Consider the following 72,089-nt stretch of genomic DNA (forward strand, 5'->3'; position numbering starts at 1 on the left):
GATCTTATAAAATTTGAAATAAAACAGATAAATAATAATAATTTGATTAGAAATAAATTAGTAGATTTACAAAGAAAGAAAGAAAGAAAGGAAAGAAAATTCTATATAAAAATAAAATAGAAAAAAAAAAAAGTTTTTTAATTTTATTTGGTGATTTATTCTCATTTTTAATATTTATTTAATATATGATTCAAATAAATAAATATCAATTAGAATAAAATAATGCAATAAATAATACAATTTAGAAAACAAATAATAAAAACAATAAACGGTTTAAAAGACGACTGATATTCAGAAATATCGTGCACTGATACTAAGAACTTAATTTGAACTGAATTATCATCTGTAGAGCGGCTTTACACACAAATTAGAATTTGATTCATGACTGATTCACTTTACAGCAATAATAAAATAATAATAAATGATAATAAAAAAATAAAATATTCGATTTTTAATAGTACAAATTTAAAAAAGAACAAAGTATTAATAATAAATTATGAAATATTATTATAATTTAAAATAGCTGTTTTCTATGTAAATATCTGTTCAAATGTAATTTATTCCTGTGAGCAAATCTACATTTTCAGCATCATTACGCCATTCTTAAATGTTACATGATCCTTCATTCTGATGCATTTGAAAGCTTTTATTGGAAACTGAAATGTTGAAACTTTTGTTACATTATAAATGTCGCTTCTGATCAATTTAAATATTATTTTGGTTTCATGCTTGATCGTTTTTTTAGAATATTAACAATATTATTGAACTGAACTGAATCAACATGAACTGAATTGCTCTGAATGGCACTATTGTTGTCTTTAGCTGAACCAGACACTAATTTTCCAAATGAATCAAACTTTGAAGGCTTGAACTGAGTTGAATCAACATTTAACTTAATGATGTAGAGATGCAGTTCAGCTGAAATTATTATTTATAATTCAGTTTGTTGCTGTGATATAAAGCACCGAACTGGCAGAAATAAATAAATAAAAAATAAAAAATCTAATAATAAAGAAGGAAAAATGGCTTAATAAAAAAAATTACAATTAATTTGTAATAAAATTTAGTCTTTCGTATTACTATTAATTATTTTCTGTATTTATTTTTTTACATTTTTATATATTTTTTATTAATTTTATATATATTGTTGTGTTAATTTATATTTATATCAAAACTCCTTATGATCTGTAACATCATATACACTCTTAGAAAAAAAAAAAGGTACAAAGCTGTCCTTTGCTAAATCTATTATGCACCATTTAGGTACAAATATGTACTTTTAAGGTACTTTAGAGCTAAACAAGTTTACAAAAGTGTCCCTTTTGATAAAATACCACCCCAGTGACAGCTTTTGTACCTTATTTCCTGAGTACACTACTATACTGTAGTAAGTGAATGACAGCAGTTTTATTCTGATGAATAACACGATACGCTAAAGTCAAACCAGCAATGTTATGATCACAGATTTGTTTACAGTTATGAACATTATTAAATTACTGACCCCTGCGGATTTCATTGATAGAAGTGTTTATTGTCTGGATGTGCTGCTATGTAAGGATGCTAAACTAATCCAGTCCGCACAGGGTTTTAAGACATATATTTCATTTTCTAAAAATGAGTGTCGGCATGCAAAAGATCAAAGGACGAGGCCAAACTTTTGGTCCTTTTATAGCTGGAGTCCTGTTAAGTGTCAATTCATCTTTCTTAGCATTAGCCACCGGCTTAGAAAGCCTAAACAGCGCACACTGCCTTACCGAAAGTGGCATTTAAAGAGTTTCGAGTCTAAACTTTCCGCTGAAATCCATAGAAATGGAGATTTGTGTGCTTGTGAAAGCAAACGCAGCAGCGGTGGCATAACAGCGGCTCACTGACTCACGCTATTCATCCGTTCTGTATTCCTGCAGCTCAACACATCCGCTGCCCTTTACTTGATGCTCATTGTTTGCTTCTGGTTTTTTGCTCATATTTAAACCCTTCTGACCAAGGTAAGAGAGCTGGGATGTTTCTGTCATCGCAAACGTCTGTGATTATGCAGGTAAAAATGTACAGATAAACCACTGAAAAAACACATAAACATGTTTCTCAAAGTACATTACCCTGTCTCATTTTTGCCTAAAGCAGCATCGTTGCAATCGCAAATGCATCGTGACAAGCTCAGCGACCAAATTAATTGAAGGTGCATCTAAAATATTTTCAGTGAATAGTTAAAATAAATAAATAAAATAAGTTGAAAATGTAATATTCTGTGCATATTAATGCTTATTAGAGCATTGCATTGTTTTACTTAAATCAGGCTTCTGGTGAATTTAACATGAGAAGCACTTACTATGACACAGGTTTAATTGTGACTTAATCGTGGCTAAAATAATGAATAACGAATTTTTACAACTATCCAACCTTAACCAGATACATATATTAAACTCACGTAAAGCAATGCATATTATATAGCAAATAAGGGCTACGTGATTATTTAAGTATAACTTTATTATCACACAGCATTATATATAAAAAAGTAGATATATAGTATATGCAATACTATATTTCATCCAAATAATGTATACAAGAATGTAGCAAATCTTAACTGCTTGATTGTTTATCTTGTCGCAAAATATTATTACTTTTCAACACAAAAAAGTAGCTATATTATTGAACAACTTTATATTATATAAATCTGGATATTTTATGTAAAGCATTATATATACTATATAGCACATAGTGAAGATATTAGGATATTATAAACATTAACATCATGATTTCTGTGAAGCTTGACTAAAGGCAGTTTGGTGGATGTCTATCTTTTATCTCGGCAGTAATTCATAAAGCATGTTCAGAGTATATGATCACTCACTCTCTTGTTCTGGAAGTAAAACGGATCGATGTCCTCCAGAGGACGCCCACCAGTCCAGGAGGAATGTCTCCAAAGATTCGCGGGAGCTGCTTGCCGGCCTCGAGATCGGCGCGGGACTTGAGCGGCTCCACGTCGCCCAGGTCCTCCTGGTACTGCTTGGCGTTGCGGGCCTCCTCCTCGGCGATCCGCTGCTCGATTCCAGCCAGGGACTCACGAGTGAACCGGTGTAGACTGTCAGGACCCGGTGGAAACAGTATGGCTGCCATCTTCTCATCCTGAGCCTCCTGTCTAAGTGGTTACTTCACAGCTGGTGAGGAGAGAGGAACGTATTGTATTATTGCGTTCAGATTGTGTTCTCAAATTCATTGAAGTATCAGCTTTATCTATTTCTACTTTTTCTCCCATCATAGTAGTAAAATCTCTTCACTTTAGCCATCTTTGTTGCAGTATTTGCTAATGGTGACGTAAAAAATGGGGGGAAAACCCTTTTGAGTTTCTCAAAGTTTGCATGTCTGTAACTCAAGAAATCTTAAAGATATCCTAATATCCATTTAGATGTTGGTTTTTTAACAAAATGTTCTTTTAGCATCCTTATTTTTAAGGCCCTATATGAGTCAAGTTCAGAGACATTGGGATCTCAATGTGGCTATAAGAGTAAAATTTAAATTTTCGTCTGAGATTTGGAGCTAAATTGCTGGGTGGGGGGGGGGTGAATTTACTTTAGAACGATGGCAGCATAATAATTTTATTTATACACAGAGATTGCAAGGTGTGTTAGTTAAATCTCTTAACTTTAGTAATCTTTGTTGCAGTATTTGCTAATGGTGACAGTTCAAAAATGGGGGAAAATACACTTTTTTGTGTTTTTTTCAAAGTTTGCATTGCTGTAACTCAACACGTATTTAAGATATCCTTATATCCATTTAAGATGTTGGTTTTTAAAAAACCTTTCTCTTAGCATCCTCATTTTTAAGGCCCTATATAAGTCAAGTTCAGAGACATTGGGATCTCAATGTGGCTCCAAGAGTAAATTTGACATTTTTGCCTTAGATTTGGAGCTAAATTACTTGGGAGGGTGGGTGACTTTAGAATGATGGCAGCATAATAATTTTATTTATACACAGAGATTGGAAGGTGTATTAGTTAAATCTCTTTATTTTAGCAATATTTGTTGCAGTATTTGCTAATGGTTACAGTTAAAATATGGGGGGGGGGATTTTTTCGAGATTTTTTCAAAGTTTGCATGGCTATAACTCAAGAAGTATTTAAGATATGCTAACATCCTTTTACATGTTGGTTCTAAATATTTCTTTCTTTTAGCATTCTCATTTTTCAAGGCCCTATATGATTCAACTCCAGAGATATTGGCGTCTAAATATGTCTCCAAGAGTGAATTTCTGAAGACTGATGATTGGAGTAATGGCTGCATTGCATCACAGAAATAAATTACATTTTTAAATATATTCAAATAAAAGACAGTTATGTTAAATGATAATAATATATGGGTTTATTTTATATGTAGGTTTATTTATTGTAATATATGGGAAGTTATATGGGTTTATTTTTCAGGAAACATCACGAGACATCACACAAAACTTCTTAAGAAAACAATTAAGAAATTAATTAAAAGAAACTTGTGCAAAAGTACAATTCTTCTAGGAGGTTATCCTAACTTTATGAGGTTATTTACAATGATTTTCAAGCAAATTCCTTAAATTCTAAAGAAAAAACAAAACAAAACAAAAAACAAATATTCTTAAAAAAAAGTTTTGGATTCTAAAATATTCTTTACTTCATTCTTAAGTTAGAAAATAAGAATAACAGAAGTAGGAATTGACTAAAATAATTAAAATAAATAATTGTACTTTTAAGAAAGTTAATCCTGTGAATCCTTTAGCAAAAGACCAGTTGCTCTCGAATGAGAAACAATAGAGTTGTTTAGCAAAGCTCCATGAACTTCAGCGCTCTTAATTATTTTCATGAAGGCACCAGAACCGTGTTCAGTGTTTGATCTGTATGTTTTGATCCACGTGTCTCTCATTCAGACTCATTACAGCAGCTGGTCTCTAGTGCCATCGTTTCGCTCATTTGGACGCGAACAAACAGGACACTCTCTCTGACGACACGCGTGTAACTGATGCTGCTGCCTGTCTGTAAATAAAAATATTCTATTATCCACATCAGAGCGAAACTGTGCTCTTAACGCAGATCGGACCATCTGTTCCTCCGTTCCACTGAACGACTGGACGAGAGATCATTTTTCTTCTGCACAATGAGAACATCTGCACTGAACCTGTGAAATCCCAGCCATCGCTGAACTCAAACCTCAACCAGACGTTTCATCTAAACATTCAGCTCTCGTAGACATTAGAGTTCGGAGATGATGATTATGGGCCATTCAATGGTAGAAATGTCTCCTACATTTTGTCTATTATAGTATTATAGTATCTGCTTGGTTAGCAGTCCTACTTTAGCATTTATTAGTAGTTTTTAGTAACAGTTTGAATTAGACTATATCTTTACATTTGAATTTTTAATTAAAGTTTAATTTTCTGAAATTTTGTCACATTTTTTTTTTTAAATCATTTTTATTATTTTTTTTATATTAATATTTAGATATAAATTATTTTTTATATTTTGCTTTTTTATTTTTTAGTAAGTATATTTTGTATTTTAACTTGAACTTATTTTTCATCCAATGCTACAATTTTATTTTATTTTATTTTACTTATAATTTGTTACACTTGTTATTAACATTAGTTCCAGTTATAATGATTAATAACATTAGGTAACCACATTTACTAAAGCATATTTAATTTCTAATCATATTTAATGTTTATTTCAGCACTTACTAATGCATTGTTAAAATCTGAAATGTATTATTTGCTTGATTATTTTTTAATACACCTATATATATGTATATATGTATTCTTTTTTTTTTTTTTTCATGTTATTTGAGCATTAATAATTAATGGGAACTTTTGTATTACCATTCAATCAACAACGACAAAAATTTTGTAAAAATTTTTTTTTTATTTAAAAAAAAAAAAAGATTATTTTTAATATTTTAATATTTTTGTCCTGTCATCCAGGAAAAAATATATAAATATTCTTATTTCAAGATACAACTACTTAATAAGCAACAAGACATAACATATATGTATAATATTTTCTTAAAAAAAAAAAAATACTGCATCAAGATTAAGTGACTTTAGGCTTCAAACAAGAACAAAAATGTCTGTCAGTGGGGTCAGAAAAATTGAGCATATTTTCTGACCAAATTAAAAAATTTGCTAAAAAATAAATCATGCAGTCATTCGACTTGATTAGCTATATTTAGATATTTGTTCTGGAAACGAGACGAGTCTGTCTCAGATGAACAAACTCCAGGAACCTTCTCCGTCTTAACTCTAATATCACACACAGACTCATTCAATGTTCCAGCACTCCTGGGAACGAGGGGTTAAGTAGATTTTGGCAAGCGCTCCGGTCTTTCCTCGGCACAATCCTACTCTTTATTTCCATACCATTTGAGGAGCGCCGCCGGAAGGCCGTGGAGACACATTGTGTCCAGCAGAACTGAACAAAACCCCGCCGCGCTGCAACTGAGAGACCCCTGCAGCGTCCAGCTCCTGCACCCACCCACACACACACACACACACATCACAAACACACATCCACACACATCACACACACATCACACACACATCACACATCACACATCTTTCAGAGCACTCACTCCAGCTCAATGTTAATGACACACACGCACTGAAGTCTGAAGTTTCTTCGCTTATAAATCATACAGAATGAGTTTTTTTGAGAAATTAAAAATGCTCAAAGTTTCCTGTGAGGGTTAGGGTTAGGTGTAGGGTTGGTGAAGGGACATAGAATATACAGTTTCTACAGTATAAAAACCATTACACCTATGGGATGAACACACTTTACACAAAAACAAACATGTGTGAGTGTGTGTGTGTGTGTGTGTGAGTGAGTGTGAGTCTACATGCGTGTGTGTATGTGTGTGTGAGTGAATGTGAGTGTGTGTGCGAGTGTGCATGCATGCTCTAGTGTGTTTTTTAGAGTGTGTCTGTGTGCGTGCATGCATGTGCGTGTGTGTGTGCGTGTGTGTGTGTGCGTGTGTGTGTGTGTGTGTGTGTGTGTGTGTGTGTGTGTGCGTGTGTATGGGGAATTCCTCAGGCTTTAGTCACAAGGCTGTGCTGCTGGAGTTTGTATTGTCACACACTCGACACAGAGCCAAAGTCAGATGTGAGCCCAGTCTCTGCCACCAGCGGCATTCATGATGACATCATCAACGCTCCCTCATGCATCGCACACGCAAACAAGAACGAGAACGAGGATATCAGCCGCAAGAAAGAGAGAGCGTGTGCCCTAACAACACGCCTCATGCTCGAGAATATGATTTCATTTAACACTGACATCTCACACGCTCTGCACTCAACAGTACAAAATACTGCCTTTAACAGAAGGGTTACTGTAGCTAAAACTAAAAAACTGTTACTTGAAATAAAATCAATTTAATTTAGTTTACATTTAGTTTAAGGTGATGTGCTGAAATAACTCCAACTTAATAAAACTTAATGTATAAAACAGCATCAACAACAATAAATAAATTATTTTTTTCTATATATATAATATATAATAGAAAATATTTTTTATATTTATAAAATATAAACCTCTTATAAACATTTTTTCAATCTATCTTTATAAATTTAAATTAAATTAAATTAAATTAACAATTAAATATAATTGTATATATTATTAATTAACTTAATTAATAAAACAATTTGTATATTATATATAAAAACAGAAATTTTAAATTGAAACTAAATGAAACTAAAGTAACAAGAAAACTAGTAATACATCAATAAGTATAGTTATAAATATATACAGCAGTCCTCATCTTTTAACTTTAATGCAGGTTTAGAAAAAAAACATAATGGTAGAATTGTATTTTTTAAATGATTTTGGTAGTGGACAACTAAAGTGTAAAAATTAAATTAAATTAACTATTGTAGTCTTCCATTTTCTGTGATTATATGTGAAATTTACTTGCAATATCTGAGTGAACACTGTTTCAAGCAAACCCTACACCATTTCTTTATTCAGTGTAAGTATAATATAACATAGTGTGAGTTTATGCACTTGATCCGGTTGATTATTGAAACAGTTGTCTATTTCCATTTCTCAGACTGTTTCAATTTTCATAAAGCATCTCTAAACAGATACCCAGAGACTGGCTCCCATAAAACCAGACTGGACTGTAACAATCTGCATATATATGAGGAAATGTCCTGCGAGCCTCGGGAGAAATAATTAAGACGCTGTGTGTTTATCTGAATGTTTCTGTGAACCCTGACTGACTTGAATACAGCGTCTGAATCCTTCGGGTCATGCAGTGCTTTCTGCATCGCTGATCTGAGGACAGACATCCACCAGAACATTCATAAACAACAGCTAAATCAGCAGCAAGAATATGTGTATTCACTGACCAGCCATTCATTCAGTTTACACTGCAGAACAAAAATTAAAAATTAAAAATTAAATTGAAATAAAAACAAATAGTGACATTTAGGTTTAAAAGTTTTTTTTTTTCAGTTTGTAAATTTTTTATATTTACATTTAAAATGTATAAATATAAAAAAATATATTTTAGAAATATATAAAAAAATACATAAATACTATTTAAAAATACATTACAAATATATATATACACATAGTAATATATTACTTAAAATAAGTATTATTTTACTATGTGTATATATATTTGTAACGTAATTGTATTGTATAATTATTTAAATATATTACTAATATATTAAGTAAAATTTAGGTTATTTAAAATTTATTTAGGTAATATTTAGATTATTTAAATTGTATTTTATTATTAGTAGTAGTAGTAGTATTAAATAGTATATATATATGTGTGTGTGTGTGTGTGTGTATGTGTACGTGTATATACACACACACACACACACACACACATTATGCATGTACATAACAAAATACAAAATATAATATATATTTATAAAACTACAATTAAAATGAAAACTGAAAATATAATTTTTTTTTATTATTAATATTTTTTTTAAGAAATCAAATATATGTTGATTATCTGGATAAGTATTATAGTTTTTAGGTATATTAACGTTCAATTATAAAAAATATATATTATACATATATAAAAATTTTGTAAATATATAATATAAATGTAAACTGCAGTGTGGAGGCTTTAGTGATTTAAAAAAAATAGTTTGAATCAATTAAACTCATTAAAAACTAATTTTTAATTCACTGGTTCACCGGTTCAATTCGGCTGCTAAAAATAATACTTAAAATCTGTCCTTACTCTCTCAGACTCGCTAATCACAAGAAGGATTATGAAACAAGATAAAATAGGCAAAATTAAATAGCAAACACAGATTAAGATCATCAAAATATTCACAAAACTGCAATATATATATGTTCGTCTCAGACACATTTCTGCTGCCGTCGTTCTTCGAGATCGCTGTGAAGCATTACATGAGTGAGGATTGTAGAAATCAAGGTGAAATGAAAGCTGATAGTAGTTTAGTGAGGACACAGTAAACCTCTGCTTTCTGCGCGAGCATCATGTTCACACGATCAGATTTCGTATCCGATGTTCTGCGCACTTTATTCCTGTTGAGAACATATTCAACAGGTGTTCCTCAACAATAAATAAACCCGATGCATCAGTAAATGCAAAAGAGTTTATGTGAGCTCAAATTAAATTCCTCGAAAGAAATTCATAGAGAAAACTTACACAAAAGTACTATAGTATTACTATACAATGTTTTGTGGAGATGTACTACGGTTCTACCATAGTATTATTTCAATAACGTTGAGTATCCACAGTATAAGAACATCATAAGAGCATCACTGTAAAAATACTGCTACTATACTTTTTAGCTGTACTACATTTTTTTTTGTGGAATATATAAGTAACATGCTATTTTATATAAATATATATATATATATATATATATATATATATATATATATATATATATATATATATATATATATATATATATATATATATATATATATATATATATAATATTATAATTTTACTATGAGGTATTTTGAGATACTATCTCTGTCTACAAAACTCCAGTACAGGAAAAAATATTACTTAATGATCAATAATATTTTATTAAATACGATTTTATTAATATTCTTTTATTTTTATTATTGTTTTTTGAATTTGTAACTATAAGAAGAAGATTATGATTTAGAATCAAGTATGGTACTTTATTATTTTACATTAAAAAAATATAAGTTCAATTACCTTTATAAAAATATTATTTAAGACATACCAGGGTTTACAGGGTTAAATGGCACTAAAAAACTATTTTTTTTACTAGCAATTTCAGAGTTAAAACTATTTACATATCAGGTTGTTTTTATTAAATGTTTAAATAAACGTCAAAATAATTTAATTTAAAGGATTTTTTTTACGATGCAGGTAAAAAACACAGAAATTGCATTAGGATTTTTCAGTTCAACAAACTGACTTTAATTCGAGCATTATCTGGTTGGTCCATTACAGTAATGATGATTTGTGGCCGACCCCTTTGTATATCCAAGTGCATTTATGTTTTTGGTTTCTACAGGTGACAGCTCTGAGAGAAAATGAATGCTTCCAATGAGTTCTTTCCAGAAGTAATTTCAGGACATGATTGAGCATTACTTCAGGTTTCACCCCTCAGCCTCGACATTTTACAAACAGCATCAGAACTCATGCTAAGAGATGCTTGCCGGAGCCGAGGAGTCACTTGAGCCTGATTTCAGTGGGTGTTTTGATTTCAGAGCGCCGTGCTCTTCTCGTCATTAGCGTGTTGCTAGCATGCTAACTGCGAGACGATTGCACGTGATTACAGCGGCCCACTGAACCTGCTGTCAATCAAAGCCTCACCTTCCAGGGGAACCGCGGTCTGCGTGCGTGGGGAAGCAATTAGTGATTAATGCACTGATTAGCATTGAAAGGCTGGCTGTTAGCGAGAAGCGTGCGATTGAGACGTGGGTGTAGCCTGTCATCATCTCTGACAGCCGTTTCTGCTCCTACTTGAGGTACGAATGAAATCCTCGGGGTCGGAGCCGTGTCACGTTGAGTGACTGTGCTTGATTGCAGACGAATCCAGGAGCTTTTTGGGCTAGAACTGAGTCAGTATCATGAGACGGTCACAACCTTAAGATGCAAAAATCAGACTAAGAAACGAATCAGCAGTTTGACAAATTGTCAAGTAGGCCTATTGATGACACTCTGGTGATTTCTTCAACAGATCTCAGTTGACTCATAGTTTTAAAAACCTTTCTAGCAAGCATGCTGCTGGCATGATTAAGCATGTTTCTAGCACGTTTCAGCACATGACAGCTGTTTTAAAACAGTGCTAGCATGTTTGTAACATTGTCAGAATGATTTAGAACATCCCTAGCATGTTTAAGCATGTTGCTAACATGTTTTAATATTTTGTTAGCACGTGGCTATAGTTTAGGTGTGTCATTAACACGATTAAGCATGTTTTTACATTTTCAGCATCTTGTTAGCATTTTTTATCACATTGCTAAAGATTTAGTGTGTCATTAACATTATTAAGCATGTTTTTAACATTTTGAAAGTGAAAAAGTAAAAGTGATGCGACGTGGCCAAGTATGGTGAACTATACTAGGAATACGTGCTCTGCATTTAACCCATCCTAAGTGCACACACACAGCCGGAGCAGTTTAAGCATCTTGTTAGCATATTTCAGCACATCACTATTGTTTTTAGCATGTTGCCAACATTCTTAAGTAGCCTATGTTTAATGTTTTTTAACATGTTGTAAACAGGATTCAGCACATTGCTATTGTTTTAACATGATGCTAACATGATTAAGCATGTTTCCACCTTTGTTTTAACATGTTGTTAGCAGGTTTTAACAAATTGCTATTGTTTTAACATGATGCTAACACGATTAAGCATGTTTCCAACTTTTTTAACATGTTATTAGCATGTTTTAGTACATTGCTATTGTTTTAGCATGTTGCTAACATGATTAAGCATTTTTCCAACTTTTTTTAACATGTTGTTAACAGGTTTTACCACATTGCTATTGTTTTAGCATATTGCTAACACGATTAAGCATGTTTCCAACTTTTTTAACATGTTATTAGCATGTTTTAGTACATTGCTATTGTTTTAGCATGTTGTTAACATGATTAAGCATTTTTCCAACTTTTTTTAACATGTTGTTAGCAGGTTTTACACATTGCTATTGTTTTAGCATGATGCTAACATGATTAAGCATGTTTCCAACTTTTTTAACATGTTATTAGCAGGTTTTACCACATTGCTATTGTTTTAGCATGTTGCCAACATGATTAAGCATGATTCCAACTTGTTGTAACATGTTGTTAGTAGGTTTTACACATTGTTATTGTTTTAGCATATTGCTAACATGATTAAGCATGTTTCCAACCTTTTTTTAACATGTTAGCAGGTTTTCCACACTGCTATTGTTTTAACATGTTGCTAACGGGATCAAGCATGTTTTCATGGTTTTTTTTACCATGTTGTTAGCGTGTTTTAGTACATTGCTATTGTTTTGCCATGTTGCTAACATGATTAAGCACACTGCTAATGTTTTAGCATAATTAAAGAATGCAGGTGTCAACGGACGGTGATGGTCTGAGGCAGAAACAAAAAAACATAAAACATGTGGTAATTAACTCTTATTTAAGCAAACTCCCAGCAGAAGAAACTCCAGCTCTACAGCTGTATACCTGCCTCAGACTTCCACATGATCGGCATTCTTTCTGCCCACCGTCAACTTTCCATGGGTCAGCTGTCACTTTCAAAGTAGGACAGACAGTGCTCGAGCTCAGGGGCTGGCCGCGGGTCTGACTGTTGTTTTAGTATGTCTCTCTCACACACGCCACATTCCCAGAACACTAGAGTTGACAACACAAACTCACAATATTATCAGAGACCCCGTTAGACCGCAGCTAAACACAGAGACAAACACAGGAAAGCTGCAACAGCTAAAAAACAATCGTGCCGTTGCTAAAGACACTTGCTGTGGTGTCAGCTGTCATTCCTGCTTCACTCGCTTGATGCCTTCAGGTCCTCATGGGCAGTTCCTGCTCATGAGCTTAGAAGCTCAAATGTTACTTTGGCCGGAATAAAATGGACATGTTGGGCAATTTCTTTCTTTTTCTTTTCTTTCACTTATTTATTTGCACTGTAGCAATGACATATTAATAGAAGGTATTTCTTGAATGCTTTAACTCTCTACTAGCATGCTTGAATACATTGTTATGATGTTTCTAACATGTTTTAGTGCTTATCAGATGTTTTAACACCTCACAAGCATGTTTTATACTTTGTCATGTTTTAGCATGTTTTAGTGCTTATTGGATGTTTTAACACATCGCTAGCATGTTTTATTATATTTTGCTATCATGTTTTAATACATTTTTATAATGTTTCTAGCATGTTTTGACACGTTTCTGACATTTTCAAACCTCACAAGAATGTTTTATACATTGTCATGTTTCTAGCATTTTTTGATGCTTTTCTGATGTTTTAACACCTCACAAGCATGTTTTATCCATTGCCATGTTTCTTGCATGTTTTAGTGCTTATATGATGTTTTAACACCTCAACACCATGTTTTAACACATTACTATGATGTTTCTTGCATGTTTTAATAATTTGCTGCCATGTCAACATATTACTAGAATGTTTTAACACATTGTTAACATGTTTTAAACTGTTATAATTGTTTCTTGCATGTTTTAACACTTTGCAGACATGTTTAACACATTACTATAATTTTTTTTTGCTAGCATGTTTTAACCTATTATAATGTTTTTGCATGTTTTAACACTTTGTGGACATAATTTTTACTGCATGTTTAAACACATTACTAGCATGTTTTAGCATATTGCTACCATGTTTCTTGTTTTAACACATTATTAAAATGTTTCTAGCATTTTTTAGCTTTTATGCTTGACTAGGTTGTTTTGAAGCTTATAGATGTTGAAAGTTTAGTTTAAAATCATTTTAGGATGTTTTAAGCATTTTTCTAGCTTGTTGTTTGCCTGTTTAAATATATACACACTGTCATTGTTTTAACATGTTGCTAATATGTTTAGGGATGTTTCTAACATGTTTTAACATGTTGTTAGCATGTATTAACACCCTGCTACTGTTTTAACATGTTAACATGTTTAGGCATGTTTCTAACATGTTGTTAGTATGCTTTAATTCATTGCTAATATGTTTCTACAATATTTCTGACTCTTCCTTTGCATGTTTCAATGCATTTCTAGCATTGCATTTAGGATGGTTACAACATTTTGTAGCCCATTGCTAGCATTTTTAACACTCTGCTAGAATGTTTCTAACATAGCATTTAGCATGGCTCTAGCATGCTATTGGCACACTGTTAGCATGTCAAGACAACAAAATGATAAATAATGCAATACTGACATATCCAAATAAAAGGCATGTGCTTTGTATCTGACACACTGTTCTCCTTTAAGATCCACTCACTCAATCTTACTCTCATTAAGTGTCTCATTGCACTGGCACACATTTCAATTTAACTCCATAGAGGTCACAGGAGACTACTTTTGGGTTCTTCTGTTTTGTGGCTCAGTGAAACCCATATGTGGCACATGATTTTGCAGTTTCACCTCGTCTGCCTCTCCTTTGCCAACAGTTATTCACCATAGCAGATCTATACATCACATAAAATGGTGATTACAAGCATTTAACTTCCCGTTTTTGGTATTATGAGTCAGTTCTATAGGTGTGGACCAACACGAGCGTTGAGTAAACGATGACAGACGTTTCATTTGCAGATAAACTTTCACAGCCACACGTCCTCAGTTCAGTTTCCGAGTGCTGCTGCTACTCTATTCTCCCGCTCCCGAGGGCATTATGATCTTCCTGTAATGTGATAAAGAAAAATACAACTCACTTGTGAGCCTATTTGTTATTGTCTTCATTAAATGATGGCCTGTGAATCACTGTAATGGCCCGTGCGATTTCCTCTGGCTCTAGAGAAAAATGGGTCTCGTGTGAGACGATTCACCAAGTTTGTTTGTAATTTACCAACTATTTCGGCTGGCAAGATTCACATTATGGGTCAGATTGGAATCATATTAATGTTGGATATTCTTACCGTCCTATCAAAAGAAGGAGGCCGTGATAAAAAACGTCCTGACCATCAATTCCACTTTTCTCAGCTGCATCCTGAAATGCCACAATCCTGATTCGGTTTGATAATTTTTGCATTGATTTCCTCGCAAACGGAGAGCGTCGGACCACCGCGACCCACTTGGATTAATCATGTTTAGGCTTCGGTTTCGACGGCATGCCACTTTCTGCTTGCCGTTAATAAGAAGCTTCTCATTGGTTGGGATGAACATCATCTGAGACTCTTCTAACTCTGTGCCTCCACCTGTCTGGGTTTGTTTGGTTGTCTGAAAGACCTGACGTGATCGGTGCGATGGAATAGCTTTCTAAGAACAATTAGTGAACAATGGTGCTTTGAAAACATAATAAATGAATGGTTTTAATGAATACTGTGTAAACAGACTCGTCCTAATTGCTTCTTTCTCCCGACACGCCTGTGTACAGACAAACACAAACACGTGTTTCTGCAGGATTTTATGGAATAAAACTCAGGAATAAATTGAAGGGAATAAAATATAGATATAAATGTCTGGAGACCTTTTTTTTTATTAGCAAGATTTAAAAAAAAAATTAAATTTGAATTTTTTTTTATTTTATAAAAAAATATAATTTAAAGTAAATTAAATAAAAAAAATCTACATAATACAATGAGTATTTTTGCTTAAACCAAGGTTATTTAAAAAAATATTTTAGGAATTAATAAATAATTAATCTGCAATTATTTACTACAATATTTAAATAATTTTACCATTTATAATTTTGGCATTATACTTTTGATAAATTAATAATTTGAAATTAGTACTGCCACAATTTGAGTGATTCTGTAATACAATGAAAATCAATATATTTTAATCCAACCGTTATGAAATCAAGATAATACAATAAATATTGCCATAATAATTTAATTCATTATTGATTATTTAGGTTTTTCTGTAATGCAGTGACTATATTTTGTCAAACCAGTACACAATCAAGGTAATGTAACATATATTGCCATAAATTAATAGATTGTTATTTTGTTTTTAACCAAGGTCAATATATATAGCCATAATATATTTACCAATTATTAATTTACAATTATTAATTAAAAATGAGTGTGGGGGGGTTATGTACCTTCTGATTACACTGCGAAAAAATTAATAAAAGAAATAAAGTAAAAGAAACAAAAAGAATAGATGAGAAAAAAGGTTTTCAATATTTTTTTTTGTTGTTATAATTTTTCAATTAAAATGTCTAAAGATTCTTAAACCGAGATGCATTACGAAGCATTCATTATGAAGTAGAAGTCTTGTTTACTATGAAATATAAAGTTAAATATATTGATTAAATATCAATATAAAGTGAGTTTATGATTAAAACAACAACAAATCTGTCAGTGAGGTCAAAACTTAATTCACACAGAAAACAATTCTCCAGTTTTGATTCTCCATTGACAGACATTTGTTCCTGTATTAATCATAAACTTAGTTTATTCATTTTCATTCTTAGAAAACAAGACTAAAACTACATCTTCATTGTGCATCTGAAATAAATTCTTGATTTAAGAAAAAAAAAGACACTATTTTTGTCAAACGTTAGCACTGTGGAATCAACGTCTGTCAGGCTAAAGACTTCAAGCTTTGTTAGAAAATAAAAAGCAGTAACATGCCACTGGCCTGCAGCAGAAGTCAAAGTGTGATGGCTGTTTTGCTTTGTGCTACAGCCACACAACACCCAACGATGCCAGAACCGATGTGTGTGTAATTCTGAATGCATCTGATCTGTTTGCCAATAATAGCTCGACACAAAAGCATGCCCCAAACTAATCTGAGGAGTTCAGTGCACTGAAGGTCCTTCTAAATTCACAGAAACTCTCAATCTGAGTTCATCCAGCCTCTGTATCTCCACATCTCGGAGGATGATGACGCATGCAAACACTTCAAAATGTTTTCTGGGTACTTTTAATGATACAGGTATGCCCATCAGATGCTTTCAAGCTAACTAAATGCTTTAAAAGTGCTTCACATAAAATAAATAAATAAATAAAAGTTTTAGAAACTATTTTTCACCCAGAAATTCTTTTTAAATTCCAAAAAAAATAATCAAAAATACCAGACAACACATTGCAACTTAAACATGAAATTGATGAAGTAAAAAGACTGAAAATGTAATCTTCATCCAAATTAAGCATATTTTCATTACAGTAATGTGTCTGGATATTTTACTTTTGTATTTTATTATTATATATTTATTAATATTTTATATATATATATATATATATATATATATATATATATATATATATATATATATATATATATATATATAAATCAGGTGTTATAAAATATTAATTTTATATATTTATCTATATTCATTTTATATATCACTATAATAAATTAAAGAATTATTAATTTGAAATAATTATTGCAACAATTAAAATGATTCTGTTATAAAACAATTATTAATTTTGTTAAACCAGTATGAAACCAAGGTAATTTACTAAATATTAAAATCCAATCGAAAAAGAACAATGCAATAAATATTGCCACGATACATTATTTATTAGCAATTATTACTGCCATCATTTATGTGATTCTGTCAATACTATTTTTGGTTAAACAAGTATAAAAGATCAAGTTTATAAAACAAATGTTGGCATAATAAATTAATTTATTATTATTTGAAATTATTGCTACAATTTAAGTGATTCTGTTATACAGTATAACAAATATTTCCATTAATAAAATAATAAAAAATTATTATTGTCACATTTTATTTATTTGCATCACAGTAAAGAGAATTTGATTTTATTCATGAATTACAGTAAAAATTATTTGTCATTAAAATGTAAAATTAAATGATTCTATAATAGAAAATATATATATTTTTGTTTAAACCAGTCTACAGTGAAGGAAATAATACAAATATTGCCATAATAAATTAATTTAATACATCATAGTTTTTCAGCATCACAGTACAGAAAATTTAATTTCTTTAATTATATTTTTTTCTTGCATTACAGTAATGAGAATTGTCATGAAAAATTGCAGACAAATCTTAATAATCCTACACTCTCAGGACAGATTTGCTGAAACTGACCCACATGGGGTCATTTTTAATGATATACCTGCCACAAATATTCATAAGAGTTTCAGATTTTCCTCATGAAACAGCTCAATTGCGACGGCATTTGTCCGGTCGCCCGCTGCATGACTCTATGCATTAAATCGCAGTCGACTTCTGCAATATGAAACATGAATCATGCATTGCTTAAGTTCCTGTTACACAGATGATCGCATTATGCAGCTATCACTGCATTAAACTAATGGCTCACTGCATTTTCTCAAAGACGGCCCACGAAGAGCCCATTAAAGATGAACCGAAGTACAGTATGCCTTTTCACTGTGACACGGATTGCAACATAACCTTTGCAACCTCGTAAAGGTGATTGATAGGAGCAAAGCTACATCTTTTATACCAAAGAGTAGCGTTAACCTTTTTCCTTGAGTTCAGTCGGTAAGAAACGCTGTGGGTTCAAGGACAGTAGCTCAAGAGCCGCTGTTGGAGATATACAACTTCTACCTGTCTATGAAGATAATCTGGGTCACATTTCACCTCAAAATCAACAGAAAATAAGATAATATTTTTTGCATAATAATCAAAGGTTTTTATGAACGTTAAGATTTTTTTGCATTTTTTTTAATGATGATTAAATACACATACTACCGATAATGTATCTGGAAACACTTACAAAAAAAATCTATTTATTAGCCAACATGAACTAACAAAGAAAAATACTTCTAATGCATTCATTAATCTTAGTTAATGAAAATAAATCATTAAAATCAAAACATGCATTTGTTAATATTATCGGTTTACTTTACAATATGGTAATGCATTAATACATTTAATGAAAATAAACTTGAACTTGAACTAATGAAAAATATTTCTAAATCATTTATCAAGCTTAATTAATGTTAAATTATTAAAATCTAAAGATGCATCCATTAATACTATCAGTAACAATTTACAATAAGGTTGTATTCCTTGATTCATATATTAGCTAACAAAAAAATTACAATCTAAAGCATTTATTAATTGTAGATCATGTTATTTTCAGCATTTAATAATTCATCATTTAAATATAAAGTTGCTTTTGTTATCAGTAGGTTATCAGTAACACTTTAAAATAAGTTTGCATTAGTTATTTAATGTTTTAGAAAATATACTTCTAAAGAAATTATCAAACTTAGTTAATGTTGATAAATTAATAAAATCAAAAGTTCCATTTGTGAATATTATCGGTAACAGATTGAAATAAGATTGCGTTTGTCAATTTATATATTTAACCTAAACTAACAATTAAAAAAATACTAAAGCATTTATGAATGTTTTTTTTTTCAACAATTTAATAATAAATTAATAAAATCAAAAGTTAAAATATCGGTAACATTTTACAAAGTTGCATTAGAAATCATTATTAAGTACATTAGTTAACATGAAGTAACAATGGAAACTAGGCCTATTTATAATCTTAGTGAATGTTGATAAATGAAAAGTTAGTAAATTATTTATTAATGTTTTTATCAACAGTTTAATAATAAATTATTAAAATATCTGTAACATTTTACAAAGTTGCATTAGTAGTCATTATTAACTACATTAGTTAACTTGAAGTAACAATGAAAACTAAGCCTTCTTATAATCTTAGTCAATGTTAATAAGTTAAAAGATAGTACGTTATTTATAAATGTTTTTTTCAACAGTTTAATAATAAATTATTAAAATCAAAAGTTAAAATATCGGTATTATCGGTAACATTTTACAAAGTTGTATTAGTAGTCATTATTAACTACATTAGTTAACTTGAAGTAACAATGAAAACTAGGCCTACTTATAATCTTAGTCAATGTTAATCAATTAAAATCAAAAGTTGCAGTTATCTGTAAATTATCGGTAACAATTTACTATAAGGTTCTATTTGTTAAACCATACATTAGTTAACATGAACTAATAAACATTTATTAATCTTATTGTTAATGTCAAAATTCACTAATACATTATTAAAATCAAAAGTATCTGTTAGTATTATTTACAGTAATTGACCTGAGCTAATATGAACAAACAATAAATTGTTGTATTTTTATAAACTAGTCTTAACAAAGATGAATAAATGCTGTAACAAACATTGTTCTTTGCTAGTTAATGCATTATCTGATGTTAACTAATGAAACCTTATTGTAAAGTGTTACAACAAACATTACAATGTAAGTAATAATTATTATTTGCCTTAATATAATGAGATTTATTTAATTTTGCAAATAATCCCACAATTCCAACAATCTTAATGGTCCTAAATAAGGCTTTTTTAATTTATAAAAGACTTCTTTAGTAGGATTTAACTTAAGAGTTGTCATGAGGTTCAACCTGATTCTGCAGGAGACGCTTATTTAAGAGCAGCTCGTGTCCTTTTGAAGTGTGATTGTGACTTCAGCAGGAAAGCACTGGAAAAGGCCTAATCAATGAAAGGGGCTTTACAGCAGGGTCCACATTCCCTCGAGGCTTCATCCAAAGCCCAGATTAGTGGCTGGCCATTCGCTAATGTGGGCTTTCTACCTCTGTGCGCATGGATAAAAAGCGTCCAGCAACTAAACTTAGACCGGGTTACAAATCCCCGGACAGCGCAGGTCATCAGGTGGACATGAAGGTTACTCATCAAGTGTCTTTTTTGATGACACAACAATTACTCTGCGGTAAGTGCACGGATGTCCTTGAAGCCTTAATATGGGTCAATTCAATGGGTTAGTTTTTGACCACTCAGAGGTCAAAGGTCACTATGGTCTAAATGGCACAACAAGTGTTTTCACGACTGATAAAAGGGTCTGACCGAACAGGTCAAGAGACTAGATTTAACTATTAACCAGGTTTAACTTTAACAATTTTGAGAAACAATGATCAGACTTTTTAAATTCAGAATAAAAAAATCTGAAAAAAAAAAAAAAAAAAATTATATATATATTTTTTTATATATTTATTTATTTTATATATTTATTTTTTTATTTTTATTTTTTTATTATTTTTGTATTACCCATCTCTACCCAAAGTAAAGTGCACACCAGCTATCACTTATTCATTAATTGCTCCAATTTTGTATTTCTCCCCATATAGGAGCTTCTGTTGCTAATCCATTTTCAGCTCCTGGATGAAGAAAGATCTGCTGACAGCTTATACAACCTCCGCGACCCCCAGCAGCTGATAACCGTTTATCATTAGGTCAAACACTAGCACTGGGTGTAGTGTAGCCCGACAGAAGCGCTGATGTATAGTTTCAAGCCTGCGTCCGTCTAATGGCTTCGCTCTGTGCTGATCTAATGAGAGACGTGTTTAATTTGGTTCAGTGACAGAGCAAAACTCTTCCCTGTTGTGCCAGAGCGCTCGGAGATCCCGCTTTTGACCAAATTATGTCAAAATGAAACATTGCTTGTCATTGCCAAGAGATCAAGACAAATAAAAACGGATTTAAAGGAACAGTTCAGCAAAAAAATTACAATTCGCTTAAATGTGCTCACCCTCAGGTCATCCCAGATCAGGATGAGTTTGTTTCTTCATCAGGTTTGGAGAAATGTAGCATTGCATCAGTGTCTCATCAATGGATGCTCTGCAGTGAATGGGTGCCGTCAGAATGAGAGTCTGATAAAAACATCATAATAATCCACAGCACTCCATCAATTCACATCTGGAAATCCAGCCACATATTTGTTTTAACGTTGCTTCTCTCCTGATTCAGACCAGAACACTTTTTCACTGGAGGAAGTGATATTGTGGATTATGGACTTTAGGAGTTTAGCCAGAAGCAATGGTTTAAACTTAAAAACGTCTTAACACTGGATGTGTTTCAGGTTTTGTCTTCTCCTGATGTTCACTGATGGACTGGAGTGCTGTGGATTATTATGTTGTTTTTAATCAGCTCTCATTCTGACGGCACCCATTCACTGCAGAGCATCCATTGATGAGACACTTTTGCAATGCTACATTTCTCCAAACCTGATGAAGAAACAAACTCATCCTGATCTGGCTTGAATGTGTAAACTCACTGCAAACTTTCATATCTGAGTGAACTATTCCTTGAGTTATATTAACCATTCCTGGTTGATCCAGTCTGGATCAATTCAAAGAGAAATAATCTTTTGAGTCCCCTTGTGATCCTGTCAGCCACAGCCAATCAGAACAGACTGAAGCAAGATCCCCAGAGATCATACATCAACAATTGACAATATGACAGATGACTCCCTGTTCATCATAATTAGGGTGATGGCATGAGCGATGACTCATAACAAGGGCCTTTTGAAAGAATGCAAATAACTAGTAAATAACTGAGAATTATTACATCAAGCATTTCTTTCTCTGTTACCAACACTTCATCTGTTTATCCACAGCTCACACACAAACACAAACACACACACATACACACACATGTGCTCTGTAGACTTCAGCCATATTATACAAGGCACTTGTTTAAAATAAAAATACATATTTTAATGTTAATTGTAATGTCATGTAGCCTAAGTATCTTATTTCAGCAAAACAAAGATTTCATCATTATTATAATAATTAATATTTTATTTACGATGGATGTTATAGCAAATAACGGCAAGAAGTGTGTTATAACATCTGAATTAACTAGTTTTTCCAAAAGTATATGTATATGTTTATATATAGAGTATATTTTAATATATAAAGTATTTTTTCAGGTCCAAGATCAGGTAAGGATATCCTTACAGTAACAAATCTGCATTTGATTTAACAATATTTATTATAATACTTAATGTTAAACGAAATGAACTGAGTATTGATAGCTTTATTTCGTAATAATTGTTGGTGACGTGTTGTCATGGCGCTGTTTTTGTTGAGGTTGTTCATAACAGCGATTTGCTTAGCAATACCTTCGTTTTTACCAACAACTATTCACGATTTTCTGTCTTACTCTTAGTTTATTCGAACTAAAAATGTAAAAGAATGTCGTGTGAAATAGTTTTTACATAATTTCTGAGCTCAGTGTGTTTTCAGCACCTTGGACAAGAGCGCGAAAATTTCGCGCGCCGGTGAAATAAGGCGCGTATTTTATTTTATTATTTTATTTTTTATATTTTTGCGCGCTACTGCTGACCTTTAAAGAAAGCAAACAGTGAGTGTTTCTTCTTAGGTAAAAAAAAAAATTATAAAATGCTTTTTAAAAGCTTACCTTCTTTTAACTTGCCAATTGCGCGTGCAGGCGACACAAGAAGAAAAACAAACAAACAAACAAACAAAAAAACAGCGACACTAACACCTGTTCTTGCAAACCACACACACACACACAAACACACACACGATCTGACAGCGTTCAGAATAACAGAAATCGGATCTGATGTGATTAAACAAGCACGCTTTTCATGTATATTGTGTTAAAGTATATAACGCCTTTATCAACAATAAATATGTTTCTGACTTAATTGCGTAATTTGTCGCAAACATCCGTCAAAATATGAATCTTTCCTCAATTAATGCACTCTTAAAAATAGACAATTACATAATATAATTGTCATAAAACAACTAACCCGTTCATGAATCAGTGTACACGAAATACTAGCTTGATTTGAGACGTGTTGTGTGTTTTTAATTTGATTTTAGTTATACAATTAAAGACTTCTTCATGATTTCGCGAGCAAATCATTTAAAACTTTTTTTTTTTTTTTTGCAATTTAATTGTCTGTAAAAGTAAAATCAGTCGCAAGATAAAATAACAAAAGCAACTCACTTACATGTGAAACTTCGCCTCTGTTCAGCTGTGTATGTGCAAGCGTTCACACATCTCCTCTGATCAACAGAAAGAGCCACAGGAAAGCCATCATGAAAATCCCCAGCAATACAAACAAGTTGCGCATATAATGTTCCAAGTTCAGTCTGAAGTGAATCCACGCGATGAAAGACCCTTAAATCCGCTCTTTCACATCATCCCGAATCAGTCTGAATCAGTCCTGTCCTAGTGCAATTGATCCGCAATTCCCAATCACACACACACACACACACACACAGAGAGAGAGACTCCAGCACATGAAGTTGTGGCTCTGTTGGGAAAGCAGAGCTGTATGTTGATGTGTATCTCAGACTGAACTGATCTGAGAGCAGCAGAGAGCCAGTGCTTCGATGTTCCTCCTCCTCCACGAACACCATCTGCTTTTAGCTGCTTGTTCTGGCAAAAACTGAATAAAGTGCATCATGTTTTACCATTTGGGTTTGTAATATATGGCCTAGGCTGTGTTGTTTTTTTCCTCCCTTTAAATAAAGCGCATTGTTCCTTAATGCTCGGGATTTGAGAGTTAATACAGAAATTTCATGTGTGCATGGCTTTTTTGAGAAATGCACTATATGCATGCAAATGCAATTTTTATAACTTTTATGACTATATAGGAAAATACAGTGCATTAAATGGTTTTCCTCACATATATGGACTGGAGAGAAATATATTTTGTCTAAATAGATACAAATATATCCGTGATTTAAGTTTGATGTGCGAAAAATGTGGAATATGAGTCCAGAACTCCATCTGTTGGTCGGAGAAAGCATCGTAGGACAGAGTGTTTAAAAAATCTGGCGAGTGACCTAATTTTAATTATGCATGCATGTTCTTTCATTAAAATATCATTGCGAGAGATGCATCGTTATTTAGTTATAAATTTACAGTGAAAAGTTTAAATATACTCAGTGTAGAAATGTGTTGCTTGCATCTTATATTAATGAGTAGGATATAGGCTTTATTGTGTGTGAAATTGAAATGTATTGCAAATAAGGGGCCAAACAAACTTGTGATCGTTACACAATAATTTTCACATTTATGGTAGACTTTTGACCACAGTTTCATGTAATCTGAATATTTTGTTTATAGTTATGGTAGCTGAAAGACTCATAATTCATAAGCTTTTATGTTAGCATATTAATGAGACAATAATAACACAGCTGGATTTTTGATGATGTAAAAACAACAACAAATTGCAGCAGTTGTTTTAAAGATATTTGTATCGTTTGAATATAGAGAATATAGCAGAATAAAACGTAATATTTTTTCCCCTGCTAGCAAACTTTCTGGTTAAAAAAATATGGCTATAAACCTCTATTTTCTTTATTCTTTATTTATTTTGTTAATTCTAAAATCCTTAAAGCTTTATAAAGCGTCTTTTAAACATTATTTCCTTTGGGGTTTTTTTAAACGCAAACGCGTTCTGCATGAACGGACACCAAGGTTATAGCCTGGTTTCTTTCTTTCTTTCTTTCTTTCTTTCTTTCTTTCTTTCTTTCTTTCTTTCTTTCTTTCTTTCTTTCTTTCTTTCTTTCTTTTTAATACTTGAATAAAACTATATGCAAATACTATATTATGACACTAATGCTATTCCTATGTGCGTGTTCTGGCATGTATTTCTAGTTATTCATTCATTCATTCTGCAACTGCCCCGAGCGCGCGCCGGCTGGCGGCCCTTCTTGGCATAACGGAAGTGACGTCACGACGTCAACATGTAAGATGGCGACGCATCACAGGCAGAATGCAGCGGGGCGCAGGAAAGTGCAGGTGAATGTTTGACGCTCGTGAGTGCGCTTGTGATTTGCGTGCGTTATTTTTGTGATGATAGTGACATTCAGACTGGTCGGTCGTTGTGTGACGGCTTTTTTACACGCGGATGTGAGCGTTTGTGTGTCGCACAGGGAGGTGGAGGCCAGGCTGTGTCTCAAAATCTAGTGTGCTGCCTACAGACTGCAGTTTTAGGGTGCCCTATGCGTGCTTTGAGTCAGAATGCAGCATAATGAGTCAGTATAGACCGCTTACTGCAGCTCATTATAATATAAACAGGCTGTGTTGTGGTTTAGATGTTCATTGTGAGCTGCAGAGGGAAAGAGGAACCGGTTTAAGTCACAGATTTGGGGTTTTAATAGATAATTTCGTATCTTTGGTCGGTGTCATGACAACCCACCTTACATATTTGCATACTGACCATATATGGTCATGTGGTCAGTATGCATATCCCTAATGAGCACATGCATAAATAAAGAATAAATAAAGATCTAAACACATGAGCAGATATATTTTAAATGTATAAATATGAGCACAGTACAAACTAAACACATGTATATTGGGATAAGAGCATGTATACTGTACACATTACGCATGCTTTTGTTTTAATGAAGGTTTGTTTGTGCTTTGCAAACAAAACATAGGATTTTGTGTTATGTGTTGAATATTGCTGTTGTGAATTCTGCTTATATGGTTTTTGGTTTAGTTTACATACTTAAAAAAAAAAAAAAAAAAAAAATGAGTGCACAGTTTTATTGCAGTTAGTAATATCTTAACATTCAGAATTTGTTTTATTTTTATTTTTTATATATTTTAATCAAATAATAATAATAATAAATACCTGTGCTTCAGCCTTCATGACACTGACAGTTTTAGGTTTTATTTTATTTCTATGTTTATAATGAAAACAAAATGGAGAAAAAAAGGATTAAAAAGGATTAAAAAGAATAAAATCAAGTATCAACTCAAGTCTTTTAATGTAATTTCATATATATGTAGGCTGTATTATACATTATATTTTCCCTCGTTCTTACATTTCTGTTGTATATAACTACTTTATAAAGTAAAGAACATTGTCCATTGTCTTACGAAGCAAGTGATCTGACAAATAAAAGCAAAATTAGCATTTTTTCTGTTTGGTTCTGTGCAGATTATTCAGTGGAGCTCTAATTTTGAGCATGCGTGTGTTGCAGGTGTCATACGTGATCAGAGACGAGGTGGAGAAATATAATCGTAATGGAGTCAACGCACTACAGCTGGATCCAGCACTTAACCGGCTCTTCACCGCCGGACGAGACTCTATCATCAGGATATGGAGCATTAACCAGCACAAGGTAACCCGTCTGTCACTAAACCCGTGCATGTGACGTCCAGACTAAACCAAAACTAATCCCGTCTGTCTTAGTTTTTGAAATGACGTTCCTGCTCTTGCGTGTGAATGTGTGTTTTGCAGCAGGATCCCTACATTGCATCGATGGAGCATCACACAGACTGGGTCAATGACATCGTCCTCTGCTGCAACGGCAAAACACGTGAGTGCTTGACATGTGCAGTGCAGCTCTAATGTTATGAATGCAGTAGATAAGATAGATAAGTTTGTCTTTTGGGTCTGCAGTGATCTCAGCGTCATCAGACACTACGGTGAAGGTCTGGAACGCACACAAGGGCTTCTGCATGTCTACACTGCGAACGCATAAGGTACGGCACAGAATGTTACATGCACATCTAAACAAACCAGGTGCATGACCAAACACATCCAAGAAAGCCTTCAAAAAACATGAGTTGACCTCTTATTTCGCTGTTCAGCATGGGGTTGCCGCCCATTTGTTTAATGCAAAGATTTTCTATATTAAAGTGTGCTTTGTGTTTCTATTTTTTAAGTTTCTTGTGTATTCTTTTTTTTATTGCAGGACTATGTTAAAGCATTGGCATATGCTAAAGACAAAGAGCTGGTGGCTTCTGCAGGACTGGACCGACAGATCTTTCTCTGGGATGTGAACACGCTGACCGCGCTGACCGCATCCAATAACACCGTTACTAGTGAGTTCCCACGTTAATTTAATTTTATATATTTTGTAAAATATTTTCACCCCAGATTATTGTATTTAAATATCTTATTTGAAGAACGCTTCCATTTTTTATTTATTTATTGAACTTTATTTAACATTTTGACATGAGCAATCCAAACAGGAGCTTAGTAGAGCCACATTCGGTATTAAAGACACCACAAAACGTAGACTTTAGTTTATGTAAAGGATCAATAGAGTGTGAAAATCATGTTCTTTGTTGTACAGCGTCTTCTCTGAGCGGAAACAAGGACTCGATCTACAGTCTGGCCATGAATCAGATGGGGACGGTTATAGTGTCAGGATCCACCGAAAAGGTTTGAATAGCTAAATACATGTAACTTACTTAATATGGTGTGTTTTTATTGTAAAGAAAATGAATGGCATTGTGGGTTTTCTTTTATTTAACATGTTATGTACCTGGGCTGTGCATAATCGAAATATTGCATCTCCTTTTCTCACGATTTTACCTGCTTTTAGTTTGTTATTTCTATAATGCCTGATGCTCTGACTCTCTTTCTGATGCTGGTAGTTTCAGATTGTCTCTGTTTTGTTGATTTGTTTGTCAGGTTCTGAGAGTCTGGGACCCGCGAACCTGTGCCAAACTAATGAAACTGAAAGGACACACGGACAACGTTAAATCACTGTTACTCAACAGAGACGGGACTCAGGTGTATTTTATATATATATATATAAAATAAAAATATATTATTGTTTTATTCTTTTTAAATTTTTAAATATTTTTTTAATAGAATTAGATTTTTTTACATTTTATTTTTATTTACAAATTATTTTAATTTGACATTACGTTTCCATTAATTAATCGTCATTAAAGGTTTTTTTTTATTTACTCCCTGCAATTCCATCACCAACCACCAGGTGGTCTATAATACATAAAAAAAGTAGTTTTTGTTTGTTTTATATATATATATATATATATATATAAAAGAAAGAAACAAAATCTATATATACATAAAAAAAATAATATATATATATATATATATATATATATATATATATATATATAATACAAATATTTATTGTATATAAATATAATATTTTGACAATATATATATATAAAAAAAAATTAAAAATATAAATAGATTTTCTTACATTTTATTTGTATTTACAAATTATTTTAGTTTGACATTACGATTCAATTAATCGTAATTAAAGTTTTTTTTTATTTACTCCCTGCAATTCCATCACTAACCACCAGGTGGTCTATAATACATAAATAAAGTAGTTTTTGTTTGTTTTATATATATATATATATATATATATATATATAATAAAAAGAAAGAAAAAAAATATATATATATACATTAAAAAAAAAAATATATATATATATATATATATGTATATATATATATATATATATATATATATATATATATAAAATACAAAAAAAAATATATATATATATATATATAATTCAAATATTTATTGTATATAAATATAATATTTTGACAATATATAAAAAAAAATCTTATTAAATTTTGCATTTTTTAAAAATATAAATAGATTTTCTTACATTTTATTTGTATTTACAAATTATTTTAGTTTGACATTACGATTCAATTAATCGTAATTAAAGTTTTTTTTTATTTACTCCCTGCAATTCCATCACTACCCACCAGGTGGTCTATAATACATAAAAAAAGTAGTTTTTGTTTGTAATAATTATCAACAACTATTAATTGATTAATTTCAATGAAAACTACCATAATACATTTACTCATAAATGCAAAATGTGATTGTTTATTAAAAGCTGAAGATAAATAGAAAATATATTTATATGCATGCTCAGTTTTACCTTTTATAATTCCCGAATTATTCTTCACTTCTCAAGTAGTATTGAATCCTATCGTATATGTCGTATAAGAGCTAACAGCAGCCTCATTCTTGATTTATTGTCGAATGTAGAAGGTTTTAAGAGCCTTCGAGCTTCTGAGAGTTCACGTTTCTTTCCTAAGCGCTGGTTTTGTTCGGTCAGTGTCTCTCGGGGAGCTCAGACGGGACGATCCGGCTCTGGTCTCTGGGTCAGCAGCGGTGCATCGCCACGTACCGTGTTCACGACGAGGGCGTCTGGGCGCTGCAGGCCAACGAGGCCTTCACACACGTGTACTCCGGAGGCCGTGACCGTAAGATATACTGTACTGACCTGCGCAGTCCTGACATCCGTGTGCTGATCTGTGAGGAGAACGCTCCCGTGCTGAAGGTGACAAACCAACAGTTTCTTAACTTCTCAGAAGGAAACGCTCTGTAGTTCACATTTCTGTGGGGGTTACACTTATTTTTAAGCGTAGTTCTATTGAAAAAAATATATTTAATAATTTCTATATTTATATTTATAATCAATGATGAAACTATTGTGCTGCTTAATATTGTTTTGAAACCTGTGATACTTTTCCCAGGATTTTCTTTGATGAATAAAAAGTTAAAATAGAAATCTTTTGTAACAATACAAGTCTTTACCATAACTTTGTATTTTAACACATCCTTGATTAATGAAAGTTTAATTTCTTAAAAAAAAAATTCTTAAAAAATTAATGAAAGTTTAATTTCTTAAAATAAATTCTTAAAAAACTAATGAGTTTAATTTAAAAAAGTAATGAAAGTTTAATTTCTTTAAAAATTCTTTAAAAAAATTAATGAAAGTTTAATTTCTTAAAATAAATTCTTAAAAAATTTTGGAGTTTAATTTAAAAAGTAATGAAAGTTTAATTTCTTAAAAAAAAATCTTAAAAAAAGAGTTTAATAAAAAAATGTATGAAAGTTTAATTTCTTAAAAAAAATTCTTAAAACATTAATGAATTTAATTTAAAAAGTAATGAAAGTTTAATTTCTTTAAAAAATTCTTTAAAAAAAATTAATGAAAGTTTAATTTCTTAAAATAAATTCTTAAAAAATTAATGAGTTTAATTTAAAAAGTAATGAAAGTTTAATTTCTTTAAAAAAATCTTAAAAAAAGAGTTTAATAAAAAAATGTATGAAAGTTTAATTTCTTAAAAAAGATATTTAAAAAAATTAATGAAAGTTACATTTCTTAAAAAAAAAATCTTAAAAAAAATTATGAGTTTAATTAAAAAATTAATGAAAGTTTAATATCTTAAAAGAAATCTTAAAAAAAATTAATGAAATTTTAATTTCTTTAAAAAAAAACTGACCCCAAAACTGTAGTGTATATTGTTAGAAAAAAATTATATTTTAAATAAATGCTCTTCTTTTAACTTTTTTTTATTAATTAAAGAAATCTGAAAAAAAGTATCACAGGTTTCAAAAACAGTTTCAGCACTGATAATAAATCATCCTATCAGAATGATTTCTGAAGATCATGTGACACTGAAGACTGGAGAAATGATGCTGAAAATACAGCGGAGCATCACAGAAATAAATTACACTTTAACACAGATTCACACAGAAAAATGTTATTTTACATCCTAATAATATTTCACAATTTTATATTTTTTCCTGTATTTTTGATCAAATAAATGCAGCCTTAATGAGCAGAAGAAACTCCTGTCAAAACATAAAAAATCGTTCTGATCCCAAACTTCTGACAATAGTGTATGTGTGTGTGTGTGTGTGTGTGTGTGTATATAATAAGCTTTCTCTTAGACTTTAAATCAAGAGTGCACGTTTATGCGTCAAACACAGTGATAAATACTGTGGAGCGTGAGCAGCTAAACAGGAAGGAAGTGAAAGTCACTGAGGTGTGAATGTGTGCTCTTCTGTCTCTCAGATGGAGCTGGACAGGTCCGCTGATCCGCATTCAGCCATCTGGGTTTCCACCACCAAGTCCACGGTTAATAAGTGGGTAAGTGCAGCTGGTGCGGGCCGTGACCTGCTTTAAAGAATCTGCAGCGTGTTCCTTTACTCCTTAATTAGTGTCACCCTTCGGCTAAAAATCCCGGGATGGGGCGCAAAGCTACTGTCTTTAATAACGGTTTAATTTGTTGCATGCTATAGGTTGCATCTTAAAATGAGAGAATGCTTCTGTTACTTTTGCAATTCACACTTTTCATGAAACAGCAATATGGGCAAATATTTTCACAATTGCATTCTCTGAATAATTATTAGATATGATGCATTAATCACAGTTTGCCTGTATTTTAAACGAGTTTATGAGGCAGCACATGCAAAGAATGCATTGACTGTGGTAACTTTAACATTTGAAAGGATAATATGACAAAGATATCGCTTTTTTTTTTCTTCTTTTTTTCTTCCCAGTCTCTGAAGGGTATCCATAATTTCCGAGCGTCTGGTGATTATGATAACGACTGCAGCGCTCCTCTGACGCCGCTGTGCACGCAGACAGAACAAGTGATCAAAGGTTCGACTGAGTTTGCATGTGCTTCAGTCCATCTTCAGATATGTTTCATAATAAGAATCTCCATCGAAAAGCATCTTTAGCCTGATAATGTATTTTGTTTATAAAATAAAAGTTCGAATTTAATTTAGAATTCATTTAATTTTTCCTAAGTAGTATTCTTTTTAAGTAACAATATTTATATTTTTATTGTCTGTTTTTTATAAAGTTAATAATTTACTGTGTATATAGTAATAATAATTCTTATTATTAATTACACACGCATTTTAGAATATTTTTTTCATTCATAATATTTAGATTTTTTTATTTTAATTCATAGTATTTATATTTTTATTGTATGTTTTAAAAAAATGTATAACTTACGGTGTATATATAGTAACAATAATAATAATAATAATTAGACACACATTTTTATACTTTTTTGATATTGATATTTTTTTATTTTAATTCATAATATATACATTTTTATTGTCTGTTTTTATAAAGTTTATAATTTACTGTGTGTATATAAGTATTATTATTTTTATTATTAATAATTATGCAGTTTTATCATTTTTATTTTAAATGATAGTTTATATTTTAGATTCATTCATAATTATATTTTTATTTTATTTATATATATTTTATTTTTTATCAAGCTTATTTACTGTGTATATATAGTAATAATAATAATTATTAATAATTAGACATACATTTCTTTCACCTTTTTATTTTATATGATAATATTTATATTTTTATATTTTAATTATGTTTTTATAAAGATTATAATTACTGTGTATATATTATAATTATTATTATTAATAATCTCACACACAAACACACACACACACACACACACACACACATATATATTTGTTTGTTTATAATGTTACATAATAAGGTTTTTAATGTTAATGTGTGGTCTTGACCTCTAGGTGGCGCCAGTATAATTCAGTGCCACATTCTGAACGACAAGCGACACATTCTGACCAAAGACACCAACAATAACGTGGCGTACTGGGATGTGCTGAAGGTGACGTTTACGCTTGTGTGTCTCGATCTGAACGCTAGCGGCCGTGTGACAGCTTTGTCGTCTCTCTCTGTGTCTCAGGCCTGTAAAGTGGAAGACCTGGGCAAGACAGAGTTTGATGAAGAGATCAAGAAAAGGTTCAAGATGGTTTATGTGCCGAACTGGTTCTCGGTGGATCTGAAGACAGGGGTGCGTCACGACAGGACGGGGTTTACGCTCCTCTTCAGTGAATGTTTTATTGATCGTTTGGCTTGTGATTAACAGATGCTGACCATAACGCTGGACGAGAGCGACTGCTTTGCAGCCTGGGTTTCTGCTAAAGACGCTGGCTTCTCCAGCCCGGACGGATCCGACCCCAAACGTGAGCCGAGCTGATTGTGGTGACAGATGATGATGGTGATGAAGATGAGTTATTAATGTGTTGTTCTGCAGTGAATCTGGGAGGACTGCTGCTGCAGGCGCTGCTGGAGTATTGGCCTCGCACTCACATTAACCCTTCGGACGACGAGAGCGAACTCAATCATGGGAGCGGTGAAGACTCATGCCTTAACTAAAACACAAACTCTTTAAATACATTGAGCTCGCCATGAAAATAGCCATAGATGCTGGTATGGCAATTAAAAAATATATATATATATTAATTTAAAAAAAAATGCTGATTAGAAAATGTAATATAAAATAAATCTGGAAGTAATATAAAAAATTAAAAAAAATAAATATATACAATAAAATATCATAAATAAATAATATAAATATTTAAAGAGTTAAGATGCACATGAAATAACATATCAAAATTTATAATTATATTATTATTGTTAATATTACCATTTTATAAACACATAATTCATTGTATTATTATTATTATATAATGCAATATGTAATAATAGTTCTTAATCTAAAAATCTTTCAATATAAATGAGTTGTAGTTAGTGTAGAACTTACACATTCAATTAACACATTACACATATGTATGTAAAATGTTACATTTTAAAATTAGTAATAATAAATAGCAATAATTCTAAACTTGCATATTGTATTTTTGTAATATAAGTTACAATTAATTGGACAAAATAATATACAAGTTTGTAATTACTGTTATATAATGATAATAATAATAAGAGAACCTATGGAACTAACATATTTATATTCATTATTCATATTTTTAGAAAGCTAGATAATAATAATAAAATGTGTATATTATATATGTAATAATGAATATGTAAATTATGTAAAATACTTATATTAATTATAAATATTCTTGTTTATTGCTAGATAATAATAATAATAATAATAATAATAATAATAAAAGGACCTATGTAACTAACACAGACATTTTATATATTTAAATGTATATTAATTATACATATTTTTATAAAGCTAGATAATAATAATTAATACATTGAATAATATAAATATACAAATCTATATATTATATAAATATTTTTTGTATATTATATTGTATATATACATATTTTAGTTTATTGCTAGATAATAATGATGTACAGTAATTACTTGTTTTGTTTAATAACTCATTAAACTTCCATAATGTGAACTGTAATATATTCAGCAGGAAGGGCTTGATTTTTCCTGCTCATTTTTCTTTCAAATATAAATCTTCAGTATTTTCTGAAACGTGTTCGGTGTGTTTCCTCAGTGAACGGCGAGCTCGAGAGCCGGATGCAGAAAGGAAACGGATATTTCCAGGTGCCTCCACACACTCCGGTGATCTTCGGTGAAGCGGGAGGACGGACGTTGTTCAGGTGTGTGTCCTGGGTTCGATCAGGTCTGTAGACGTCTGTGTTTGCTGATGAACTGTGTCTGTCTCAGGCTGCTGTGTCGAGACTCCGGAGGAGAAACCGAGTCCATGTTACTGAACGAGACGGTCCCGCAGTGGGTCATCGACATCACCGTGGACGTAAGAGTCCAGCAGATCCTCTTCAGAGTGTGTTACACTTCTCATGTAACAGGATTTCTTTCTTTGTCTTGCAGAAAAACATGCCTAAATTCAACAAAATCCCATTCTACCTCCAGCCCCATTCATCGTCCGGAGCGAAGACGTTAAAGAAGTACGTGTGACCTGATGTTTCCGACTGAAGCTTATTAGACGGAGATGGATCTACAGGTTTATCTTGGTTTAAAGGCACAGTTCACCCAAAAATTGGTATAATTTATTCCTCGTCAAATTTGGTGTGTGTATAAATATCTTTAAGAATGTTGGGAACCAAACAGTAGCTGGTACCCATTGACTTGCATCAACCATTTAGTTCCTAACATTCTTCAGAGTAAGATATTTTGAAGATGTTTTTAAAGAACCAAACAGTAGCCGGTAGCCATTGACTTCTATAGTATTTTTTTTTTTTTTTATATGGAAACCATTGACTACTGTCAACTGTTTGGTTTTTAATATTCTTCAAAGTATGTCTTTAAAAATTGTCTTATTTTGAAGACTGTTGGAAACCAAACAGTTGACGGTAGCCAATGGCTTCCATATAAAAAAAAAAAATACTATAGAAGTCAATGGCTACCAGCCACTGTTTGGTTTTCAATATTCTTCAAAGTATGTCTTTAAAAATTGTCTTATTTTGAAGAATGTTGGAAACCAAACAGTTGCTGGTACCCATTGACTTCCATAGATGTAGTAAAAAAAATAAAAAAATGCCATCAAACATTTGGTTCCCAACATTCTTCAGAATAAGATATTTTGAAGATATTTTGAATAACCAAACAGAAGCCGGTAGCCATTGACTTCTATAGAATTTTTTATATATATGTAAGCCATTGGCTACAGTCAACTGTTTGGTTTTCAATATTCTATATTTGGAAACCATACCGTATATAAAAAAAAAAATCTTATTTTGAAGAATGTTGGAAACCAAACAGTTGCTGGTACCCATTGACTTCCATAGTAGTAGTAGTAGTAAAAAAAAAAATATATATATATATATATATATAGAAATCTACAGGCAAGTATTTGGTTCCCAACATTCTTCAGAATAACATATTTTGAAGATATTTTGAAGAACCAAACAGTGGCCGGTAGCCATTGACTTCTGTAGTATTTATTTTATTTTTTTAATATGGAAGCCATTGGTTACCGTCAACTGTTTCGTTTTCAATATTCTTCATAGAATATCTTTACAAATTATCTTATTTTGAAGAATGTTGGAAACCAAACAGTTGCTGGTACTCATTGACTTCTATAGGGTTTTTACTACTACTATGGATGTCAATGGGTACCAGCAACCGTTTGGTTCCCAACATTTCACAAAAAAAAAAAAAAAACTTGAGGGGGAATAACTTGACGATTTTAATTTTATTCAAATTTTGTTCAGCATTTATTCAAAAGAAGACTTTTTAAAGATATATTTTGAATAATGTTGGAAACCAAACAGTTGATGGTAGCCATTGACTTCCATAGTAGTATTAAAAAAAAAAAAACTTAAAACACTGTAGAAGTCAATGGATACCAGCAACTGTTTGGTTTCCAACATTATTCAAAATAAAATAACTTTTTAAGAATATTGAAAACCAAACTGTTGATGGTAGCCAATGGCTTCTATAGTAAAAAAAAAAAAGAAATAAAAATACTATAGAAGTCAATGGCTACCGGCTACTCTTTGGTTTTTCAAAATATCTTATTTTTAAGAATGTTGGGAACCAAATACTTGCCTGTAGACATTTACTTCCTCAGTAGGGAAAATATACAATGGAAGTCAATGGGTACCGTCAACTGTATGGTTCAAACATTGTTCAAAATAAGACTTTTTAAAAATATATATTTTGAAGAACGTTGGGAAACAAACGGTTGATGGCAGCCATTGACTTCCATAGTAGCAGAAGTAAAACAAAAACAAAAAAAACAAAAAACAAGTCAATGGGTACCAGCAATTGTTTGGTTTACAATATTATTAAAAATTAGATACTTTTTAAAGATATATTTGGAGAATATTGAGAACCATACAGTTGTCAGTAGCCAATGGATTCCAAAGTAAAAATAAAATAAAAAGTACTTTAGAAGTCAATGGGTACCGTCAACTGTATGGCTTCCAACACTCTTCAAAATATGTTGTTTCATGTTCAACAGAAGATAGAAACTCATACAGGTTTGCAAGGAACGCCTTAAAGATGACTAAATAACGAAAAAAGGTGAACTGTCCCTTTAAAATACTTTTTTATAAATAAACTGGACTGAAAAAGTTGCCGATTGTTTCTTTTTGTCATCCCTTCATGGCATCTGTTGCACAGAATACACTTCCTGGCTGTCGTTGCACATGGTCACGGGAATGAACAGTGGTGTGTGTGTTTGTAGGGATCGTCTGTCGGCCAGTGACATGTTACAGGTGAGGAAGGTGATGGAGCACGTGTATGAAAAGATCATCAACCTGGACAGCGAGTCTCAGACGGGCGCTTCGTCTGCAGAGAAGCCCAGCGAACAGAAGGAGGAGGAGGACATGGCAGTGCTAGCGGAGGAGAAGATCGAGCTGCTCTGTCAAGATCAGGTATTGGGATCCGACTTATTATCTTTACATTAAATTGCATGTGCAAAATATCATTGTACTTTTACAATAGAATGCATTATGATTACAATTCACAGGGCTTTCATGAATTAAATCTAAATATATAAAAAAGCAAAATCGGCTGTGATGCATTGTTTATTCATCATTTCGTAGATTTAGAATTTAAAAAATATTATAGCATTTTATGCAAATAAAATTAGTGCATCACTCAGACCCAAAATTATGTATTTTAACAATTGCTTGTAAATCTGTTATTATTCTATAATAATTGGATTTAATCTTTTTATCAAGTTGTTTTGTGTCGATTTGCACGAGTTATTTATTTCTCTTTGGAACCGTTTGATTATAGGCCTAATTGATTTTAACTCATGCAGTTTTTCAGTGAAAAAACATTATTTGTGGGTGTTTTTGGCAACAAAAAATTAAGAAAATAAATAAAAATCCTATAAAGTGACCATAAAAACATCTCATGCAATAATTACGACTTCCAAACTATGTCATGTAAAATATAACTAAACTTTGTTACTTACTCCTAATCCTGTTTGTGACATTAGATGATGTTGCATTGCTTTCCAAAGGTTCTGGATCCCAACATGGATCTGCGGACGGTGAAGCATTTCATCTGGAAGAGCGGCGGCGATCTGACGCTCCATTATCGGCAGAAATCCACGTGAGGTCCCGCCTCGTTTGAGGAAAATCCTTTGGTTACCCTTCACATACGAAGCACACGCTCACCTGCACTTCCTGCCTCTGTCTGACATCTACATCACGCTCGGCTCACGGGAAGAAGGAACGCTGGAAAACACACCCAAGATGTGTTTCTGCCACCTTTTATTATATTTTTCCTGGCATGAATTCTCTTTTGATGGATGCATTGTTCTGAATGTGTCCGAGTTGTTTTTGTTTTTATTTCTCCTCATTTAACATTCCAGTGATGTGTTCGCTGCAAATGACGTCATGAAATCCGAGGAACGGCTTTAAAACAATCCAGAATCTTTAAGGAGCGCCGCGTAGATGGACAGAATGAATGAGAAAACTCCAAGAACTCCGTTTCCCATGATGCATCACTCTCTCACTAATCATGCTGTGATCAACACTGCATCAGTTTTGTACATACATTGTAATTATTTTATAGCCATTTACGTTTCTTTAAAAAAAAAAAAAACTAAATCTATGGTCTCTCCAAAACGGTGCTTTTTCGTGTAAAATACGATGTTAGAAGAATAGAGAGCGTGAGTACTCGAAATATTATAAGCAGAGATAGAAACAAAAGTGTTTTTGTTTTTTTAAAGGAATATTTCACCCCCCCCCCCAAAAAATACAATCTGTTCATGTGAGATCAGGATGAGTTTGTTTCTTCATCAGGTTTGGAGAAATGCATCAGTGTTTCATCAGTGGATGCTCTGTAGTGAATGGGTGCCGTCAGAACGAGAGCTGAATAATCCACAGCTTTTGTCTTCTCCAGATGTTAACTGATGGACTCGAGTGCTGTGATGTTTTTACCAGCTCTCGTTCTGACGGCACCCATTCACTACAGAGCATCCACTGATGAGACACTGATGCATTTCTCCAAACCTGATGAAGACACAAACTCATCCTGATCTCAGATGATCCTGAGGGTGAGCACATTTGATCAAATTTACATTTTTAGGTGAACTATTGCTTTAAAAGGAATAAATCACCCCCAAAAATGTAATTTTAATAACTGTATATGTGGTTGTCACATGGAAAAATCTGCATGAAGAGTCTTTAAAAAATTAACAGCTGACTGGTTTAGATAAATATAAGAATATGTAACTTTTCAGATGAATTATTCCTTCATTCAGATGTTTGCTGCTGAGTGTCATCTGTCCTGTGCATGGACAGGAAAATACACTATAAATAAATATATATATAAAAGCTATGAACTATTGAAGGATGACATCACCGGATGGCAAAACTCAGTTCATGTTTTTAATTTATGCAAGAACAACAAACAAAAAAAACTGTCAATCATACAAAGATCTGCACATTGTATTCATGTATATATTAGGTTAAAGACTATTAAGATGATAATTATGATAAGACAAAACCATCAGAAAGGTTTTGTATTTCTGCTTCCTGTGTTGATTATATGCAGAGTATTTTGCGCTAATAAATTAACCAAGGATGATGGAGTGTAAATGTAAACTTTAATCTTTATTTTAATCAGAAGTGCAGGATCCGTGCAGGTGATGTTGACACAATCAGATCCTGTTTAACATCCGACTAGTGTTCGTGACTGATGTTTACCTGCTTCTAATGGAGACTGGACTCGTCTGGTTATTAAAGATCAATGACAACTGAATAAACCGAAACGATTAGATGCATTATATCTTTCTTTAATGCATTTGAAAGAGGAATCGTTCACCGTGATGAAAGACGAGCTCGTTTAATAAACCCAGCAGGTCAGTACTTCTGCGGTTATACTCTGATATAATATAATTAACCCAAACTATGACATGCATCCTCCTTGGGTCAATTATCAGTCCATATACTATTATTATTATTATATGTATGTCTCTCATTTTCATAAGCAGTAAACTGTGTATTTGCATATGTCAATATTTCAGAGGTAAACATGAGGTGCGTTTTTAATGATGTAGAATAAATAAGGTGTAGTTATACTTGCGTTTACTGTTTACTCTTGCAGCTTCTACGCCAACTATGCATATAATAAAACATTTTTTAGCACTTGAGCAGTGTATAGTGTGGACTTTGGGTTTATATGATGAATAATCAGGATATCAAATATATAATGCATCAAAAAATATATACATAATGTATAAAAAAACAAATATTTAAAATATTAAAATTAATAAAAATAATTATATATATATATATTATACAGTGTATAAAAATATTAATATTTAAAAAATATTAAAATACATTTTAAGTGTTAATATGACGCATAAAAAAACCAGATATTTAAAAATATTTAAATTAATAACAATTTATAAATTTTAAATGTAAATATGATGCAATATATGAAAAGAATAGAAATTAAAAAATATTCAAATTAATACATATTTTAAATGTAAATATATATATTTTTATGCATTTATCAAATAAAATAACCTGATTATTAATTATATTTTTGTAAAATAAACTGCATGGCTTAATGGACCAGTGTCCAAAACATTCCCAGCCGCTTTCCTGAGATATTCCTGTATTACAGTAATTAAAATCACCGCTGAAGATAATAAAATAACAGTAAAAAAATTAACTAAAATAATGCCACAATGCAAAACCTCTAAAGGAAATCCAATACCGTTTATATTTTTTCTTTGGTTTTGGGGTGAAGTATACTGTAGACATTTATTGTGAGATGCACGGATGATGAAGATATAGTTTGTGTTTGTGTATCATATTAAATAAAGCATCTTTTCTGTGCACTCCTGCATGTCAGCGCTTTATAACAGCAGTAAATAGTTTCAGTGACGTGCTTTTAATGTCTTATCCTCCTGAGAACACGCTCACGAATCCATGCATCTCCGAGTCACACTTATGAGACGGTTTTCGGGGGAAATGGTACAACCTCGTCATCCTTTGGTTCCATATTTAAGATCACAGCGGGTGTTTGCATGTCGTAGATCCCCGAATCGTCCTTCTGGACCTCGCCGTCTTCAGATCGACCTTCACGAGGGAATAAAACGAGACATGAGCGCAGGAGAGAAAATCTGAAGATAAAGCTTCTTAAAGGGTCATCTGATACTTACTTAAAGCTGATGCATTTTCACTGCCGCAGACGCCTCCATCATCATCATCATCATCATCATCTATTAAAGAGGAAGCAGATGAATCCAAACGTCCAGAAAGATCCACAGATGTCGTCTCAAACACGTCAGTTACAGACATAATTAATAAAGGTTTGGAGAAATGTAGCATTGCATCAGTGTCTCATCAATGGATGCTCTGCAGTGAATGGGTGCCGTCAGAACGAGAGTCTGATAAAAACACCACAGCACTCCAGTCCATCAGTTAACATCTGGAGAACACAAAGCTGGAACAAATCCATAATGAAGACTTTTATTTTGTTGTTTTGGACTATTTAAATACTGCTTTATTCGTGCAGATTTCTCTCCTGATGCAGGGGGTCTCCGTCGATTCCTAAAAGTGTACGTAGGCACAAAAGCTAGATTTTTGCATATGCACAAAAGTTTTCAGATTTATAAAACCATGCATAAGCCAGAATCTGTGCAAATATCTCTTTATAATCCCAGTCAGGGGACGATACGTGCATCTCCACCCTGACTCCGCCCAGAAATCACCATATATGGAGCTCACAACGCCTCATCTGCATATCATTACCATTCATATTCCTGTTCGACATGGAGACATTTAGACATTAAATATGAGCTGGGGACTATTATGTAATTTGTGGCATACACAGATTTTTATCGCTAGAAATTATCCAGTATCCTTGTTTTATAATAAATATATGAAAATATCCATTAAAAAAAAAATGGTTTTAAGCTGTTCTACATATTTACGCCAGGTTTATTTTTTTATAAATCACGATATGTGCCTGGAAAATTGCCTACGCGTGCAATGCTGGATTTGTTTCAGCTTTTAGACTCTCGTTCTGACGGCACCCATTCACTTCAGAGCATCCACTGATGAGATACTGATGCAATGCTACATTTCTCCAAACCTGATGATGAAGACACAAACTCCTCCTGATCTGGGATGACCTGAGCCTGAACACATTTCAGCTAACGTTAATTTGTAGGTGATTTAAGGATATTTCTCGATACCTTTATGACTCGATGTGTCGTATCTAATGATTATTTGACCCACCAGGCGTTTTCTCACATGCTGCTGAAGCTTCAGTCGTGTCCTGAATGAACGTCACACCACGTCCCGTCTCGTCTGAGGAGTTTTCTAATAATAACTGGAATAAAAAGATTCATAAAATCGAACTCTACATATCCTGAACATCATGAAGGTCAATCTAATTATAAACTGGTCCAGGACAGAATAGGTCAATATAAATAATGAAGCTGCAGGAGTCCTAACGTACTTATTCTTGATGTAAAATCTATTTTTCGGTGTTCCTGTGAGACTGATCTGTCTGTACCTCAGAGCAATGTTGGTCCTCTTGGGTTTCGGATGAGTTCTGGTGCTGATGCGGACGCATGGGAATACGATGCAGATACCCAAACCCTACGCCACAACCCAGACTGACCACACACACACACACACACACACACACACACACACACACACACACACACACGGGGAGTTATAGATGCATAGTGCAGTAGAAAAAAAAATTGCAAAAAAAGATTGCAACATTGCACGACCAAGATGTTTATTTAACGCGAAAATTAATGTGATTGCAATGTGACACTGATTTTATACAATAATAGTTCAATTAACAAGGAGTTCAAATTAAGTGACTTACATTTCAGACACAATTTTGACCGTTTTTGCTCAATTTCGCTGATTAAAATAGTTCCAATCAAAGCCAGTCTCTGAGTGATTCATTCGTTGCTGAATGAATCGACACTTTTGAACGAATCAATGATTCAGTAACCCTTTCAATAAAGACAGTCATCATGTTTCTGAATGAATCAGCCGTTTGAATGAATCAGTTGAATGAAGGACTAAACGACTCATTTGTGCCCCCTACTGGTGATTTGGTTTCATATTTAAAAAGTATTGCATTTTCGTTGCTCTTTATTATAGTTCTTAGAAATAAAATTTCAATCTGCACAAATCGGTATCAGCAGGTTACATTTAAAAAAAAAAAAATAATTCAAAAAAAAAAAAAAAAAAAAAATAAAAAATAAAATATATTATATATACAAAACGGATATATATAAAAATCTGAATTTGCAGAGAAAATTGCAATTAGTGCATCTCTTCTGTTTATAATACAGCGGGGTTATTATAGTGAAGTTATAAATATTAAATATGTATTTCATTTATTACTTGCCAAGACAACATTTATCAATTTAATTTGGTTTCAAGTTGAAAAACTTAAATAACAGACTAAATAAATTAAAAGTAATACAATTATACAAATTACTAAATTGTATATAGATTTTTTTTTTATGAGAAAAACACTTACTAAAGCATTTGTTAAAATTAAAATGAAAACCAATGATAAATAAATAAATAAATAAAAAAGGAAAAGAATATATAAATTATACTAAACACTGGTGAGATGCATTCAATACAAAATGATCAACATTTAAAACTAAAACCAAAGCCATAAAAGACTTTCTCCTTACTTTAAATGAAGTTACTTTTACCTGAATTTTTTATTTTATTTTAGCTAATAAGTAAAAATGTTAACTAAAAAAAAGAATAATAATTTCAGCTAATAAATAAAAATGTTACCTGAAAAAAGTAAATAATTTCAGCTAATAAATATAAAAATGTTACCTGAAAAAAATGAATAAATACAGCTAATAAATAAAAATGTTAACTGAAAAAAATAATAATAATTTCAGCTAATAAATAAAAGTTACCTTACAAAAAAAATACAGCTAATAAATAAAAATGTTACCTGAAAAAAATAATAATAAATTCAGCTAATAAATAAAAATGTTACCTGAAAAAAATTCAGCTAATAAATAAAAATGTTACCTGAAAAAAATAATAATAATTTCAGTTAATAAATAAAAATGTTACCTGAAAAAAATAAATAAATACAGCTAATAAATAAAAATGTTAACTGAAAAAAATTATAATAATTTCAGCTAATAAATAAAAGTTACCTTACAAAAAAATACAGCTAATAAATAAAATGTTACCTGAAAAACATAATAATAATTTCAGCTAATAAATAAAAATGTTACCTGAAAAAAGTAAATAATTTCAGCTAATAAATAAAAATGTTACCTGAAAAAAATAAATAAATACAGCTAATAAATAAAAATGTTAACTGAAAAAAATTATAATAATTTCAGCTAATAAATAAAAGTTACCTTACAAAAAAAATACAGCTAATAAATAAAAATGTTACCTGAAAAAAATAATAATAAATTCAGCTAATAAATAAAAATGTTACCTGAAAAAAATTCAGCTAATAAATAAAAATGTTACCTGAAAAAAATAATAATAATTTCAGTTAATAAATAAAAATGTTACCTGAAAAAAATAAATAAATACAGCTAATAAATAAAAATGTTAACTGAAAAAAATTATAATAATTTCAGCTAATAAATAAAAGTTACCTTACAAAAAAAAAATACAGCTAATAAATAAAAATGTTACCTGAAAAAAATAATAATAATTTCAGCTAATAAATAAAAATGTTACCTGAAAAAAGTAAATAATTTCAGCTAATAAATAAAAATGTTACCTGAAAAAAATAAATAAATACAGCTAATAAATAAAAATGTTAACTGAAAAAAATAATAATAATTTCAGCTAATAAATAAAAGTTACCTTACAAAAAAATACAGCTAATAAATAAAAATGTTACCTGAAAAAAATAATAATAAATTCAGCTAATAAATAAAAATGTTACCTGAAAAAAATTCAGCTAATAAATAAAAATGTTACCTGAAAAAATAATAATAATTTCAGTTAATAAATAAAAATGTTACCTGAAAAAAATAAATAAATACAGCTAATAAATAAAAATGTTAACTGAAAAAAATTATAATAATTTCAGCTAATAAATAAAAGTTACCTTACAAAAAAAAATACAGCTAATAAATAAAAATGTTACCTGAAAAAATAATAATAATTTCAGTTAATAAATAAAAATGTATACACTGCACAACAAAATTATCAAGATTTAAAACTAAAAACAATGCCATAAAACACTCTTTCGTTACTTTAAATGAAAATAAATGTTACCTGAAAAAAAGCTAATAAATAAAAATGAAAATATACTGTGTAGACACTCACATTATATATATATATATATATATATAAAATATAAAAACAAATGAGAACACTACTGATAGTAAGTAACACTGGTTCTGATGTGCTGTTTGATGCAGCAGTGATCTGTCTCTGGATGTACCTTCCCTCTCCGCCCCAGGCTCTGTTCGGAGTGATCAGCACTTCCCTGCAGCGGTCGCTCTGTGTGTTATACACCAGCAGCTTCACAGCTCTGCCCTCGCACGCCTCGATCAGAGAGAAGAAGTCCTCCGACTGGGAGATGATTTCAGATCAGAGTAAACATCTGCATGACACACAGTACACTGCTTCAGAGACAGAAGAACAGAGCTGACCTCCTGCAGCACCTGGTCTGAGCCCACGATGAAGTCAGAGTAGGGTTCGAGTCCAGCCAGTTCAGCAGGAGAGTCCACCTCCACGTCCTGCAAGAACACATTTAGAGAGAAAACAACTACATGTTTATTCTTACCCATGAAAACGTCTCGAGTAAATTTGCTTTTCAAGTACATCAATCTTGATTTATATGAAATGTTATTTTATATATATATATAAATTGCAAAAAAAAAGTATATATAAGTATATAAAAAAGTATGTATATATATATATATATATATATATATATATATATATATATATACATACTTTTTTTTTGCAATGTTCAAATATTTTTTTTTATATAATTATATATATATATATTTTTTATTATTATTAATAAATATATATATATATATATATATATATAATATATATATATATATATATATATATATATATATATATATATATATATATATATATATATATATATATTTACACACATATATAATATATAATACATATTCTTTTTGGGTTTCTGGGTATATAATTATAATTTTATATATATATATATTAGGGGTGTAACGGTTCACAAAATTCACGGTTCGGTTCGATACGATACACTGATGTCACGGTTCGGTTCGGTTCGGTTCGATACGTTTTAGATACAGCAAAATGTAAAAACATCTCAACTTTCAGAATGCCGCAAGCGCACCGCGGGTCATGTGACAAGAACCAACCAATCAGCTTCATCCTTTCCCGTAACAACGTTGAGAGCTCAGCCAAGATGAAGGAACAGCTGATCATAGTTGTATATGGATTGCAATTTTGAAATAAATTCAGTAGCAGAGCTACTGCAAGCGATTTTTAGAGCTGCAAATCCATTTATCCTTCGCTGAAATTTCCGCGTCTCATGGAGAGAGCACGTCATTGTTGCTTAGCAAAGACAGACGCCTCAGGAGAAAGACGCGCTTAGCGTTTTCCATGCGTTTTTAGGCACGATATGTGAACGGCCCCTAAGGCGCTCGCTCACTCAGCACGCGCTGAAGGCTCGTTGCAAAATGTCTAATGCATTTAACAGACCAGAAATATAAGATCCTAAAATAACCAACAGGTCTGGTGTTTGGGTTGGATTCCCTGTAAGCTATAGTGTCTAAATGCTGCAGGGATAGTTTGCTGCGTGCATGTTTCTCCTTTTTTTCGTCTTTTCCCAGATAGTACTGACGCATATATCCCAGATATACCCGCTGGTTTTTTTTTTTTTTTTTTTTGTAATCCCGCTGGTGTACCCTGTCATGTTGCAGATGCGACATACCGTTGTTTATTTATCCACCACTCTCTTGCCATCACCATTATAGCTTAAAGGGAATCCAAAGTGCACCCAAACACCAGACCTGTTGGTTATTGGGGGATCTTCTCATTTCTAGTCTGTTAAACGCATTGGCTATTTTGCAACGAGCCTTCAGCGCGTACTGAGTGAGCGAGCGCCTGCTGAGTAGCCTAACATAAACATATAAGATGGTGTTTTTTTCTTCTTCGGGAGTGTCAGGGGCGTTGCCTGTTACGTTGTTTGGGTTATTGGGCTACCTTGTTGAACGCATATCATTATATTTCTTTCTCTCTCTTTTTTTTTTTTTTTTCAAATATAATTAATTACTCCAACGAACCGTTCGGTATACATAATGCGTACCGCGTACCGAACCGAAAGCGTCGTACCGAACGGTTCAATATGAATACGCGTATCGTTACACCCCTAATATATATATATATATATATATATATATATATATATATATATATATATATATATATAGTTATATATATATATAGTTATATATATATATATATATATAGTTATATTTATATATACACACACATATATAGTATATAATACATTTTTTACATAATATTTATTTTTATTATTATTATTATTATTATTAAATATAATAATATTATATTATAAAACAAATAACAAATATGATATTATATTAATTAAAATATTTTATTTGTGGCTTTATAATTCAATAACAATAATAATTATTATTATTATTAATTTGCATTTAATTTAATTTTTTAAGCAACCTCAGACTTTTGGACCCCACTGTATAAAATGGAGAAAAAAAATGGATGGTCCAAAAAAAAAAAATGATATTTCTAATTATTAGAGATCTCACCAGCACATGCCAGACGTTGTGATTGGCTCCTTGGAAAGAGCAGAAGCGAACGCTGGCCCCTAACAAGCCCTGGCCGCCCCACATGTTACTGGGAACGACCTCCAGCTCTCTGATCTTCATCACTTTACTGCTGTACACCTCCAGCTTCACCGGCTTCTCCACGTTGGCCTTCAGGAGGTCCTTCAGCAGACTGCTCTCTTTACTCTGAGACACACATCAGCATCAGAGCATGCATATTCTAGTCCAGCTCGTCTGACACGATCAGAGACTCAGGATCGGAGGTCTCACCAGTCTGGTGTGTCCAATGGACAGAATGAAATCAAAGAAGGGCTCCAGGCCGGCTCTCTCTGCTGGAGAGTTTTCCTGAATCTGGGAATTAAAGTCAAAAAACATACAATGCTATATGGCAAAAATACAACTTAGTCTCTAAATGTCTAGTGCATGCATAAACATATTACTAAATCAAGATATATTTACTTGAAGTATCGTTTTTAATCTTTAAACTTCCATCTGTGAGTGAAAAACCAAATCCGGTCTTGCCTTTGAACTGAAGTACGTTTATTCTTCTCTCATATTAAGTTTATTGGCAGATTTTTTCTTCTGGTTTTAAGCAAAAACATTTACTGACTTTTATTTTCAGAAAACTATACTTAATATCTAGTGACAAGATCTTATCTATAATATATCTCCATTGTTTAGCTTTTCAGAAAAAAATATTTCTTAATGTTTAGATGTTAAATATTAAAGAAAACATGGTTTTCATTGTTGGAACTGATCCAGAAGAATCTTAATGGTAATTTTCTTTACAGAATAACCTTTAAAGGTTATAAAACCCGTATTTTTTTAACATATATTCAAGGACCATGTAAATCCTGTTGACATCCTGGTGTTTTTTGACTAGGACACGCCTGCATTACCTTTAGGACACACATCATGTACTTGTAAAACCTTGTCAGTCGCTGAGTCATCAGTCTCGAGGTCTAATTAAATGCAGTAATTAGTAAATAAGTGCGCACTCACCCCATGCACATGATATCCACCCTCTGCAGCAAACACGCTCTGAATCAAACCCATCCTGAACTGCGTCCGAACACAACCTACTACAGCCAGGGTTTGCTCATGAATATTAATTAGAACGCTGGGTAACCTTCCTGAAGCGTAAGGGACGTGCTCATTAATATTCATTAAAGCGTATGCCTGTTAGCCAATCCGCAGAGCGTCTCGTGACGCAACCCCTTCGTCTTAATATAATTCAGTCTACAGTCTATTTTTTATTCTTCTTTTCAATTACCTCAAACAGTAACGAGATATAACAGTACTGGAAACATATAAAAACGAAAGAAAAAAGGTTTCTAAATACCTAAATAAACAGACATGAGTAATCAATTTCAGACGCTCGATTAAACTCAATAACACAAGCGCCGCTGTCTGTGTTTGATTATTATTCCTCCGCAGGTGGTTGCCTAACGACGAGGTATTTTCCGTTATTTTTAAATCTCAGTTGTTGTTTGATTCCGATGAAGCTGTTGAATTAGTGTAACTAACATATCCGGATTAAATATGTCACAAAACGATTAAAACGTGTTTGGTAAGTTTGAATTGTATCGTTTTTATTGTATTTTAATGAAGATACACATTGGAAAACAACATAACAGCGACCGATGTTTGTTTTAACAGCCGCTAATTATTTATTACATGAGGGAGAAATACTACACACATGCTGAGGAGAATTTAAAGTTGTATAATAATGATCCAGTGCTCCGGTTCTTCAAAACTTTTGCGACTCTGATGGAAGGTAGGATGAAATCTGCCTTTACGTTCATATTCTTCATGATAATATCATCGTTGATTATAAAGATCGTGTCTTTGACTCCTTGACCTCGCAGGTAACACACAAGAGGCTTCGAGAGAGCTTCTTCAGCTGAGAGATCATCCTCATCCGTCTCTGTGTTCAACAGTGGCTCTCATACACACACAGCAAACCTCTGAAACGATTGGTAACTCTGCACTTCACTCATTGAACCCAATGACTGATGAATGAAGCTTTGATTCAGTGTCTCCTCTCATCCACATCAGATCTAGTAGAAGCTGTGGCCGGAGACAGAGCCTTGTATTACACAGCACTGCTCTTCTGGATCCTGGAGCTCGATCTCAGAGCCAGGACATGTGTTGAAAAGATGCTGAAACCCTCTGAAAGCTCCCCGGAGGTTTGTGTAAAAGACCTCAGCATCATCATACTGATACACCAGCTTCTAAAGTCTCGAAATGATCAAAACACACTCGATCAGAACAGTCGCGCATCTCCGAGTAACACACAACAGTCTTTCGTTACTAAATGATTCATTTTTGAACGAGTCAATGATTCAGTGAGCCATTTATAAAAACGGTTACTTGCTTCATTTATTGAATGAATCAGCCGTTTGAACGAATCGGTTGAATCAGTGATTCACTCATTAAAAACACTGACTTGGTACCACCTACTGGTGGTTTAATGTCATATTAAAAGTATTGCATTTTTCCAACATTTCATATATGTGTGTCAAACATATTGTCCTTCATGAAGTTAAAAAGTGTAACATCAATCAATTTAAGGCAAATATCAAAAATATGCTGATTAAAGTAATACCTGATAGAGCACTGATCCATTCGTGTTTCCAGAATTAGGTTTTGTGGTATGTAAATATGTCTAAGGCTTGGGAATATTGCTGATTCATGAATTGTTTGTCTTTTGTTAACAGGGGCTTATTCTGAAGGGCTGGATGATGTTGACCTCTGACACGGAAGAGGACAGACCTCAGGCTATACGCTACTTTGACAGCGGTGTTCAGGACACTGGGATTGTATTTGGACTCATGGGAAAAGTAAAACATGTTGAGAAAAGCACTGATGGCTTCTTTAGAATAATCTGACCGGGTCTGAGCTGTGTCTTTGACGTGCAGATGGAGCATGATGAAACATCGGCGATCAGATCCTCGTCTCTCATCCAGACTTCATCCCGGCGCTCCTCGTGAAGATGAAGGTGTTGGTGTCTCTGCGTGACTGGGAGCAAACCGAGGCGGTCGCTCGGAGGTGTGTGTGCTACTCTCAGCTCATCTCCTAAATCGAGAGGTTTAGATGTTCCTCAGTGCTTCTGCTTGACATGTGCAGAGTTCTGGAGAGAGATGAACGTGATCTGAGATGTTGACTGTCATCGCTGCGGCTAAGGAGGAAATATGGAGCTGGTAAATCTGTTCCTCTTTATTTAGATGCATGACTGATTGAGGTCATTATAGCACTAGGAAAGCTAATGTGACATTTGGTGCATGATGGACTAAAATAACAAACTAAAAACTAAATAAAATGAATAAAAACTGTTAAGTCTTAAGTGTACATTTTTCGAAATTGAGAGTTATGCTTCATCTAAAAGCTGAATAAATCATCTTTCATTGATGTTAGGATCGAGACAATATTTGTCTGAGATACAACTATTATAAATCTGGAATCTGAGGGAGTAAAAAAAACTAAATATTAAGAAAATCATCTTTAAAGTTGTTCAAATGAAGTTCTTACCAATGCATATTACTGATCAAAAATGAAGTTTTGATATATTTACGGTAGGAGATTTACTAAATATCTTCATGGAACATGATCTTTAATTAATATCCTAATGATTTTTGGCATAAAAGAAAAAATGAAGGAGCATCAACACTTGAAAATTAAATATGCCTTTTCTAAGATTGTTTTTAATTCGAATCTTTGATGCAATGTTTTGATTTTTATTTTATTTTTACTCAAAAAATGTAATTAAACGACTCAGATTCTTGGGGAAATATAATATTCACTTTTGTTCCTTTTACTTTATTTGTACTTTTTAAAAAAATATTAATAAATATTGAAATGGTACGTTGTAAAAAAATAAAAAGAAAGGTAAATAGGGTTTACTTAGAAACAACTTCACAAATAAATGCATACCTAAAATTATAAATACTGAAAGTGTTTTGATATAAAAATGTTTTGGAATTATTCATTTTATCAAAAATGTTTAAAATCAACATTAATACAAATATTACATCCCTAAGTGTGACACTTTTTTTCTTTCATCTCTGTTTTGTCATTAACCCACGATTGTGTTTCAGGTGAAAGAGCGTCTTCAGGCTTTAATGAGTGCGGTCGAGATCTCTGAGCCCTGCAATCCCAGCATGCATCTGGAGATCACCACAGCCTTTAGCCGACTCGTCCAGTTTATACGCTTATTTCTGTCATTTAATAGGTTCAGTAGATCAGGCTTGTTTATTAAAGACTCGCTCGGGGAGTGTTTGTGTCCCTAAGGGTCAGTTTCTGCTCTTGGGACGTTCCTGAGCTATTCATTTCTGTTTTGGAACGAATCTATGCTGCCTGGTTACAACAGAAGTGTCTGAAATGCTGGACTCTGTTTGTTAACTGCAGTGTGGACACAAGCCAGAGATCCTGCAGATGCTGACAGTGTTTGTGCGTCTGATGTCTTCTGTGAGCTGGGATATCTGCTCAATCACCAGAACAAGTATAAAGAGGTCTTTAAGTGCTACTCTACAGCGCTGAAAACAGAGCCCGAGTGCAGCTCCGCATTACTGGGTACAGTATCATCACAAAACACCATTTTCACCCCAACATTGGAAAAAAATAAAAAAAATCTCAAACTGAATTATTATTATTATTATTATTATTTTTTGCATGATCATTCCAAGCACAGACAGCGATTGACGTCTATTTCGGTGCATCCTTACTAACTAGCCTCATACTCTACTGAAGTTACTGTCTCGTGTGTGTGTGTGTGTGTGTGTTGTAAACAGCACGAGGCCGTTCAGCGTTTCAAAGGCACACTGGAGGAGACGCGTCTCGTGCTTGCTTATGTGGATCTGGCTTTAGTGAGAGATGACGTGGATGCCGCTGTAGTAATGCTGCAAAACATCTTCATCCAAGCCCGAGAGAAGATGGCTCAGATATACCTGGAGAGGAAACACAAGGAGAAGCTTTACATCACATGTTACAAGTGAGAAATCATCGGTGTGACAGGACACAGGTTAGAAAATAAACCACGAATATAAAATAGCATGCTGTTGTTTAAATGCTGTCTTGATATAAACATGTTTAGGGAAATAAGTGAGCGGCTTCCAGGACCTCATACTAGGATCTTGTTGGCTGATGCCTTCATGAAGATCCATTCACTGCAGAGCATTCGCTGATGAGACACTGATGCAATGCTACATTTCTACAAACCTGATGAAGAAACAAACTCCTCTACATATCAGAGGAACTTTTATTAATTCATTGATTGCAGTTGTATTATTTTTGGGTGAACGACAGACTGCCTTTTTTTATGTGCAAACAAAAAAATGCTCTTTTCTCTGTGCATGATCTCCAGCACAAGGTTGTTTTCCGGAGCGCATCCGGGAGAACTGGAGGAGCAGAGGAAGGTGTTAGCGGTGATCTGTTGTGATTGGGCTCATGAGTTTCTCCTCAGACACGATCTGGACACGATTTATGGCAGAATAATGGAGCGAAACCCAGGTGGGATTGAATATATATATATTATATATATATATATGACACCAAACACTGTGATTTTAATATCACTGATATATATATATATATACAGTGTTGGGGCTAGTTACTCAAAAAAGTAATATATTACATATTACATATTACTCTCAAAAATAGTAATGCCTTACTTTACTTTATTACTCCCTGGAGAAAGTAACTAGTTATATTACTAGTTATATTACTAGTTACATCTTTTTTCTTAATTACTCTATGATTGCCTGAGATGCATCAGATGGAGGGAGAACATACAAAGGAGGAGTGTTCTTTAGGGTCTTTATCAGTGGCGGCTCCTGCCAATTCTCTCAGGGGGGGCAAAATGTTTGCTCTATTAATGAGGATAGGTCACCCATTCAATTGATAAATTAACGGGTAGTTAAAGATGTAAAGGGAACCGAACTACTGTAGTATTAATTAAAAATAAACTGACATTAGGAATCAATCTCTTGCACTCCTTATTTTTCTATATCCGTGTTAACACTATTCAGCAGCATATGAAGACTAACACCAGGATGTGGTTTTTTCCAAAAAATACTTTTTACTTTTCGATTTCAGTTTAATAAGAAATAATTGAAGTCACATAAATCACTGTTTACACAACTCACTTATATTACTGCTCGTCAGTACACCTGTTCTCTAATCAGCGGTTAATTCCATCAGGTTCGTGATTTCACATAGAGCAGCTGTTACTACACAGAGCCGTTATTAACTGAGAAGATGCGCAAATCCACATTCATTTTCAGCGTTTATTGGCACGGTTGTATGAACATATGGTTCACGCACCTGATGGAATAAACCGCTTTAGAGAACCGGCTTTACTGAGATGCGCATTAACGAGCGGCCGATCGTGATCGGAGCACTCCTACAAAATAATTACTGAATCTCCACCCGTCGAAACTAGCTTTCTGTTGCTGGGAACCTTCCTCTGAAAAAGAGCTTGCCGTTGTTGACGCTTCCATTTTTCCCCATCTGTCTGAGCGTGCCGCTCTGCTGCCGGCTGTCGACCAATCAGTGATGGTAAATGATACCTCGTGCCAAACCCAGACCAATCACTGTTCCATTCACGCCCTCCTCCCCTTCTGTTCTCTGTGTTGTGTGCCTTGTGTGTGATGAAGGTGCTACTGGCAAATGTAACGCAAGTAACTAGCTTGGGAAAACTGTAATAATATTACCATTTTCAGACGAGTAATGCCTTACACTACTAGTTACTGAAAAAAGTAATATTATTACAGTAACGCGTTACTTTGTAACGCGTTACACCCAACACTGTATATATATATATATATATATATATATATATATATATATATATATATATATAATTTGTTTTACAAGTTTTTGTAATTTCTGTCCATTTTAAAGTTGTGTGTGTGTGTGTGTGTGTATGTTTCATATTTCATTTTAATTATAGCACAATAGATAAACTAAATAAAAATATGAAATGTTGAAATAATAACTGAATAATTTTTTTTTTTTTTTTTTAGGTAACTTTTGTTCCATTTAAAGTAATTTTTTTATGGTTTTAGCATTAGTTAACATCAATAACCGTTTTCTGTCTCCACTTTCAATAGACAGCTTTCATGTCATGGTCAAGTTTCTGCTCGTTCTGTGCAGGAAGGGGAAACTGGAAGACGTGCGGTCTGTGTTTATAGCGTGTGAGAAGTTCAGTCCACTGTCGGTCAGAGAAGCGGGTTATAATTACTGCAAGGGTCTCTACTTCTGCTCAGTGTCATCACTTCTAATAGAACGGCTGTGGTTTGAGCTTTTTGGAAAGAATAAGGATGATGGAGACATTAGTAAATCTCCTACTGTAAATATATCAAAACTTAATGTCTGATTACTAATATGCATTGCTAAGAACTTAATTTGAACAACTTTAAAGATGATTTTCTCAATATTTAGATTTTTTTTGCTCCCTCAGATTCCAGATTTCCAAATATTGTCCTCCTTACAAACCAAACATCAACGAAAAGATCATTTATTCAGCTTCAGATGCATAAATCAAAATTTAGAATTTTATGTGTTTTTATGAGAATTTTATGTGCTCCAGGGTCACACATGTCTCCTGAATGTTTTCTTCCATGTGCTTTGAGATCGTAAGAGGTTTGCATGTGCTGCTTGACCTTTGACCTCAGGCACTCGTGGCAGGCGACTGAAGCTCTGGTGCACCTGAACAAGGCCAGAGGAGACGGTGTGTGGGGAGAACCAGCGGTGGATCTGACACGTCTTCGGAGGAGAAGGACAAAAGCACACGAGGTGAGACACACAATCTGTGTAACAGCAAAGAGAGCGAAGATGTGGAGCGAGCCGTGCTGCAGGCTGAGAACGTAACACATCTCGCTCTCTGTCTGATTAGTAATGGACACTTTCATTTACTGTGTTTAGTCTTTAACCCTTCTAGAGTATAGTAATAGGTTTGTTTTTTCCGTCCCTTCAAAGTGTTTTTAGGAAGTTACTGGTTTTAAAACCATGCTCTGTATGCATGTTGTATTTAGGGATGAATTTGGTATAAATGTTGCAACACGGGATTTTCAAGGTTGCAAAATTTCACCACTGTTGTAGTTGTTTACAAGTACTGTAGATATGATATAAGGCTGAAATAACACATTCTTTATAGTAAAATTCTATTGTTTACCTTTCCAATAAAATAAAATAAAACTGGAAATATAAGTAATTACAAAATAGAATGCTGCTTCTAAAACCGTTTTAAAATACACATTTACTTGGTGCACATTTATAAATGTATAACTAATGTTTCTTCTGCTCATCGAGGCTGCATTTATTTGATCAAAAATACAGAAAAAAACAGTAATCTTGTAAAATGTTATTTCAATATAAAATAATGGTTTCTATTTTAATATCTTTCAAAATATAATTTATTTCTGTGATGCAGAGCTGAATTTCCTTCAGCCTTCACTCCAGTATAAAGTGATCTTCATGATCTCCATCCATCCATGCATCATCCATCCATCCATTCATCATCCATCCCTCCATCCATCCACCCATGCATCCATCCATCCATCCACCCATGCATCCATCCATCCATGCATCATCCATCCATCCATCCATGCATCATCCATCCATGCATCATCCATCCATAAATCCCTCCATCCATCATCCATAAATCCCTCCATCTATCCATGCATCATCCATCCATCCATAAATCCCTCCATCCATCCATGCATCCATCCATCCATCCATCCATAAATTCCTCCATCCATCCATCCATCCATGCATCATCCACCCATCATCAAATCCATCCTCTTTTTAAAACTGTAAGAAAGGCCTTATTCTACACTTTTACCACTGACAAATAAAATGCATCTGAAACAGTGCTTCACTTGTTCCAAACCATGTTCCCAAAAGAGCTCGTCTATATCATTCTTATGAACACAGAGCTACAGGTGAGTGTCTGGTTTTGGTTTTTGTCGAGGTTGTTGTGTTAATATTTCAAGATTAATAACTTCATTTTACGACAGCTCGAATTTTGTCATTTTAAATGTGTCTCTCTATTAATGGCAAACATGTACGCAGTTTATGTCAATGGTTTATACTTTACTGTATCATGGTTTCTGTGTCAGTTCCTCCGTCCTGAGTGAGTCTCCTCTGATTGGCCAATCAACCATGAGGCGTTCAGGAATTATGGGGAAACAATGTAGCATTTGCAGGTACTTCTGTAACCTACAGAGATCTGGAGACTTCAGGGTCATACCAGAATATTTACAAAATCTGCATTTCTGCAATCTGCAAATGTTTTATTTGAACTTTTTTTGTTTGCCTTTTGAAAAATTGTAAATGCTAATTTTTTTTATTTATTTTATATTTTCATACAGACATTGCTGCATATTTATCTATGCAATATCTTTGTGTTCGGTTATTATACCTGAGAATAAAGTAATAGTTTGGTAACACTATTTTACAGTGTCCTTTTTCACACTTTACATATAATTACTATAGTAATAATAATAAATTATACATAATTACATGCAACTAGCCCTAAACCAAACCCTCATCCTAACACTAACCCTATAGAAAGTACATATTACTTATAATTACACTGTAACAGACACCGAAAAACTGATGAAAGGTAAATATTTGTAGAGGCATTTTCAAAATGTACATAACAAATATATAAAAGTAAAAAAAGAAGAAAAAAAAAAAAAACTAGCATTAACTATTATATTCTTTTTTATTTTATTTTATTAGATTATAATAGTTACAAAAATATTATATATGAAGCAAGTTAATAATTAGTGTTTTTATAAATATATATAAAAGTTAAACTCTAATGTTAAACACTTAAAAATATATATTTATTTCAATATTTGACAAATAAATCATTTTTGTATAGTCACTGAAATAATTGTAATAAATCATTTCAAGATTTAACATGGATTTAGAAATGTTTGGCCAGAAGATCTACAAACTTCAGGGTGTAAGTGCTCACGAAACAGGGAAAATGAAAAGGAAAAAAAAGAAGTCGATCTCTGATGCAACATCAAAATAATTGGAGGGGGAAGGAGGGGAGGTTGTGACAGAGGAAGTGATGGTGTCATTGACAGGCGCTGAAGTACCTGTATCATAACGGATCCTGTGGAAGAACACACAAAGATTGTGTTTGAGAGCAGACGAGAAGCTCCAGCCGTCCTGAGCCGTGAGTACACACACATCTTCTCTCGTCGCTTCATGTCTCGCTGCTTCTGTAGAGCTGTGTGTCTTCCTCCACAGATGTCCGTCTCCGACAGCCCTGCGTCCTCCATCTGTATGTTTGCGCTCCATCATCAGTCGTCCAGCTCTCCGGCCGGCGCTCTGAACCCTGACCCCAGCAGCATGAGCGGTCAGATGTCTCAGATGGACACAGGTGTGTACGGTCAGCCCATGGTCTTCCCCAAGACTCCAGACGGCCGGAGCATGGAGCAGATGATGGGCTTCGAGCCGTACTCCTCGTGTCTGACCCCCAGCAGCTCTGAACGAGCAGCGCAGCAGAACCAGCAGGTGACACACACACACACACACACTCTCTCACACACACACACACTCACTCTCTCACACACACACACACACACACTCGGCCTTTGTGTTCTGCTCACATTATGGCTCCAGATTGATGTCGATTTAAATAATAACATCTGATAAATTAATAAATGTATTTGAGTGAAATTAAATTGAGCATTAAACACTATCTTTTTTAAATCTCTAAAATGCACGTCTGTTTAAACTGAAACTTAAAATATATATATATATATATATATTTATGCCTTATTTAAACATGTTTATTGATTATTTATGAGATTATGTATACAAATAATTATAGGGGTAAATAGTAATTGTGCATTTAATGTTTGTATAATAACATTAAGTTCGGTGACTATAAATAAATAAATAAATAAATAAATGTTTGTCTGAGTACAATTAATTGGTTAAAAGTTTTTTTTTTTATATTTGTGTCCCTGAGCACAAAAGCAGTCTTAAGTCTCTGGGGTATATTTGTAGCAAGAGCCAACAATACATTGTATGGGTCAGAATTGATTTTTATTTTATGCCAAAAACATTAGGATATTAATTAAAGATCATGTTCCATGGAGATATTTTTTAAATACAAAACAACATAATTTTTGATTAGTGATATGCATTTCTAAAAACTTAATTTGGACAACTTTAAAGATGATTTTCTCAATATTTAGATTTTTTTTTTGCTCCTTCAGATTCCAGATTTTCTAATAGTTGTATCTCAGACAAATATTGTCCTCTTCTAACAAACCACACATCAACGGAGAGATCATTTATTCAGCTTCAGATGATGTATGCACCTCAATTTTGAAAAATTTACACAACTTATTTATCTTTTTTTTTCATATATTATACATAATAACGTATTTGATTTTTTGTGTCCAGGAAATTCACTAAAATAATTATTAACCCCTCTAAGATTTTTTCATGTGGAGGGAAAGTGTTTCACGTTTTAAATCTAATCCCAAAAATGCATAAATGTAAAATAAAAGTCTTGAAACTTTTAAAATGAACACATTTCAGTTTTAGATGATTGTTGTTCGTATTAAATATATTTGAATAACATCAGTATTTAATTATTTTAGTTTTAGTTGTTTTCTAGTTAAACTAAAAAAAATGAGATGTTGCCGAAATATTATTATTTTTAAATTCGTAATATTTCGGTTAACATTTTATTTATCGTTTTCGTTTAGGAGCACTAGTTTTATGGATCGTTTGGTTTGCGTAATTTTCCAATGTATTCCATTTCTTGTAAATCTCATGCTTTCTGTTCAGTTATTATGTAAATGTCTCGCTTTTTACTTGGACTTGTTTTTCTCGTCCGTTCTCGGTAACTCCACGAATCTTCGGGAAGGATTTTTCGCAGTTTCTTCTGCCGCCCCCAGCCTCCACCCTGCGGCCGATGGGACAGAAGCGCGGCCCGAGCAAAGACAGCGTGGAGTACCGTCTGCGTCGAGAGCGCAACAACATCGCGGTGAGGAAGAGTCGCGATAAAGCGCGGCGTCGGATCCAGCTGACCCAGCAGAGGGCGCTACAGCTCCAGGACGAGAACCACAACCTACAGCTGCACATCCAGCGTCTGTCGCACGAGGTGGATTCACTCAGACACTATCTGTCACAGCGCCACCTACAGGCCAGAGAGCAGGACACCGCTGGAGACTGAAGGTTCTGTCAGTTGGGATTGGCTTTGTGATTTTTATTTTTGGAGTTTCATGTAAATGTTATAATATCGAACCGTTCGGTATGGCATCAATGGTTCAGCGTGCGCTTCTGAATTCCAGTTTTGCATTTGTTGGTTTTATTTCTCCCAGAATTGGCTTTGTGTTTGTGCTCAGTAAATGCTTTCTCATTTTTAACGTGCATTTAAAAAAGAGGCACACGCCGAGCATCTAAACCTGTTTTCCAACAATAGAAGACATTATAACTTGTTTTTACATCACTCTTCGTTTTGTGATCTGATGTGGCTGAAAATATAAGCCTGTTCTATACTGTAACAAAGAATAGAAATGGTTATGAGATGCCTTGAGCATTTAGACATTGTAGTTTGAGGTTTTCTGATTTGATTTAAATAAACGGTCACATTTTTTGACTCGTGGAAATTTTTGTGCTTTTCAGTAATTTTCACAGAAAAAATATTAAAGACATTTTATTTTTAGTTTATGTAAACGAACACTGTAGTTGAACTAATTACACACAAATACTGTATATCAAAAATAAATTGTAATGAATTTGATACAATTACAGCAACATAAAACACATTGCCCCCCAAAAATATGTATGTATTTGTGATTCTATATAACTACTTTTGAGCCAATTCCATTTTTATATTTACATGACTTTATACACTGTATTTTCTTGCTTCAGATTTGTTGTTGTTGTTGTTTTACTTTTAACATTTTGCTGTGAAGCCATTCAATATGATATAATATTTAAGTCAAATATTTTAGGCCAATTTTTTATTTAATTTGTTCATTTGTTTCACAATCACAAATGAACAGTTTCACTTAAAATCTAAATTCAGTTTATAGTTAACTTTATCTGACAGTGTTTTAAAATATATTTGAATTTTGAGCTAATAATTGGATCTTGGTCTTTTAAAAACAACACACAAAACCATCGCTAGATCAAATGGATTTGTGCAATTAAACTTTAATAAACCCAGAGCCTGTCACAACTTACCCCGAGTGATCACTAGCACTTAAATCAAAAGTATAAAGGGAAACATCCGAATAAACGACTTCATGCAGTCTTCAAGTCGTGGTGAAATGGTTAATGCGATTATTCGGCCGATTTGCATTGATTGTGAATTGCACAACACGATAGCAGAATGTCATCTTTCCTCTCTTCAAACGGACGCGATGACTCGGGTGTTTGTGTGGAGGAGCTCAGGCCGAGCGGCAGTGGGACGGGTGAGATTTCAACACCCCTGTGGGACAGTGATAGTGATAGCATCATTGCACAGAGCCGTTCGGTCTTCCTGTGGCTTCCACTGCAGGCTGAGGACACGGCGTTATCTCGTAGGGATGCAGATGACTGCGGCTGATAACGCTGAACCTGCGCTGCACATCCACTGGAGCAGACCCTCACTTTCATTCATTGGCACGACTGTTGATGTTTGTGTTGTAACTGGATTCTGTGTGACGGTGGGGCAATCTGCGGTCCCAGACCTGAAATCTGGCCACAGGGTTAGGAAAGAGTGTGTTTCAACTGAGGCTGTGTTACTCAAGAGCGAGCGAGAGAACAGGCAGAGATCCGAACTCTCAACACCTGATGCTTTCTGTGTGCATCAATCAATAAAACATGCATCGCTTATCATACTATAATAGCTTTTTTGGGGGATATTCAAGGCTAGACGAATATAATGGCATCAGACAGTAGAACCAGAATAGCATCAGATATGATGATGGTGATGATATAAAACAGTGTGACTTGCTATGCTTCATCGTCTAATTAAAAGCATTCTGCATTATTCATGTATTGTGAGCTTGTGTTTATTGAGACATTGCATATTTGTGCTTCATCAAATTAAATCATTGATTCATCCCTGTGTGTACGGTGTTATATTAATCTACATTTATACAACACCTAGATGACCTAAAATGATTCGCATCCAGAGCACACTTTGAGATACTGTGTCCCACAATGCACTGCCCTTGATTTGACTCCACACGGAGTAGAACTAAACTGGATTTGTGCAGGAGTTCCTTGTTGCATACTTCACTTTTTTGACAGGCGTTATAGGATGCATTTCATCATGCAGAAGATTCACATACTGTGCAGATTTCATAATGCATTTATCAATACTCTCTGTACTGTATGCAATATATAGTGATATTACTGTACTGAATACTATATATATATATATATATATATATATATATATATATATATATATATATAAAAAGTTGTAAAAAAAATCTAAATATTAAGTCTGTTAAGAATGTGATTAATACTGAATAAACAGCTTATAAAGTAAGGCTATTAAAAAGCAGTCCCAAACTAGTTTTTATAAATACAGTTAAGTTGATATGAGTCACTTAAACTCATACAAAATAACACAAAGTTAAAATAACATGGTATTTTTGTCTTATGAAAACAGTCACCATGGTGAATAATATACAAAACTAATTAACTGTTAATGAAACGTGGAAACTGCTCCTGAATATTATAAATATATTATACCTTCATGCAAATCCTTTTTCTCCACTGCACTTTACTGTACTCTGCTGCACAGTGTGAAGTACAGTAAATGATTTGGATGTGATAAACGGCTCCCCCGTGTGGCCGTGTGGATGTACTGCAGCTGCGTCTTTGAATAATATTTCCGAAAGTTCCCGACGGTTTCCGAAACTCGCCGGTTTTTCCGCCCCGTGCGCGTCTCGGAGCCGCGGATCTGCTTCCGTCATTCAACGCGTGAGATCCAGTCCAGAACACATCTTCATCTTCTTCCGTGTGGATGTGCTGGAGCTCATCTGCAGTAGCAGGTAAAGATCCAGATCCAGGTTTTTAGAAATAAAGTAATTTTAATATCAGGACTCATGAATGAAGTTCAGAAGACCCGCTCATTTGCATAAACGCATTCATGTTCATATTTTTTTTCTTTTTTTGCTTTCTATAATAATTTTTTCTCTATATAATTCCACTTGTAAATCTTGCATCCCTCCAATCCTTTCGTTCTATTCATTCCATCATTTCACTCCTCTTTGATGTTTTTTATTTACTTTTGATCTTTATTCTTTAATGTTACTCATTCATGTTATGCTTTAATTTGCTCGTTTTCATCTTAAGTTGAAATCTCTTTTATTCTCTCGCTCTAAATACCAATTATGTCTCTGTCAAGCTGTCTGTGTTAGAGATTAGTCATCTCTGTTGTTAAATACTATCTATCTATCTATAGCTATCATATACAGGGGTGTGAAAGAGTTTTCTGAGTGCGTCTAGAGAAACTGAACACAAATCCATGTAGTTTTGTATTTAGTTTTCCCTTAATAATAAAAACCGCATGTTGTGTTCTCTCATATTTACATTTGTTTGATGATCTGAAACATTTAAGTGTGACAAACATGCAAAAGTTTTTACTAGAATATATTTGTTATTATAATTTAATTTTAATTACATCTAATTTAACCAAATTGATTTTTTTCTTAGAATTGTAACTTAATTTTAGTATTCATATAATTTTTGTTTGTTTTAAGTTTTTTTTCCTTAGTTTTTCCTTTCATATTTTTGTTTCAGCTTTAATAAATGTTAACTTACAGTACCAAAATAAAATAAGATTCTGTGTATATATATATATATATATATATATATATATATATATATATATATATATATATAAACATTTAACGTTTTTCCCAATTAACAGTTTTTAATTTTAGTTGATAGCACTATGGATTTCTCTTTTTTTGTCTGAACTAAATCTATAATAAAATGTCTTAAACCAGAAAAGATGGGGTTTTATAGAAAAATGCAATAATCATGCAATATTTGTCTTTTATTATTATTATTATATCAGAGAAACTCCATGGTCATAAATGAACAATTTTGAATGTCACAGCATATTTACTTTGCTTCTGCTGTCAAGTTTCCGTATTGTTGTAATGTGCTTCATACTCAAATATTATTATATATTTTTAATTTTATTTTTAATTATATATATATATATATATATATATATATATATATATATATTAGGGGTGTAACGGTTCACAAAATTCACGGTTCGGTTCGATACGATACACTGATGTCACGGTTCGGTTCGGTTCGGTTCGGTACGTTTTAGATACAGCAAAATGTAAAAACATCTCAACTTTTCAGAATGCCGCAAGCGCACCGCGGGTCATGTGACAAGAACTAACCAATCAGCTTCATCCTTTCCCGTAACAACGTTGAAAGCTCAGCCAAGATGAAGGATCAGCTGATCATAGTTGTATATGGATTGCAATTTTGAAATAAATTCAGTAGCAGAGCTACTGCAAGCGATTTTTAGAGCTGCAAATCCATTTATCCTTCGCTGAAATTTCCGCGTCTCATGGAGAGAGCACGTCATTGTTGCTTAGCAAAGACAGACGCCTCATGAGCGCTTCTGCCCAAGCGCTTTGGAAAGGAGGAGAAAGACGTGCTTAGCGTTTTCCACGCGTTTTTAGGAGCGATATGTGAACGGCCCCTAAGGCGCTCGCTCACTCAGCACGCGCTGAAGGCTCATTGCAAAATGTCTAATGCATTTAACAGACCAGAAATATAAGATCCTAAAATAACCAACAGGTCTGGTGTTTGGGTGCACTTTGGATTCCCTGTAAGCTATAATACTGGTGTCTAAATGCTGCAGGCATAGTTTGTTGCGTGCATGTTTCTCCTTTTTTTCGTCTTTTCCCAGATACTGACACAATAAGGTGATGTCGGCGTAAATGAGTTGACATGTTTCAAGTATTCACGCTGGTGTTTTTTTTTTTTTTTTAAAGCAATGAAGCAACCGCGCAAAGCCCTCACTATATAGGATTTTAGAAAGAATGCAGAGCACTAGTGTAGTGTGCAAACTTACCACAGTGTGGATTTCAGAAAGTGTGCAAAGACTTCACGTGCACACTTACCATAACATGGATTTACAAATAATGTTCTAAGGAGGGGCTCTCATGTCACTCTGATCGAGCAGCTCATAGATGGAATCATGCATCTCAAACAATATGTTTGAGAGTCATCTTCTTTTTCTAGTCTGTTAAACGCATTGGCCATTTTGCAACGAGCCTTCAGCGCGTACTGAGTGAGCGAGCGCCTGACTGAGTCATAACATAACATAAACATAAGTTGGTGTTTTTTTCTTCTGCGGGAGTGTCAGGGGCGTTGCCTGTTACGTCGTTTGGGTTATTGGGCTACCTTGTTGAACGCATATCATTATATTTCTCTTTTTTTTTTCTTTTTCCAAATATAATTAATTAGTCCAACGAACCGTTCAATACGAATACGCGTATCGTTACACCCCTAATATATATATATATATATCGCTCCCAAACAACAACTGACTTCCTGTCGTCAGTGGGATCTGGTGTGTGTGGAGGTAAAGGAGGTGTGCTTTATTTTGGGGACGCTGTCTGAACCTGGGCATCTTCCTCACGCTGTACATCACACATCAGAGCGTGTTTGTTTTGTTTACAGTACAAATATCTAAACAATCTTAACCCTTAACCCTTTATTCTGTCTGTGTTATTGCCAACTGGAAACACACAAATACACATTTAAGTGTTCAGTTTATTATAATATTTTATCTTTTGCATTTGTATATTTAAACTACAATACCTCTCTTTTAAATCTGAAAGATTTTTCTCCACTTACACAGTATTTCTATGTATATTAAGTTTTAAATAGAGGGTTTGTTTATCTGACCATTGTAGAAACTGTTTTTTTATTTTATTTTGTAAGTTTATGGAATGATAAAAAAAAGAAATAAAAAACAATCTCTGTAAAACGTTTAGCTCTAATGTCAAAATCAAAGGAAAATTGTGAAACCGACTTTCAAATCTATGCAAGATAGTGTATTTAGATTATGCAATCCTTCATTTGCATATTTAAACATAAAATTGTTTGCATGTCTTAATGTAATCATGCAATCAATAATATAAGTATATCTATTAGTTAACATTTTTTACCCTATGCATCTTGCCTTAATTTTGATAATTTTTTTTTCTTTTTAATGGTTCTCTTTGGCATAGTTTATATCTTGCCAAATTCTAAAACTCCGGAATCAAGATCATCTGAGTTTTCCTAACTTGAGAGGCAATTAATGTCCAATTTCCAACTTGGAAACTAACATTGCCAACAACTTAAAGGCAAGTAATGCTTCCTCTTTTCTTCAACCAGTAAATGGGTAATATTTACACTTAGTAGATTTCGTAGAAACACATTATGAATGTGGTTTTAATGTCCCATTCTTGTGTCCACAGAGGTAGTGGTGTGGGAGCGGTCATGGCTTTGGGATGCGTTGGCCGTCTCAGTTCTCCTCTCATGAATCGGTGTAATCACTACATCCTTCTTCTCCCGGAGAGCAAACGCAAACCTCTTCCACAGACACTGGCTGATGGAGAACAGTAGGGATAACGTTCCTCTTCTGGCTACGCCCAACCCAGAGACCTAGCCTTCACTCTTCAACCACAAATCCTGAGGGACTGACCTCGGAGTCCAGTCATTCCTAACACGTGTTGGTGGAGTCATGGCACATGTGTGAAGGGTACAGAAGTGCGTCTACTGAGTCTGAAAACAAGGGCATACACTCTTAATAAAGCATTATCTGACCCAAGTAGCATTCAGTGACTTATTAGTAATATATTAGACCAATATGAGAGAAGGGCTCAAAATGACAGGTCGTTTTGAAACATATTTATCCCTTTCAGAACAGGCTTAAGTGTTCACTCCAGATGGGATTGGATTCTCTAAGTACTTTAACTCATTGATGCTAAGAATGGTGCGCCCAGAAGATCTCTGCAGGACTGATCGACGCATCGCTGAGGATTATTTTATCCTTTAATGATGCTGATTGATTGCATCCCTTATTTCTTTATTACTAAATCTTTAACCAAGTCTAATAACAAATAAAATCTGGTAAAACCACAGTGATTATTAGAAGTGAGTGTGTTTGGACACTGGTGTAGACATGTATTGTTGTACCTCTGGTCTATCAGTGTTTTGATGGATGGTGTATTTTTGGCTCTTCAGTTTTTGTTGGTGAGCTCATGAGACCAAGCCATTGAAAACTCTCTGGAAAACTCCTCCTGATTCTGAAATCAAGTCAAAAAGGTCAGTCTATGTTCGTCCTGTAGAGCGTCACTACAGCGCCCCCAAATGTTAACACAAATAATATTTAAAAAAGCATATCAATCAACTTTTTTTCCCCCTATATACAACAACAATTCCAAGGTTCCCATGGATTTCAAACCAGGAAATATATTAAAATCCTTGTCTTGGCAATGTGTTATGAAATGCTAGTGATTTTCTTGGTATGAGCAGAAATTGCTCTTTGTGAGTGATGTTATATTGGAAATAGTCTTAAGTCATTGGTTGAAATGTATGGGAACCCTAAATACGAATCAATTTCAGTATAACACACAATATCAAATGTAGTGTACTCCTAAAGACACAAAGTGATTTAATTTAGCATCGTAGCTCTATTGAATTACCATTATGATTCCCAGACAGCGGGCTGCTTGTGTCCTCTCTCGTACTGTCAATCCCAATCGACTAATCGTTTTTAGGAGATTCTTCCCGGGAGATTAGGAGTCTCTGAGGGTTCGGTTGTAGATGAGATGAATGTATGCACAATAAAAACGTCCAATGCATTGGTTGAAACCATACTTGACTGTTGACAAACACTGAGCTACAATAATAGCCTTGATACAAACACTTCTTTCCCAATGAGTGGTTTCTATAAGATCAACTAGATAAGAATAAAAATGGCAAGTGTGTTTTATAAAATTTAACCTCCAAGATAATTAACACTATGACGGGGGCACGTAAACAGCAGAAACTGGGCAGGCCACCAAACGTTTGACCCAACAGAAAGACGATACCTCATTTGTCTCGCTTGTCTTGTGATGGTGAAAGCATGCACAGGATATCACAGCAAGGCCATCACTGCTTTAGTTTCACCGCTACAATACACCAAAGTGGTCCATCACTCTTCCTTTATATCCGTCTTTCAGTGAGACGCTCCACAGCGTTACATAAATGGACGTGCTACTGTCTGCGGCAACAGGCGTCACTTTCCAGGAATTTCACAGGGTTATCTTTGTACCCCAGGACAAATGAGGAGATGATCCTGCGCCAATGATGCAAGGAACCGTTTCATCTGTCGCTCATTGACCTTCAACCCATCTGAACCCATTGTCTCACAGATCACATTTCAAACTTGTTTAGTTGCATGTGCCTGGATAAATCACTCCATAAATACCCAAATTTGAATGCAACTTTACATTCCAGCCGCTTTTTGTTGCAGACATGCCAAAAGTTATATGTCTTTGGGATGTTGTTGGCTTATCCCTCCCTACCTCAGCTGAACCAAACACAACAGCAGTTTGGCATAACAGTGCGCCAGCTCCCTTATTTAGATGGATAGTGGTTTTATAAAAGAGAGGAAGGTCACACTGTTGAGAGGATCCTCTGCTTCGGCCATTCAACTTTCCCTCAAGCCTACAACTTGTGAACAGGTAATATGCAGCTATTTAGTCACCAAGCAAGCTGAAGTCTTTCTTTTTTCATTTATTATTATTGTTTTGAATCATAATGAGATTCTAATACCTGTAATTCACGATGATGGATTTTGAACCATTATCTCTGACTGTACTGGTTCTAGGGGAGCGTTTGCAGTAATATTTTCTGGTTTGGTGGCTGTCAGAGGTAATGCGCCTCATATTCGTGTTTTCTGTGGTCGTGGTGTGTTTGATAATGAAATTTGCTCGTGGTTTATGGCAATACTGCTTCATTAACAAGGGTGAAATTACTGATTGTGGCTTGAAGCACCTTTTAATAACCTTTAAATATGCATGATATATATATATTTTTTTTGCCTCAAGAAAAAAAAAGTCTTTAATCTAATTTTTTTTATAGATTTTATTTTACCATTTTATTAAATATTTGCACTTTTTCATCTTTCAATGTGTCACCTTTAAGTTTTAAAGAGACAGAGTACATTAGATGAACATCGTTTGGGGAATAACTGTTGGAACAGATTAATGAGAAAATAATTGGATATATAACTAAAATAAAATAAAAAATTGGAAGAGGTTTTCCCATTTCCCCCAGTCTTTATATATATTATTTAGCTTTTCTAACTTTGCACAAATTATATGGTTATCTGATGAATATGTTAAGCCTCTGATGAATCCAGAAACAACTGAGGTTGGCACTTGAACCCACAAGTTTAGAGTAACACAGTGCAACATTAAAGCTGCGGTAGGGAACTTTTGACGCTCTAGCGGTTAATAAACAGAACTGCTTGCGTCTTGCGGAAGAACATCGTAGCCGGAACTACTTCTCTCTGTTTATGTCTATGATGAATCACAAAGGTACTGGGTTACTCCGCCGCGATACCCCCGAAGCAATCTAAAATAGTCCGAATATAAACACTTATTATAGGTGCACCCTAGTGATTCAGGACAAGCTAAAAACACGGTTTGGAAAATGGATTCATGGTGTACTCGCTTATTATATACATTTTTCTACATTTTGAACACAAACAAAGTTACGGAGCGCAGCTCTGATTGGTTGTTTCTTACCGGGAGCGATGGAGTTTCTGCAAATGGCAATAGGACACTGGGAGGAGCCAGAGGAGCTTGATTTTTTCACAGATTATCTGTCTCATATTCTACTGTCAGGACATAATGACAGGTTTAATAAATATGTAAAAAATATTTTTTTACAAAAGTTCCCTACAGCACCTTTAATTCACCTTAATCACTGAGCTGCTGTCATTCAGTAAGCTCTTCTAAGAGCAGTGGGATTCAAACCCACACTCCCTCAAAGAGACTAGAGCCTAACGCTACAGCTTTGGGCCGTTCTCCTTAACAGAAAACTTTAATGTTCAATATCTTGTAGGCTAAGAACGCCCTTGCTGATGCAGTTCAGTCTGCTCCTCATGAAGCTGATCTGCTGAGGGAGCAGTTTCAAGTATGAAACCGATGCCATCCAGAGGATTGAGGAGCTGGAGGAAGCTAAGTATGAACAGGAAATATTTGGGTTTTCCATGTAGTATACCATACACACATTTGACTGATTCTGTTTATTCATGAAGGAAGAAGCTGGTTCAGTGTCAAATTGGTGAGATGGAAAGAACATTCATGAACTAGAGAAAGTTTGTAAGCAGCTGGAGCAGGAGAAAGCTGAAATTCGAGCAGCTTTGGAAGAGGCTGAGGTTTATTGAATGTGTAGATGTACCAGGTCTAGTTTCTCCAGTTATACACTAGAACAGTGGTCACCAACCTTTTTAAGCACAAAATCCTTGATCTCAGCTTTTATGAAAGATGAGATCTACCTACTGAAAAACTGATTGAAAAAGAGCCAAGATTGTCTTTCCAATTTGAGACCTTTTATTTAGCATTTTAATTAGTGATGCACTGATCATGATGCTTCATTCCCGTTTTTTTAAAAACTAGCAATTTTACCTAATGTTAATATGCTCTATAACAAGCAAACGTGTCAAATGTGCCAAATTTGAATCATGATCCCAACACATTTTTGATTTGAATTAGGGTTTATAATTTCAAGATTTAAGACGAAAACATACAGGTCTGACTTAAAACACATGAATGGAAATTCACTCTCTCTATGTGATGTATTTTATTTATCACTGTCACAGAAGATCCAGAAAAATAACTGCAAAAATAAATACAATACAGCACAAAGACTAGAGGAATGTAATGTATTTCTACTTATTTTATATTACATTCTGGAGCTTCTGGGACAATGATAATGATATCAATCGACCAGTCTTCGCAATCAATAGGTCGGCGCGACTCTTGATTGAATAATAAACAACTCAAACTTATTAGTGAAGTGATTACACGATGAAGATTGAAGCGGTCATTTTCTGAGACGCTTTTTTAGTTTGACTCTGTGCTTCTTGACTTCCAGACATAATTGCTGTAGAGAATAAAGCGTGCAAAATGAAAACTTCCCTGTGGGTCTGTGCATTATTTGATATTTGGCACGCACTTTTCTATTCATGGGAACATACAGGCTATTTAGAGAAAATCATGTACACATGAATACATTTACATTCATTGATTTCACATAAAGTTGTTTATTGGATAAATTATTCAAAACTGTATTTTGATTTAAATGGGTTTATCTTACAAATTTACCCACTGACCAGATGCATTGAATTGCAATATGCAATGTGATGCGACATGCGAGTATTAGAGATTATTGGTGTTCAACGCTATTTAAGTTTAACTTTATGGAAAAATACAATGATGGCACGGTAGTGATTACCAGCTGGAATTATAGACAAATTAATTGAGATGCTCCAACTTGTGTTTTAATCACTATCAGTAAATGTACACAGAAATCCATAGAATCAAAGTAAACCTGAACAACTGGCCATCGCTGAAATCTAAATAAGATTAAATGAATGTAAATATAATTTATGCACTTTTTTATCGTCTTTTTTAAATGTATCAATTAAGAAACTGATTGTTGGCAGTGCATTCCTTTTGCACTTACTTTACAATTCAATGCATATGATGAATTCACTGAAGTTAACTTCCAATTCATTATAGTGGTTAAACTGCCAAGCTTTTATAATAAAATGTCATGCATTTCATTACTTGCATAATTATTACTCTTACCTGATTGACATTATGTACATATGCTTACAAAAACACACTTAACATTTGCTATATTTTCTTAGAGAAAAAAAAGGCACCTACCACATCATTGAATCTTTCAAGCATAAATGAATCTTTTGAATCATAAATATTTTGTAGATGGTTGGAGAATCATGGTGTCTTCCCCTGTTTGTTCACTGAATAATATGAAGGATGCATCTCTCACTGACAAAAGTGTGTCTTATTAAAACTAAAAGAAATGGAA

General features: G+C 33.3%; 3 protein-coding genes, 2 long non-coding RNA genes and 1 pseudogene across 8 annotated transcripts in view; 4 read left to right on the forward strand and 2 right to left on the reverse strand.

Annotated features, from left to right (window-relative positions):
- Positions 1-25,579: 25,579 nt before the first annotated feature.
- Positions 25,580-38,886, forward strand: LOC113083922 (WD repeat-containing protein 48-like). Of its 2 annotated transcripts, none has more exons than XM_026254746.1 (19): positions 25,580-25,653; positions 26,847-26,987; positions 27,107-27,185; positions 27,269-27,351; positions 27,564-27,693; positions 27,948-28,036; positions 28,289-28,390; positions 29,716-29,940; positions 31,465-31,539; positions 31,953-32,055; positions 32,967-33,064; positions 33,143-33,250; positions 33,326-33,422; positions 33,494-33,592; positions 34,716-34,821; positions 34,889-34,976; positions 35,051-35,127; positions 37,371-37,560; positions 38,157-38,886. In XM_026254746.1, exons 1-19 carry the CDS (start codon positions 25,606-25,608, stop codon positions 38,250-38,252), a joined length of 2,034 nt encoding a protein of 677 aa, XP_026110531.1. In that variant the 5' UTR covers positions 25,580-25,605; the 3' UTR covers positions 38,253-38,886. The 2 variants fall into 2 exon arrangements, with proteins under 2 accessions (XP_026110531.1, XP_026110532.1); XM_026254747.1 differs by having other exon boundaries at positions 27,110-27,185.
- A 1,716-nt stretch (positions 38,887-40,602) lies between these two features.
- Positions 40,603-49,517, reverse strand: LOC113083923 (Golgi reassembly-stacking protein 1). The gene is made up of 9 exons (XM_026254748.1): positions 48,969-49,517; positions 48,237-48,317; positions 47,949-48,152; positions 45,795-45,881; positions 45,584-45,714; positions 42,677-42,779; positions 42,397-42,490; positions 41,316-41,375; positions 40,603-41,232 (listed from the first exon to the last, which is right to left on the reverse strand). Exons 1-9 carry the CDS (start codon positions 49,131-49,133, stop codon positions 41,102-41,104), a joined length of 1,056 nt encoding a protein of 351 aa, XP_026110533.1. The 5' UTR covers positions 49,134-49,517; the 3' UTR covers positions 40,603-41,101.
- Positions 49,142-58,161, forward strand: LOC113083921 (tetratricopeptide repeat protein 21A-like; annotated as a pseudogene).
- Positions 57,921-60,625, forward strand: LOC113083924 (CCAAT/enhancer-binding protein delta-like). Its single transcript, XM_026254749.1, has 3 exons — positions 57,921-58,158; positions 58,233-58,499; positions 59,869-60,625. The coding sequence occupies exons 2-3, from the start codon at positions 58,233-58,235 to the stop codon at positions 60,175-60,177; spliced, it is 576 nt and encodes a 191-aa protein (XP_026110534.1). The 5' UTR covers positions 57,921-58,158; the 3' UTR covers positions 60,178-60,625.
- A 5,996-nt stretch (positions 60,626-66,621) lies between these two features.
- LOC113083926 (uncharacterized) overlaps positions 66,622-72,089 on the reverse strand; it is a 5,611-nt gene continuing 143 nt past the window's right edge. The window contains exons 2-5 of one of the 2 annotated variants that reach the window (XR_003283499.1): positions 71,927-72,074; positions 67,682-67,784; positions 67,173-67,282; positions 66,622-66,758 (exon numbers count right to left, since the gene is read on the reverse strand). This is a non-coding gene — a long non-coding RNA (uncharacterized LOC113083926). The remainder of the gene's footprint in view (positions 66,759-67,172; positions 67,283-67,681; positions 67,785-71,926; positions 72,075-72,089) is intronic. The other variant, XR_003283500.1, reaches the window with a different exon arrangement.
- LOC113083925 (uncharacterized) lies at positions 67,211-71,099 on the forward strand. Of its 2 annotated transcripts, XR_003283498.1 has the most exons (5): positions 67,211-67,301; positions 68,204-68,707; positions 68,854-68,897; positions 70,095-70,214; positions 70,291-71,099. It is a non-coding gene; the product is annotated as an uncharacterized LOC113083925 (long non-coding RNA). The 2 variants fall into 2 exon arrangements; XR_003283497.1 differs by lacking the exon at positions 67,211-67,301 and having other exon boundaries at positions 67,780-68,707; positions 70,291-71,090.

The sequence above is a fragment of the Carassius auratus genome, unplaced genomic scaffold (genome assembly GCF_003368295.1).
Source record: "Carassius auratus strain Wakin unplaced genomic scaffold, ASM336829v1 scaf_tig00039452, whole genome shotgun sequence".
In the NCBI taxonomy this organism is placed as follows: Eukaryota; Metazoa; Chordata; class Actinopteri; order Cypriniformes; family Cyprinidae; genus Carassius; species Carassius auratus.

Coding starts and splice junctions, on each gene's coding strand:
- LOC113083922 (XM_026254746.1), top strand. CDS start 25,606: ATGGCGACGCATCACAGGCAGAATGCAGCGGGGCGCAGGAAAGTGCAG. Junction 26,988..27,106: donor GGAGCATTAACCAGCACAAG/GTAACCCGTCTG, acceptor TGTGTTTTGCAG/CAGGATCCCTACATTGCATC. Junction 28,037..28,288: donor TGTCAGGATCCACCGAAAAG/GTTTGAATAGCT, acceptor TTTGTTTGTCAG/GTTCTGAGAGTCTGGGACCC.
- LOC113083923 (XM_026254748.1), bottom strand. CDS start 49,133: ATGAATATTAATGAGCACGTCCCTTACGCTTCAGGAAGGTTACCCAGC. Junction 48,318..48,968: donor GTGGATATCATGTGCATGGG/GTGAGTGCGCAC, acceptor TTTAATTCCCAG/ATTCAGGAAAACTCTCCAGC. Junction 45,715..45,794: donor CAGACCAGGTGCTGCAGGAG/GTCAGCTCTGTT, acceptor ATCATCTCCCAG/TCGGAGGACTTCTTCTCTCT.
- LOC113083924 (XM_026254749.1), top strand. CDS start 58,233: ATGTCCGTCTCCGACAGCCCTGCGTCCTCCATCTGTATGTTTGCGCTC. Junction 58,500..59,868: donor CAGCGCAGCAGAACCAGCAG/GTGACACACACA, acceptor ATCTTCGGGAAG/GATTTTTCGCAGTTTCTTCT.